Source organism: Microtus pennsylvanicus, chromosome 5 (genome assembly GCF_037038515.1).
Source record: "Microtus pennsylvanicus isolate mMicPen1 chromosome 5, mMicPen1.hap1, whole genome shotgun sequence".
NCBI classification, from domain to species: Eukaryota; Metazoa; Chordata; class Mammalia; order Rodentia; family Cricetidae; genus Microtus; species Microtus pennsylvanicus.
In genome coordinates this window covers 90,742,800-90,803,747 of record NC_134583.1, presented here as the reverse complement: position 1 = coordinate 90,803,747, position 60,948 = coordinate 90,742,800, and the positions used below count along the sequence as shown (strand labels likewise).

At 39.2% G+C, this 60,948-nt stretch overlaps 1 protein-coding gene and 1 pseudogene across 2 annotated transcripts; one reads left to right on the top strand and one right to left on the bottom strand.

Annotated features, from left to right (window-relative positions):
- Positions 1–8,064: 8,064 nt before the first annotated feature.
- Positions 8,065–11,654, top strand: LOC142850664 (solute carrier family 22 member 27-like; annotated as a pseudogene).
- Positions 11,655–19,803: 8,149 nt separating this feature from the next.
- Positions 19,804–49,118, bottom strand: LOC142851067 (solute carrier family 22 member 19-like). 2 transcript variants are annotated; one of them, XM_075974965.1, is made up of 10 exons: positions 48,542–49,118; positions 38,484–38,587; positions 37,977–38,131; positions 37,707–37,875; positions 37,044–37,167; positions 33,982–34,097; positions 32,509–32,723; positions 30,774–30,882; positions 21,136–21,339; positions 19,804–19,967 (listed from the first exon to the last, which is right to left on the bottom strand). In XM_075974965.1, the coding sequence occupies exons 1-10, from the start codon at positions 48,941–48,943 to the stop codon at positions 19,907–19,909; spliced, it is 1,659 nt and encodes a 552-aa protein (XP_075831080.1). In that variant the 5' UTR covers positions 48,944–49,118; the 3' UTR covers positions 19,804–19,906. The 2 variants fall into 2 exon arrangements, with proteins under 2 accessions (XP_075831080.1, XP_075831081.1); XM_075974966.1 differs by lacking the exons at positions 37,707–37,875; positions 37,977–38,131.
- Between the last annotated feature and the right edge of the window lie 11,830 nt (positions 49,119–60,948).

Sequence of the window (60,948 nt, the reverse complement as noted above, 5' to 3'; positions counted from 1 at the left end):
GAGGGTCTGCTGAGTTATTTCTGAGTATATTTCTGTTTGTTGGGTATATTTCTTTCAGGATTCCTTCTTTACTTATAGTTTGGAATCCTGACTATACTATACCACAGAATATTTCTTCTCTTATTATGTTTGTTGGGAGTTCTATACACCTCTTGAATTCGGATGTCTGTCTTCTGTACGTTTGGGAAGTTTTCTGCTATAATTTTTCCTTAATGATCCTCCATTGCATTTTACCTCTCCCTTTCCACACCATGAATTCTCTGTATTGGCTTCCTAAACATGGTCCAGAGATAATTGGGATATGCTGTCTTTGTGCCTTTTCTTAGAGGAATGTCTACATGGCATTTGGCTACATCAGGTGAGTTGTTGAAGTTGTCATGGTTGTGTGCAAAGGGCCAAGGGTAGAGCTGGATACTAAACACCAAGATAACCAGCTGGGATAAAAACCCTGGTCTTTACATTCTGTGAACTTGCTGGAGAAAGATACCAAACTTAAGAAGTAAAGTCTGTCTACTATCAGAGGGCTGTGGTTAGCACCACAGGCCAAAGTAAACTCTATGACTTCAGAAACACAGGCTTTTGGTCCAGAACTGGCCTTTAAGATTGAAAGCTTCAGAGCCTGGCAGTGGTGGTGTACATCTTTAATTCCAGTATTAGGGAGGCAGAGGCAGAGGCAGAGGCAGGCAGATCTCTGTGAGACTGAGGCCAGTCTGGTCTACAAGAGCTAGCTTCATGACAGGCTTCAAAGCTACAGAGAAACCTTGTCTTGATGAGCACGCCACAGACAAATAAATATCTTGGTTCCTTTTATTTTGAAGACAGGGTTTTTTTTGTGGCTTTGGATGTACCAGCTCTGTAGACAGGCTGGCCTTAAATTTACAGAGTTCCACCTGCCTCTGCCTCCAGAGTGGTAGAATTAGAGACATAAACCACCACCACCTAGTGTAACCTGGTTCTTTAATTGGCTTAACAAGGGTGAGTGGCTGAGTTAGGGTAGGCAGGACATATTAGCTGGTCCTAACTCCAGTAACAGGAGAAGGCTCTCATCAAATGTAGCTCTTCTGCCTTAAAGTCCTCTGTCTTCCAACTATGAGAAATATTGTTTTACTTTATCTTTGAATCAATTATAATTTATCAGGGGCTGGTGCGCAGTAGTGTCCTCATTCTACAGATGGTGAGACCTAGGCTCACAGAGATAAGAACTTTTACAATAAACTGAAGTGTAACTACTCACCTTGCGCTTCCTATCATTCTAATGCCTCACTAAATAAACCTGAGGCCACCTAAGGCACCATACTTTAATGACCTTTAATCATGGTACTTAGAATGTGGAGAGAGGAATTTCAGGATTTGAAAGTCATCCAAGATGACAACGGTAAATAGGACATGTTGGGAGGCCCTTGGAGACTAGGGAGACAGTGTCCATAGTCCAGCTATAAAACTTCAGGGCCATGGCACCAGCAAGTGATGTGGGATTTCCCCTCTGTATGCTGTGATTACCACTGATAAAAAAGGAACTGCTTTGGGCCTATAGCATAGCTATAGGGGAACAGAGCTAGGTAGGGAAAAGTAAGCTGGGAGAAAGGAGGCAGAGTCAGGAGAAGCCATGTAGCCCTCCTAGAGACAGATGCCGGATGGAGCTTTGCCAGTAAGCCACTGTCACGTGGCGATACACAGATTAATGGAGATGGGTTAAATTAATATGTAAGAGTTATCCAATAAGAAGCTAGAGCTAATGGGCCAAGCAATGATTTAAATAATATGGTTTTTGTGTGATTATGTTGGCATTCTGAGCTGCTGGGGACCAACAAGTGGCCCCCTCCTCTTACAAGCAAGTGTTAGTTGAGGTATTTACCACTGCAAGTTTTCTATTTTTGGTAATGTTTTCTGTAAAAGGAAGCCTAAGTCACTTAGGGATCAGAGTCATGTTGCTCAATAAAGAGTAAAACACCCCTGCAAGTGGGTTAATTAGCTTCAGGTAGGGATGAGTTCCTGATTTTATATCCACAACAGAAGGTTCAGTCTTGAAACCATAAAACACAATTGACTGTAATGGACTGAGCAGGTTTTATTCATATATTTTCACATGCTTATTCACGCATACTTAAAAAAGAAGAAATTGGAAGGCAAGAATTTGAGAGAGGAGGGAGGGAGGAAAATGAAGAGAAGAGTGATATATTTCAATAAAAATGTATGAAAATAAATTTTAGATTAAAAAATGTAGCTTAGCAATTAAGAGTGCTTGGTGTTGCTGCAGAGGACACAGGTTCCAGTGCCAGTAACTATGGTAACTCCAGTTCCCAGGGATCTGATGCCCTCTTCTGGCCCATGCTGGTATTGCTCACTGATACATTCAGGCAAACACACATATCCATAAAATAAAGCTTAAGAAATGAAATTCTATACAGAATGTCACAGCCTAGAGACAGTCAGCAGCCAGGGCTAGTTTAAAATGAACTCCTGGGTCTTCATAGAAGCAGCTGTGGCCTTCCTCTCAGCTAGCTTGCACAGAAGCAAAAGGAACTTTATTCTGAGATTGGAATAGCTTAGAAGAGCCGTTCATTTAGGTTATTACCATGTGGAGAGGTGACTATCCCATGTTGTGTATTGTGTCCTTTGCTGTGTGAGGATTATGGCGTTGATTCTTCTTTTGAATGTGTCTTTTAGATCATACAGCATGATCTATTTATCTTTTAAGTCATATATTAAGATACATTTTTTCAGTTTTGTTCTGTAAAACTCTTATCTGCCTAAGTGATTTGACTTGTATTCTCCTGTCCTTATTTAAATTGTTCAAAGTACAACCCAGAGCCTTATCCTAAGGATGTCAGCATATATGGAATATAAAATCTGTGCCAGGATGGCTCCTCTTTTAACATCAGCCACCTCTGGATGTATGTTCTTTTAAATAAGATTTTGTTTATTAAACTTTTAAGTGTGTGGAATGCTTTATCCCTGGGAAGGCATATTAAGTCTAGAACAGCATAACCTCCTGCCTTGTAGAAAAATATTTCTGAGACAAAATTTTTGATGTTCAATCAGGTAGCCTTGATCCCATCCATTTCTCTCCAGGGCAGTTACCATGCTGTCCTTGTAATTAACCAACTAAATTCTTAGATTAAAAAACTCAATGACCACTGAGTTTTCAAATTACAAATATGAGTCAAGTAGTCTACTGTACCTTTCAGTAATAGGAAAAGGATTTGTGTGTGGAACAAAGTTTTGGCCTTCAGAACAGAACAGGAGGAATAGTTTATGGTGTACACTGTAGAGTGAAATAGGGTAGGCAAACAGCTGCTGGAGTCACCGTTGTGACATAGACCTGATGGCAGCAGGAAGAATGATGTTGTAATTTCCCAGCATGTATTGATTTATGTCAGGGAATGAAGATGGACCAGATTGGCGGGTGTTCAATTTGCAAAGGTTAAATTGAGCCAATGAACATTGACTTTTCAACAAGGGGACTCTTCTATGCAGATAAGTTTAATTCTTCTTGTCATGGTTATATCCATTAACTGTAGCTTTGTACGTCATGCCACACATCTCCGGAGCTAACATTGCACATAGGGGCATATTGAAATAATATCTTATTAATGATATTCCCTCATTCAGGGGTGGTTTGTGGTTTTAGTTTGCAGAGCCAGCATACCTATGTCTGTTTTCAGTTATGCTTGTTTAATTTTTATAACTTAATTTATTTTTTAAAAGAAAACAAACTATCTTTTTTCATTATACATATCAATCCCAATTCCCACTCCATCCCCTCCTCCCATACCCTCTACCTACCTCCCACCCCACTCCCATCCACTCCTCAGAGAGGGTAAGGCACATTGTTTAGGGCAAGGTCCAAGGCTTTCCTACTTTATCCAGGCTGAGCAAGGTATCCATTCAAAGAAAATGGGTTCCCAAAAAGCCAGTACATGCAGTAGGGATAAATCCTGGTGCCACTGCCAGTGACCCTGCAGTCTGCCCCAGCCATACAGCTGTCACCCACATTCAGAGGGTCTAGTTTGATCCTATGCTGGTTCCTTCTCTGTCCGGCTGGCGTTGGTGAGCTCTTTTTAGCTCAGATAAACTGTTTTAGTGGGTGCCCCCATCATGGTCTTACCTCTTTGCTTATATTTTCACTCCTCCCACTTTTGCAACTGGACTTTGGAGGCTCAGCCAAATCTCTACTGTGGGTCTCTGCCTCTGTTTCCATCAGTTGCTGGATGAAGGTTATATGGTAATATTTAAGACATTCATCAATCAGACTACAGGGCAAGACCAGTTCAGGCCCCCTCTCCTCTATTGCTTAGGGTCTTAGCTGGAGTCATTCTTGTGGATTCCTGGGAATTTCTCTAGTGCCAGGTGTCTTGCTCACCCCATAATGGCTCCCTCAATCAAAATATCTCTTTCTTTGCTTTCATCTCTCTCCTTCCTCCATCTTGATTATCCCACTCTCCCCTGTTCTTCCCTCCTCTTTTACTTCCACCCACTTTTTTTTTCTCTCCACCCACATGCTCCCAATTTTGTCAGGCAATCTTCTTTATTTCCCCTTGCCAGGTGGATCTGTGTATGTTTTTCTTAAGGTTCACCTTGTTACTTAGCATCATGAACTATAGGTCAGTGTTCTTTGCTTTACAGCTAATATCCACTTTTGAATGAATAACAACTTTAAGATACCATTTTACACCAGTCAGAACGGCTAAGATCATAAACACCAATAATAGCTTATGCTGGAGAAGATGTGAAATGGAACATTGCTGGTGGGAATGCAAACTTGTACAACCACTTTGTTGTACATTTGTTCAACTATGAAAAGCATTTGTTCAACTATGCTCATAACAGCACTATTTGTAATAGCCAGAACCTGGAAACAACCTAGGTGCCCCTCAATAGAAGAAATGATAAAGAAGGTGTGGCACATATACACACACATTAGAGTTCTACTCAGTGGTGAAAAACAATGACATCTTGAATTTTGCATGCAAATGGGTGGAAATAGCAAACACTTTACTGAGTAAGATATCCCAGACCCACGGCATGGTTGCATCACCTACATATGATGCAGCAGCTATATAAGCCCTTGCGTGCATTTGTGAGTTCCCATTATCTGTGTATGACATAGCTACATCATCCCCCTGTGCACATGAGCTAGGCAGCCTTTAAAAACTGGATGAGTCATCTTCAGCGCTCTCTCTCTCTCTGCACACTGACTTCACCAGGCCTGTACACGTCTCCTCTAATAAATTCCTAAGTGGGTTTGTTGCGTGTTTCATGCTTTCTTCTCACTCACACCAAGTAATTTCACTAGGTTTCTCGCTAGCCCCATAATGTCTCCCTCTATCAAGATATCTCTTTCTTTGCTCTCCCTCTCTGTCCTTTCCCCAACTTGACCCCTTTATGTTCTCCTCTCCCTTTCTTCCATCCTCACTCCCCTTCTACCGTCTACCTTCCCCCAACTCTCCTAATTTACTCAGGAGATCTTGGTTCTTTGCCATTTCCGTGGGGATCCATGTATGTCTCTCATGGAGTCTCCATGTTTCCTGGCTTCTCTGGGGTTGTGGAATGTAGGCTGATTATCTTTTGCTTATGTCTAATATTCAATTATGAGTGAGTATATACCATGTTTGTCTTTTTGCATCTGGGTTACCTCACTCAGGATGGACTTTTCTAGTCCTATACATTTGCCTGCAAATTTCAAGATGTCATTGTTTTTATCTGCTGAGTAGTACTCCATTGTGTAAATGTATACATTTTCTTTATCCATTATTTAGTTGAGGGGCATTTATGTTGTTTCCAGGTTGTGGCTCTTACAAACAATGTTGCAATTAACATAGTTGAACAAATATCCTTTTGGTATGATTGTGCATCCTTTGGGTATATGTCCAAGAGTGGTACTGCTGGGTCTTGAGGTAAATTTATACCCAATTTTCTGAAAAACTGCCACACAAGTCCAAACGGATCAAAGACCTCAGCATAAATCCAGCCACACTGAACCAGATAGAAGAGAAAGTGGGAAGTACACTTGAACACATTGACAGAGGAGACCAATTCCTGAATATAACACCAGTAGCACAGACACTGAAAGAAACAATTAATAAATAGATCCTCCTGAAACTGAGAAGCTTCTGTAACACAAAGGAAAAATCAACAAGACAAAACGGCAGTCTACAGAATGGGAAAAGATCTTCACCAACCCCACATCCGATAGAGGGCTAATCTCTAAAATATACAAAGAACACATGAAACTAGACATCAAAATACCAAATAGTCCAATTAAAAATGGGGTATAGCTCTAAACAGAGAATTCTCAACAGAAGAATCTCAAATGGACAAAAGGTACTTAAGGAATTGTTCAACATCCTTAGCTGTCAGAGAATGCAAATCAAAACAGCTCTGAGATACCATCTTACATCTGTCAAAATGGCTAAGATAAAAAACACTAATGAAAGCTTATGCTGGAGAGGATGTGGAGTAAGGGAAACTTTCTTTACTGGTGGAAGTGCAAACTTGTATAGTCAATAATTACTTTTAATTTGTATCTATCTATCTATCTATATATATGCTTTTAGAATTTCATATGGGAGTATTGCATGGAAAAAATTTCTAATCCTTTCCCATGAATAGTTCCTCCCATGCCCCTAACTTCCTCTCAAATTCATGACCTCTTCTTTAATTATTGCTATTGCATATACACACATATGTACATATGTGAGACCCACTGAGTTCATCTAGTGTTACTCATATGTCCATGTGTTTATGGTTGAACACTTGGGATTGCATAACCTACTGGGGCTTATATACCTGAGTACTACTTAGTGACTAAGTAGCAAAGAAAGGAAATAAATCACATGATCCTGACACTAAATATTTATTTAAAAAACAGACCAACAGAAGATGAACTGCATGGGATTTTTTTTTTTTTATTAGAAGGCGGGTCACAGAAAAGCGGAAAAAGCTCAGGGATGGGCCTCAGGTGCTATCAGATGGCTGTATCTGGTTTTGGTTATTAGAAATTAGGGATTAGTTTGCGTATTCCCAAAGGATTTGCTTAATGTTTAGAAAGCCATTTGCTCACCAAAAGTGAGAACAGTAAATGGTTATTAGGAAGGTGAGAGATTGCCCAGAGTGATTGGGTTCTACAGCTGCAACATTACATCTTCTCCAGAAACCTGAAGGTCTAATCAGTTGATTAGCCTTTATCTGTAGTGATAACTCCTTTTCAGGAAATCTCATTCACATGTGTATGTGTATACATATATGTATATATGCTAATATATGTGTATATACATATATGTGTACGTGTGTATATTATACACATAGAGATGAATTTAAAATAGTAAAATATTCCTTCTTGTGTACCTCTTTATTATTCACTGACTTGTAAGCTATTCAACACTTAACTTCCACATATTGTACTTCTGATATTTGAACACAAGCAATGATCACATTTACTATCTGAAACATCAAATATATATGTGAACTTTACACTGGTGAACTTTAAGGCCCTGCCTTTGGCCAGCCTCCCACATCGTTGAGCAATATATTTGCAGTGGGAATGAATTGATCAAAATCAGGTCATGTAGCAAAAGTGGAGAATTGCACCATAAATCTTTCGCATTAACTTCTAGATCATGTTCATTAATTTTGTTAAACAAATTCAAGACCAAACAAAATATTCCCAAGGAATAGAAAATGGAAAACACCATGCTGTAGCTCCTGAAAAATTGTACCTGTGGCTTCATGCCGTGGAACTGATTAACTCTGGTTTATTGTCAGGCTGACCGTAGGAACAGTGCAGTTTCTCAGAAAATAAATGTTTAACAGACTAGATTACAGAAAAAAATATTGGCAGATTTTTTTGGGTTACTTTTCAGGAAACAAGTCCTGCTCTAATACCAAGAACACAACATATCACATTTCTATGACATTGGTGTGTCATGAAGACGGGCATATTGAGAAGAGCTCAAGATCAAACCTATTTATTGTGTTTCTGTAAAACAGAACTTCATTTAAATGTTTGTACTCCCATAAGTATAAGCCTTTCCACTTTCCACTGGAGACAGTCTTTCAGCCTCAATGGCCTTTCAGGATCTTTTGATTGAGTCAGAAGCATGGGAAGATTCCAGATCCTTCAGATGGTTTTCCTTCTAATCTGCAATGTCACGGTGGCTCCTCAGACTCTTTTGGAGAACTTCACTGCAGCCATGCCTGGTTATCACTGCTGGATTTACATCCTTGACAATGACACTGTATCTGACATTAACAGTGGGATCCTGAGCCAAGATGACCTCCTGAGGATCTCCATCCCACTGACTCCAACCCAAGGCCAGAGAAGTGTTGTTGCTTTGTCCAACCACAGTGGCATCTCCTTCATTTGAATGGCACTTTCTCCAATGTGACAAAGCCAGACAGAGCACTGTGTGAATGGCTGGATGTATGACCGAAGAACCTTCCTCTCCACTACTGTGACTGAGGGAAGTGGCTTCAATAATACCAGCCCCTAACTGAATTCATTATAACAGTTTAGCAATAGCACAAATAGTGTATATTCATTGAGCTCAGTTATTTCCTGATTAAGTGCAAAAGTTTTATTCAATAATTCTAATGATTTAAACATAAATAAAGATTTATGCCGGGCGGTGGTGGCGTACGCCTTTAATCCCAGCACTTGGGAGGCAGAGACAGGCGGATCTCTGTGAGTTCGAGACCAGCCTGGTCTACAAGAGCTAGTTCCAGGACAGGCTCCAAAACCACAGAGAAACCCTGTCTCAAAAAACCAAAAAAAAAAAAAAAAAGATTTATGTTTCTCATCCTTTTATTCCAAAAATGACCTCAGATTAAGAGTAGGATTGAGAATTAAATTTGACAATAGGGCCATTTAGCAAAATAACAACAGTAGCTTCTTCTTCAGGGCTTATCTCCTTCCAAGCCATGAGATTCTAAGTGAGTTTACAGTATCAGGCATGACTTTCTTGCTCTATAGAAGGCTTCAAATGCAATTAGAAATGATTGTCTTCCTATACAGTTATGGTACTATTGCATCAGTGACCGTGCTGTCTTGTAGAATGTAGGGTAAAGTGCTAGGTAAGTCCATGGATGTCTTTTCTCTGCCTTCAGTCTACATAGCAATGTCTGCATCTATGAAATGCAGCAAACAAGTAGTTTGCAGTTTGGTTTGACAATGTTTTCTGTGTCAGTCAAACAAATGTGTGTGGTGACTTCAGAAATAGGGTCTTAACATTTAGTTACAGTAGGTAACCATGAGCAACAGTAACAGCTTATGTTGTTTGGGGGACCTGTGGGGCTTCCCTGAGCAGTAACTCATGTAACATTATTATATATACCTGGCACTGGGATTACTGCTTAACATCCCGGTTCTTCAGGGAGCATCATTGTCAATGCAAGTATTGTACCTTCTTTCAAATTCCTTCTTTTAAATTTTATTTTGAATACAGCCTACTTAAGAGTGAATTTCCACAAGCCTTTACGGACATGCTTCAGGGAGATGCTGGAGGGAAGGATTGGACTGAGGAAAAGGAAGGATGAAAGTAATATGATTATATTTTAATTTAAATATTTTAAGAGCAATAAAAAGAATTTGAAAAAGGAAGAAACACCCTGATACATGAACTCACAGAAACAGTGATTGCTTGCACAAGACCAGCACATGTTTAAGCCATTCGAAATTCCAGCATAGAATGCAGCAACATTCAGGAGGCACCAGTCCTAGCTGAAGATCTGTTAGTAGTTGATGGTTGCTAAGGGAGGGGCTATTATCTTACTTTAGGGGTATGGCCAATACTAGGTTACCTATGCTTTAGTGTACATATAGGCAACCTTAACCAAAGAAAATAATATGGACAAAAGAAAAAGAACATGGGGTTTGTAGAGGGATGTTTTCAGTCATCTTGGAGGGAGTTCTAGGGAATATAAAAGTTGGATGTTATAGTGTTTTGTATACATGTATGAGATTTCTAAGAATGAATTAAATAATATAAGAAAATATATGTAAAACATAAAATTCTTGTGTGTCTAATTAAAGGGCCCATTTGTTGTGACAAGTCAGCATTATTCATCTTTGATTTATTTATTTTATTTTTTTAAAAAAGAAAACAAACTATTTTTTCTCATTATACATACCAATCCAAGTTCCCAGCTTTGTTTTCAAAGTTAAATTATCTAGAAGGCTGTACAAAGCCCAAGTGTTAGCTAAATATGTAGTTCATGACAGAATGCATCTGGAGCATTTGTGAGGCCCAAGATTCAGTATTGAGCACTGAAGAGAAACTCCCAGTAATTCACATTCCTTTGTTGACCAGAATGTGGGTAATTGCTAGTACATTCCACCCATGCATGGGCACTGAGTTTCACCCTCTGTATTGCCAAAAGTTTGCAAGTAAATAAGTAAAGTAAAAAGAGTTATCAGGCTCTATCTTGGTGTTTATCAGATGAGTCATGGAAAGGCTGTACACTGATATATAGGATCCAGTAAAAAAAATTTAAGTATCGTGAATTGTTGCACTCTATGGACTCATTTGAGAACTTCTGAGCATAGGTCGTAAGCCACTACTCACTCTCAGCTAAATGAATAGAGTAAGATTCCTGAGGGGAGGTGTATTAAAGCTGAGACTAGATGGTAGAAGTCAGGTGATAATGAAATGGGAAGCTGGAGAGGAAGATGGGTTTAGTGGATTGGAAGCTCATATTGAAGAATTTTGAACAAATTACACAACAGGCTGACATGCTGGTTTACATCTCTTCCAGTGGGACCTGGTGTGTGGATCTCAGGTACTAGGTTCAGTGTCTAAATTTATATTCATGATTGGAAATTTGATAGGACCTTTCTTAGCTGGACACTTATCAGACAGGTGAGTGTCTGCTTTGTAGCTGTCTCTGCATGTGAGTTTTTTCATCAGCTACAACCCACTCGCTCTAGAAAAGTCATTGCAGATTTGTTCCTCTAAGTGCGCCTTTGACCTTAGAGATCAATAATCACAAATAGATATTTTAGTTAATGTTTAAAAGTTTTTGTGTTGTGCTGACACAGTACTAACTCTTATTGTATATGTAAGAGGTTCAACAAAGGTTAAGAGAATATGGCAGATGTGATTTAGAAAAAAGAGAAAAGTCAACCATAGGGATTATACAAATGCTTCCTGTTTGTTATACAAATGCTTCCTGTTTGTTGTCTTCAACAAATGTTTTGTTCCCTGATGTGATCTTTGTCTTTTCCTCGGGTTTGGGAGGAGGTTAGTCTTCACGGGTGTTTTACTGCTGATGCCATCAGTGGGGCCTGTGCAGCTGGGGCTCCCACCTTCCTCATCTACTGCTTAGCTTGCTTTCTCAAAGGGGCTTGTGTCTTACCCATATACACAAGTAGTGTTTTGCTCAGTAAGTCAGAGATTTTTACAGACATTGTTCAAGGTTTTGTTTGATGTGAATGTCCTTCCCAACCTTGGTAGAAATCAAGATTTATTTTTCTTTCTTTCAGTGATAGAATGGACAAGCCCTAAGTTTAAAACATTGGTGACAACATTGACATTATGTGCTCAAACTTTGGACTCATACTAATGTCAGGCCTGGCATTTGTATTACAAAACTGGCACCACCTCCAGCTGTTAATGTCTGTGCCAATATTTTTCCTCCTCTATGTTTGGCAATCCTGAGATTAAATCAGGACATAAGAAATGCATTTGTCACAATCTCTGTGAGCTCACATATGTGTTAGTACTGTTGGGTCTGGAAGACTAAGTTTCATTGGCATCATCATTCCTCTGAGTGATTTAATTAGGGAAAATGTATTCAGAAGTTCTTAAGGGACATAGGATAAACAAATATTCCCTACAAGGTAACAAGATATTTGGAAATTATTTGGAGAAACATCTATCACATTCAAGTTCTATGACCTCCAGTAAAATCTGTATCCATATGAGGGGGACAGACCAATGTAGCTCCAGGTCTACATTCTAAGAATACAGGTGCACTGAATGGCTGATCATTTCCTGTTTTCCTAGGCAATGTACCTCATGATATAAAATTTTACATTTTTTGCTATAATTGAATGATTGATAGGTATTAGATCTTAGATCTTTAAAAGTCTATTCAAGAATAAATTTAGGGAGATCCATCCAGAAGGGTAAGTGTGTGCCTGACTGGCCGTATGGTTCCAGAATGGAGTACAGGCCCCCTCCAATTCCCTAAATGTTTCTGGCCATTCAGGTGGGGCTTTCACTATTTACCCCATTGCATCTTGCCCCCAAGAACTCCTTTCCATCTGCGTGGTCCTACGATCTCCCAGCTCAGCCTGCTTCGAGGCTGAGGGTCTGGGGAGCCAGTGGTGAGTGTTCCTGCCACAGGGGCTTCTTTGTTTCACACAACCCTGCTCCCTCCAAGCCGGCCCTTTTCTTTGCGAGGTCCTTGATCCAGCAAGAGGCCCTGCTCCTGTACTGAGGAGATCCATCCAGAGGGGTAAATGTGTGCCCTCCAGGCGGGATGGTCCCAGAATGGAGTACAGGGCCCCTCCAATTCCCTAAACATTTCTGGCCATCCAGCGGGGCATTTCCCTGGCTACTGGCTTTCTCTATTTACCACACCCCATCTTGCTCCCAGGCACTCCTTTCCATCTGCGGGGTCCTTAGATCTACCAGCACAGTTTGCTTCAGGGCAGAGGGGATCTGAGAGCCAGCTCCAGTGCTGAGGGGGCCTAAGAGAGGGTAGACCAAGAAACACCCCCAAGTACACAGTCAGCTACAGCAAAGATGGGACCAAGATGCCCAGACTTTCCTGGCCTCATTTCAAAGAAGAGATGGGCAAGCACCAGTGCAAGAATTCCTTCAACAACCTGAAAAGCAACATGATTACACCAGAATCCAGCAAACACACAACAGGAAGACTTGAAGACCCTAATCCAGAAGAAGTAGAAGAAATCATCTTAAACGTAACATTATGAAAATGATAGAGACCCTTAAACAGGATGTGAAAAACTCCCTTAAAGAAATGGAAGAGAAGACAAACATAACGTTAGAAGAAATTAATAAATCCCTCAAAGATACCCAAGAAAACCAAGAAAACACAATCAAACAGGTAAAGAAAACAGTTCAAGACTTGAAGACCGAAATAGAGGTAATAAAGAAAACACAAAATGAGGGATGGCTGGATACAGAAAATCTGGGTAAATGAACAGGAACTACAGAGACAAGTATAACCAACAGAATACAGAAGAGACAAGAAAGAATTTCAGGCACTAATGATACTATAAAGGAAATGAACTCATTGAGCAAAGAAAACAGCAAATCTAACAAATTCTTAACACAAAACATGCAGGACATCAGGGACACCATGAAAAGACCAAAACTAAGAATAATAAGGGTAGAAGAAGGAGAAGAATTCCAGCTCAAAAGCCCCAAATATATATTCAACAAAATTACAGAAGAAAACTTTCCCAACCCAAATAAGGATATCCATATGAAGGTACAAGAAGCATACAGAACACCAAATAGAGTGGGTCAAAAAAAATCCCCTCGCCATATAATGATCAAAACACAAAACATACAGAATAAGAAAGAAAATTAAGAGCTACAAAGGAAAAAGATCAAGTAACATATAAAGGTAAACTATCAGAATCACACCTGACTTCTCTATGGAAACCCATGAAAGCCAGAACGTCTTAGAGACAAGTGCTGCAGACACTAAGAGACCATAGATGCAAGCCCAGACTACCATACCCAGCAAAGCTTTCTTTCACCATCAATGGAGAAAACAAGATATTCCAGGACAAAAACAGATTTAAACAAAACATATCCACAAACCCAGCCTTACAGAAAGTACTAGAAGGAAAACCACAACCCAAGAAAGCCAACAACACCCATAATGACACAGACATCTGACAACCCTCTACCAGCACAACTCAGAGAAGGGAAACACACAAACACTACCATGAAAAAAAAAATAACCGGAGTTAACAACTAATGGACTCAATTCACCTATAAAAAGGCACAGGTTTAGAGAATGGATATGAAAACAGGATCCAACATTCTGAGTTTACAAGAAACACACCTCAACCTCAAAGACAGACACTACCTCAGAGAAAAGGGTTGGGGAAAGGTTTTCCAAGAAAATGGGCCTAAGAAACAAGCGGGTGTGGCTATACTAATATCTAACAAAATTGATTTAAAAATAAAATCAATCAGAAAAGATGGAGAAGGACACATTATACTCACAACAGAAACAATTCATCTGGATGAAGTCTCAATCCTGAATATCTATGCCTTTAATATAAAAGCACCCACATATGTAAAAAAAAATTACTAGAATTCAAAGAATACATCAAACCCCACACACTAATAGTAGGAGATTTCAACACTCCTCTCTCATCAATGGACAGGTAAACCAGGTATGGGGAAACTATCAACCAATCACATCTAATTAGGGTGTGGCTACCTGGGGCCCAAGTAGAAATACTGGGAGATCCAGGTGCACCCTTCTCTCTCTCTGTGCTGTGCCCGCTGGACATATAGGATGTTGGACCTCCCACTCTTGTAGCATGAGTTTCCTTTTTCAACTATTAAAATATAATTGCCATTCTTGAGCTGGTCTGGTTATTTATCGTACTGACCTAATTCTCCAACACTTGGTGCCCAAATTAAAATATGTATATCACACCATTGACACTTATTCAGGTTTTCAGTGGGCAACTGCTTTAAGCTCAGAAAAAGCTGATTCAGTAATCACCCATTTATTAGAAGTAATGGCCATCATGGGTATACCTGCACAAATAAAGACAGATAATGCTCCAGCTTATATCTTTAGGAAAATAAAATGGTTTTTTGCTTATTATAATATTAAGCATGTTACAGGTATACCATACACTCCTACAGGTCAGGCAGTTATAGAAAGATCAACTCGAACTATAAAGGATATGCTAAACAAACAGAAAGGGGTGAAAAATACCCCCAGAAATAGATTATGTAATGCTTTATTAACCTTGAATTTTCTTAACGCTAATGAGAAAGGGACAACAGCAGCAGAGAGACGTTGGATAATGGAAAAGTCTGATGAATTAAATCAACTGGTTTATTTCAAGGGTGTGCTGACCTTGCAATGAAAGCCAGGAGATGTGCTGCATTGGGGAAGGGGTTTTGCTCTTGTTTCCACAGGAGAAGAAACCTGTGGATGCCATCAAAATTAATAAAGGTTCAGTTTGAAGAGAAGGAACCTCTTGGAAAGGAGAAATGACAGCTCATCCACAATGATGATAATCATATAGGTGGTAAGAAAAACATATAGAATGGGGGCAGGGTTCTGTTCTTTTTTCTTTTATTGAAAAAAAATTTCTGCCTCTTTCCAGCCTCCCATTTCCTTCCCCCTCCTCCCACTCCTCTCCCCCTCCCCCCACTCCTCTTCCCCTCCCTCTCCAGTCCAAAGAGCAGTCAGGGTTCCCTGCCCTGTGGAAAGTCCAAAGTCCTCCCCACTCCATCCAGGTCTAGGAAGGTGAACATCCAAACTGGCTAGGCTCCCACAAAGCCAGAACATGCGGTAGGATCAAAACCCAGTGCCATTGTCCTCGGCTTCTCAATCAGCCCTCCTTGTTCGCCACCTTCAGAGAGTCCGGTTTGATTACGTGCTCCATCAGTCCCAGTCCAGCTGACTTTGGTGAGCTCCCATTAGATCAGCCCCACCGTCTCAGTGGGTGGGCACACCCCTCGTCATCCTGACTCTCTTGCTCATTTTACTGACTATTTTTGCATCAATATTCATAAGTGATATTGGACTGTAATTCTGTTTCTTAGTAATGTCTTTATGTGTTTTGGGTGTCAGGGTAATTGTAGCCTCATAAAAAGAGTTTGGCGTCCTTCTGTTTCCATTGTGTGAAACAATTTGAGGAGTATTGGTATTAGTTCTTCTTTGAAAATCTTGTAGAATTCTGACCTGAAACCATCTGGTCCTGGGCTGTTTTTGGTTGTGAGACTTTTGATAACTGTTTCTATTTCTTTAGCAGTTATAGGTCTATTTAATTTGCTTATCTGGTCTTGATTTAATTTTGGTAAGTGATATTTATTCAGAAAGTTATTCATTTCCTTTAACTTTTCTAATTTTGTGAAGTACAGGTTTCCAAAATATGACTTAATGATTCTCTGGATTTCCTCTGTGTCTGTTGTTATGTCCCCTTTTTCATTTCTGATTTTGTGAACTTGGATATTCTCTCCTTGCATTTTGAATAGTTTATATAGAGGTTTGTCTATTCTGTTGATTTTCTCAAAGAACCAACTCTTTTGTCTCTTTGATTCTTTGTATTGTTTTCTTTGTTTCTACTTTGTTGATTTCAGCTCTCAATTTAATTATTTCCTGCCATCTATTTCTCCTGGGTGAGTTTGTTCCTTTTCGTTCTAGTTTTCAAATGATCTGTTAACTCACTGGTGAGGGATTTTTCAGCTTCTTTATGTAGGCATTTAATGCTGTGAACTTTTCTCTTAACACTGCTTTCATTGTTTCCCATAAATTTGGGTATGTTGTGTGCTCATTTTCGTTGAATTTTAGGAAGTCTTTAATTTCTTCCTTTGTTTCTTCCTTGACCTATTGATGATTCAGGTTAGGATCGTTTATTTCCATGTGTTTGTGGGCTTTCTGGAATTAGTGTTGCTGTTGAATTCTAATTTAAGACATGGTGATCCGATAAGATACATGGGGTTAATCCAGGCTTTTTTTTGTATCTGTGGAGATTTGCTTTTTTTTTTTTTTTACCTAGTATGTGGTCAATTTTTGCGAATGTTCCATGAGGTGTTGAGAAAAATGTATGTTCTTTTATGTTTGCATGGAATGTTCTATAGATGTCTGCTAAGTCCATTTGAGCCATAACATCTGTTAATTCCCTTATTTCTCTGGTAATTTTCTGTCTGACCATTCTGTCCAGTGGTGAGAGTGCCCTGTTGAAGTCTCCCACTATTAGAGTGTGGGGTTTAATGTGTGATTGAAGCTATAGAAGTGTTTCTTTTACATATGAGGGTGCCCTTGCATTCGAGGCATAGATGTTCAGTATTGAGAATTCCTCTTGATGAATTTTTCCTGTGACTAATATGAAATGCCCCTTTTTGCTGTGACACACTTCCTCCAGCAATACCACACCTACTCCCACAGAGCCAAACATTCTAAAATGCCACTTTGGGGAGCATTTTAATTCAAATCACCATAGGGGTGTATTTTGTGGTATAAGGTTACTGGGGTTGACCTTTCAAAGGAGTATTTGGTTCTTGGATTCATTCCAATTTTATATTCCTGTCATTTTCCTCTTTTCCTTCTCCTCTTCTTCTTTATTACCCTCCTATTCCTCCTCACCTTCCTTTTCCCACATACATTACTGGCCACTAGAAATGAATATCTTTACTCCAGAAATCCTTCTGTTGTTTTCAACCCTTAAATACTATGCCAAATGGCCAGGACCAGAAACCAAGGGAAGGGTCAGTCATAACAATCTTTCTGAGGCCCTACATCAGAGCTAAGATGGTCACCACCATACTGTTTAGAAACTTGGCAATCATCTTTGGCTGTAAAAATACTCTGTAAAATTTCCTTTAATATATTGTTGCTTTCTTCACACTATTTCTTTTAAAAAAAACTTTCTATTTATCCTTTGAGAATTTTATATAATGCACCCCAATCCTAGCCATCTCCCATCCCTCTCTATCTACCCTCTGCCACACACCCAACACCAACCAAAAAATTAAACAAACAAAAACAAGCAAGCAAGCATATAAGTAGACAAACAAAGTTCCTGTGAAAACTGCAATGTGCCACATTTTCTGACACAGGATACACTTTTACCCTAATAGCTTTACTTGCAAATGTTCATGGCAATGATTCATTTGGCTGGCTTGAGACCCCTACTACACTAACCAATTTTGGATTCTCACCAGGATTCCTCTCAGGTATCCCGTTGTTTCCCTGTGTCATGGACATTCTGTAGCTTTGATTCTGTTGTGCTGGCCCCTTCACATGCTCCAGCAGTTCATAGAGAGGGTAGATATTGGGGTGGGCCAGATCAATACTTTGGATATGTTCCTGGATGGTAGCCGAATTGATCAGTCCACATGCACTCCTGAACTCATGAACCAGCGCCAGCACTCCCATTTTGCCCCTCACATACCCTGCAAGAGCCAACTTTCCAGCATTGTGCCAGGTAGGGGCAGGACCAGTTCACCAGAGGCCACAGCCAACAATGGACAGGACTATCTCTCCCAGTGTCACACCCTCAGGCTGCTGTCCTGTGCCCGTGCTACCATGTCCAACTCACTGTGCTTCTCATGTAAGGCATGGGGCCACTCCACGGAGTGATAGAGCTAGCAAAGGGCAGGGCCAGCTTATCAGCTCTTGTGACTTCCAGGCCAGGTGTCCCATATTGCTCTGGTGAGGTGTGAGACTAGCTTTCCTGAGTTCATATTCTCAGGGCCAGCTCACTGGCAACATTGTCACCAGGGCCAGCTCTACTCTGTTGCCCAGGGGAGAAGTGGGGTCTCCTCTCCTGATGTTGCAACTGGTAAGGGATGAGACCAGCTATCCCACTTTCAGGACCAGCTCTCCCACCTGCCATAGGTGGCCAGCAGAGGGTGGACATCTCTTCCAAGCCCAAGCCACCAGAGTGCCTACAAAGGTTGTGGCAAGCTTTCCCAGGCTCACACCATCAGGGACAGCTCTCCCACACTTCCCAGGCAAAAGGTTGGAACAGCTCTCTTGAGTAGTGCAGCTGGTGAGGAGTGGGACTAACTAGTATTCCTACAGCAAGTGGGAATGGAGTCACCTAAGTATGGTGCTGGGATATCAGCATGGCTTCAGGTGACAGCACGGATGGTGAATGTAAACTTTGGTGAAACACAGACCATAGATATAAACACAGACTCCGGCTGAGATACGAACCCATGACCCTCGGTGGTACCTTAGACCCAGACATCCTCAAGGCAGCCTAGACCATAGACATCTGAGTGGCCCTAGTGCAACCCAGGACTCAGTAATCAATATAGACACCAGAAGCAGTAGGACCACAGACCCAAAGGACCTGGATGTAACCATGGTTTCAGGGGATAGGACAGACAATGGACAACTGTAAGGCCTTTGGTGGTACCTCGGACCATGTACATTAACACAGACTATGGCTACAATAGGTCCATGGACCCAGATATAGCCTTCAACATCAACCTGGATCAGAACATCACCATGATCATAGGTGGCGGTACAGAATACTCAGGTCAATTTGGTTCTCAGTGGTATCATGGCTTCCAGACAACTAAACTACCTCAAACAACAGCACAGACCATAGATAATCTGAGTGGCCCTTGGTGAGCACACGGGCCATAGACATCAAATCAGATCTCGGTTCTGACAAGGCCATGGACCAGGACATGATCTTTGGTGGCAGTGAGGACCTAGACATCTCCATGACCTTAGATGTCATCACAGGCTATTTAAATTAGTATGACCCCAGTGAAAGCAAGGAACCAAAGCTTAACTTGGCTTCAGGTTGCAGCAAAAGGCTCCTCCTACCTGCCTCTTCTTCACAGTGGAATCACCAGTTCCACTTCCATCCACAGCACATGAACTGCTGCACTTCTCTTTCTCTCCCATCTTTGCACCAAGTACTCTATCTTTCCCATGTTTCCATTATATGTTTGTTCATTGTAGTGGCAACTACTGCCCCACCACATGGAGCCAGGGCAGGCACTTGTGTGGCATCTTCACATTGCTTACTGTGAATAATAATATGTTTTTAAAAAATGATAATTTAGTAAAACAGTATAAAATACAATCCATATTTGTATCGGTGTTTAATGAAAAGCTTGCTAATATGTAGGAATGATCCTAGGGACACTGCATTCTGAGTGACATTTTTATTTATTCTGTTCTTTGAGCAGAGGGCAATTCCCAGAGTTCCTTAAAATGACGTCACTTTGATGATGGCACCTTCCTCCTTTGCTTGTCTTGAACCTTTCCACCTAGAACATACACAACAAATACCATCAAAAATGTAGATGGACCTGAAATGACACAGAGAATAAAGGCATCTCCTGAATTCATAAGAGAAATCTTATCCTTATCCTTTACCCCTTAGCTTTTGTAAAAATCTAAGATTCCTATAAAGGACTTGAGTAAATCTGGGAAATAAAAAACAATTATTTCCTAGAAAGTTCTATGAGTTAGCTTTGCTACTTACTACCTTAGTGGTCATAATATTCTCCAAGGAGGTTTGAAGGAAAAAAGCACAGGAAACACATAAAAAATTTAAAAATCCTGCCCATTCTTTTATATTTAATCTTGTTATTGACCTTGTCATTCTTTCTGTTGTGAACATTTCATACTTAATGAAACCAAGATGGTGTGAAATTCACAGCAAATAGTCCTTCTCTCAGATGCACTGTGACTTGTGTCCAGTTCTATTTCTTCTACGTTATTCATTGATCATGGTGGACCCCCAAGCCTCCAGAAACTACCAGTTTCAGACAGCTTACCAGCACTCATTGGTCTGATAGATTATTCTGATTCTGAAGGATGAAATGCCATTTGTATTTGTGCATACTTGTGAAATATAGGCAAAAATAGCTGTTTCGTGGGTTAATGGTTAGGCTCAGTGTAGTGAGTATTTCCTGCAGAAGAAGGCGGCCCTGGGTTCAAATAATAGGTAATAGTGTGAAAAACTGGGCATGGGTACAAATGCTTCTAATCACAGTATTGTGGGAAGAAGAGACAGAATTCTCACTGGTTCTCTTTAGATTCCATCCCGTCTCTGGGTTCATTGATAGAATCCTCAGAATGGGAAAAGTATGAACTGAATACCTACGGCCCTTTGCTGGCCTCTCCATACATACATATGTTACACATTAACACATATTCTTCATGTGTTTTATGTGAAGGCAGAGTGGGAAGAAGACCAATTTTTTTTTTACTTTTATCAAGAAGTCTCTGGGTGCATCCTCATAGAGCTGGTCTTTTTTCTAAAGATATCCAAGCAGATTTGTATCTACAGTTTGAATGGATACAGGAAAGACTCCTATGAGAAACTGACCAAATGGGAAAAAGTCTAGATGTCTGACTGCTTGGGAGAGAGATGGTCTGAATGTTATTTTAGTTTTCACGTCATAAATGGGAGGTAGAGGTGTTACTCACTCATTTTCCACATCTTGGATGGAGTCAGGCAGAGGCTGATTCTTGGTCTCAGGAAGGAGAAGAGGGATAAAGCAACCAAGGAAGGAGAAGACTCCATAGATGATCCAGGGCAGAGAGGCAGAGTAGACCGCGAGGATCATAAAGAGGGGAGTCAGGGCTGCCCCCACATTAGTAGCAATTCCAGTGACTCCTAATGCTCTTGCCCTTGAAGCATAAAACATAATTTAAAAAACATTAGCAAAACTGAATTTACTGTATTGTGTTTTAGCAAACTGCATTGTTATGAGAATCAATGTGTAGTATATTATAAATTAAGGTTGCTGGTAATTACTTTGCTTTGGAAATTTATACTCTTTTTTCATTATACATAACAATCCAAGTTCCCACTCCCTTCCTTCCTCCCATTTCCTCCACATACAGAGAGGGTAAGGCACATCAACAAAATAGAAACACAGAAAGCAATACAAAGAATCAATGAAACAAAGAGCTGGTTCTTTGAGATAATCAACAAGATTGACAAACCCCTATCCAAACTAATCAAAAGGCAGGGAGAGAACACTCAAATTAACAAGATCAGAAATGAAAAGGGGGACATAACAACAGACACTGAGGAAATTCAGAGAATCATTAGGTCTTACTACAAAAGTCTGTATGCCACAAGATTGGAAAATGTAAAAGAAATGGACATTTTTTAACATAAGTACCATATACCAAAATTAAATAAAGACCAGGTGAACAATTTAAATAGACCTATAAAACAGTATAGAAGCTGTCATAAAAAACCTCCCAATTAAAAAAAACCCCAGGACCAGATGGTTTTAATGCAGAATTCTACCAGAACTTCCAAGAAGACCTAATACCTATACTCCTTAATGTATTTCATGTAATAGAAACAGAAGAGTCATTGCCAAACACAGTTACCCTGTTACCAAAACTACAAAAGACTCAACCAAGAAAGATTGAACCAGTCTCACTCATGAACATAGATGCAAAAATTATCAATAAAATATTGGCAAACCAAATTCAAGAATACATCAAAAAATTATTCATTATGATCATGAAGTCTTCATCCCAGAGATGCAGGGCTGGTTCAACATACAAAAATCTATCAATAGAATCCATCATATAAATAAACTGAAAGAAAAAAAACATATGTTTATTTCATTAGATGCTGAAAAAGCATTTTGACAAATTCAGCACCCCTTTATGATAAAAATCTTGGAGAGATTAGGGATACAAGAATCATATCTAAATATAATAAAAGCAGTATACAGCAAGCCGACAGCTAACATCAAATTAAATGGAGAGAAACTTAAAGCCATTCCACTAAAATCAGGAACAAGACAAGGCTGTCCACTCTCGCCATATCTCTTCAATATAGTGCTTGAAGTTCTAGCAATAGCAATAAGACAACATAAGGAGATCAAGGGGATTCAAATTGGCAAGGAAGAAGTCAAACTTTTGTTATTTGCAGATGATATGATAGTATACAGAAGTGACCCCAAAAATTTCCCCAGAGATCTACAGCTGATAAATAGCTTCAGTGATGTGGCAAGATACAAGATCAACTCAAAAAAATCAGTAGCCCTCCTATACACAAAGGATAGAGAAGTGGAGAAGGAAATCAGAGAAACATCACCTTTCATGATAGCCACAAATAGCATAAAGTATCTTGGGGTAACACTAACCAAGGAAGCGAAAGATCTATTTGACAAGAACTTTAAGGTTTAAGTTTTGAGAAAGAAATTGAAGAGTATACCAGAAAGTGGAAGGATCTCCCATGCTCTTGGATTGGTAGGATCAACATAGTAAAATGGCAGTTCTACCAAAGGCAATCTATAGATTCATTGCAATCCCCATCAAAACCCCATCAAAATTCTTCACAGACCTTGAGAAGACAATAATCAACTTTATATGGAAAAACAAAAAACCCAGGATAGCGAAAACAATCCTATATAATAAAGGAACTTCTGGAGGCATTACCATCTCTGACTTCAAACTCTATTACAGAGCTACAGTAATGAAAACTGCTTGGTATTGGCATAAAAACAGAGACGTTGACCAATGGAATCAAATAGAAGACCTGTGTATTAATCTACAAACCTATGAACACCTAGTTTTTGACAAATAAGCTAAAATTATATAATGGAAGAAAGAAAGCATCTTTAACAAATGGTGCTGGCATAACTGGATGTCAACCTATGGGAGAATGAAAATAAATCCAAAATTATCCCCATGCACAAAACTCAAGTCCAAATGGATTAAAGACCTCAATATAAACCTGACCACAATGAACCTGATAGAGGAGAAAGTGGCAAGTAGCATTCAATGCATGGGCACAGGAGACCACTTCCTATATATAACTCCAGTAGCACAGACAATAGAGCAATAATAAATAAATGGGACCTCCTGAAACTGAGAAGCTTCTGTAAAGCAAAGGACACAGTTATTTAGACAAAAAGGCAACCTACTGAATGGGAGAATATCTTCACTATCCCCACATCAGACAAAGGTTTGATCTCCAAAATATATAAATATCTCAAGAAGCTAGACATTAAAATTCTAAATAAGCCAATTAAAAAAATGATGTACTGAACTAAACAGAGAATTGTCAACAGAGGAATCTCAAATGGCCAAAATATACATAAGGACAACTTCCTTAGCTATCAGAGAAATGCAAATCAAAACAACTATGAGATATCTTACACCTGTCAGAATGGCTAAAATCAAAAACACCAATGATATCCTATGTTGGAGAGAATGTGGAGTAACAGGAACACTCATCCATTGCTGGTGGGAATGCAATCTTGTACAACCACTTTGGAAATCAGTATGGTGGTTTCTCAGAAAATTGGGAATCAATCTACCTCAGGATCCAGCAAACCACTCTTGGGAATATACCCAAAAGATGCTCGATCATACTACAAAAGCCTTTGTTCAACCATGTTCATAGCAGCATTATTTGTAATAGCCAAAACCTGGAAACAACCTAGGTGCCCCTCAATGGAAGAATGAATAAAGAAAGTGTAGCACATCTACACATTAATGTACTACTCAGTGGTAAAGAACAATGACATCTTGAATTCTGTATGTAAATGGATGGGAATAGAAAACACTATCCTGTGTGAAATAGCTTAGACCCAACAAGATAAATATGGTATATACTCATTCATTAGTGGATTCTAGCCAAAAATAAAGGACATTGAGCCTATAGTTCACAATCCTAGAAAATTTAAGTAATAAGGTGAACCCAAAGAAAAACATATATAAATCCACCTCGAAACTGGAAGCAGACAATATCACCAGGAAAAAGTTGGGAGCATGGGGTGGAGGTGGGGCTAGGGGAAGGGGAGGGGGAAAGAGAAGGGAGAAGGAAAGGGTTGTGGAGACCTTGGGGGAGTGTGATGGGTGAGCTGGAGGAAGGACTGATATGGGAGCAGGGAAGAAGATATCTTAATTAGGGAGCCATTTTGGGGCTGGCAAGAGACTTGGCTCTAGAGGGGTTCCAAGGTGTCCATGGGGATGTCCCCAGCTAGGACCATGGGCAGTGAAGGAGAGGGAGCCTGAACTGACCTTGTCCCATAGTCAGACTCACGACTATCTTGAATATCATCATAGAACCCTCATCCGGCAACAGAGAGAGATAGGGACAAAGACCCACATCAGAGCACTGAACTGAGCTCCCAAGGTCCAGTTGAAGATCAGAAGGAGGGACAATATGAGCAAGGAAGTCAGGACAGTGAGGGGTTGGTCCACCCACTGAGACAGTGTTCCTGATCTAATGGGAGCTCACCAAAGCCAGCTGGACTGGGACTGAATGAGCATGTGATCAAACTGGACCCTCCAAATGTGGCTGACAACTGGGACGATCTGAGAAGCCAATGATAATGGCACTGGGATTTGTCTCTACTGTATGTACCGGCTTTTTTGGATCATAGTTTATTTGAATGCACACATTCCTAAGCCTGGATGGAAAGGGAAGGACCTTGGACTTCCCACAGAGCAGGGTACCCTTCACTCTTAGGACTGGAGGGGGAGAGGGAAGGGTGAATGGGAAGCGGGATGAAAATGGGAGGAGGGAAGCAAGTGGACATTTTGAATGGTATTATTTATAAAGCAATAAAAAAATAACAATAAAGACCAAGGTTTTGGTGTCAGCTGGTCACCTTGGTTCTTAGTATCCAGATCTACCTTCAGTCCTTTGCATACAACCATGACAACTTTAGCAATTCATTCAATACACCAGTTTCATTAGTCCTAATAGCTGAATGCCATAGAGACATTCCTCTAAGAAGAGGAACAAACGCATCATATTCTAATAGGCTCTGGGATATGTCCAACAGGCCAGCCCTGAGAATTTGTGGTATAGAAAAAGAACAAGTAAATATAATGAACTAGATAGCCCACTAAGTAAATTAAAGCAGAAAACATCCCAAATGTACAGAAGGCAGACATACTATTTCAAGAGGCATAGAGAACTCCAAAACCACATAATAAAAATAGAAATATTCTGTGACATGTTATAGTCAGTATGCCAAAATACAAGTAAAGATGGAGTCCTAAAAGGAACAAGGAAAAGGGCAACCACTCACACACAAGACAGCAATGTCAGAATTTCCACAGACTTTTTTCCAGCAACCATAAAAGCCAGAAGAACATCAAATGAAATATGTCAAGCTTTGAATATATATGTGTTAGAAAAAATGTTATAGCCAGTAAATTTATTTTTCCAAATCGATGGAGAAATGAGAGTAGTCCAATACAATTACAAGTTAAGGTAATTAATGACAACCAAGCAGGCACTGCAGAAACATTCTTAGTGAAATGATTTGCAAGGAGGAAAATGAAAGGTGGCTTTCCCCATGTGAGCATGTGCATGCATACCCTTAGTCAGTACCACAGATAAACAAACTGCACTTGGAATAGAAACAACCATATGCAACGCTGCAACTCAGCAAACCCTCAAAATTAATACTGGAGGAAGAAAATAAGCATCAACTGCTGGGAGTCAGACCAGTCCAAGCCTTTCTTGGAGGCCTTGATGAAAGGCAAATGCAGAGCTAGTTCTGTGACCTTTTCCAGTACCAGACTTGGCAGCATCTTGTCCTGGGATGGGGCATGTGAGTTCAAAGGCTTCATTGTAATTGGTGTGTGACATAGTTGAGACATTCTGTGAACTCTTTGCATAATATTGTTTGATTAGTTCCTGCTATATTTTCCTACCATGTGATAGCTTTCTGATGATTCTGTCCTATTTCTCCTGAAAAAAGTATAGAAGATGCTGTACTTTCTCAATAAACATGCTGTCATGAGTCATCAACTCAGGAAGACCTCCTGATCCCAGCTTTCTGTCTTCCTTGTATTTGCATTGGTGGCACTCCTCTCTCAACACTTCTCCATTTGGGATCTTTATTCCTTTAGGTTCTGGTCAATCAATAATACAGAAAGCTAGACCATCGCCTAATAAATTTTTAGGAAATGCCAACCCTTTCTATAAAAAACTTAAGAGTAACTAGCTTGAATTCACCACGAGGAAGTTGCAGACTAATTGACAGATTTAACAAACAAGAACAAAATTGTATGTTGTGGCTAAGAAACAAACTCATCTAGGAAAGACACTAAAAAAAACCCTGAATGTTAAAGGACGGAAGACAAACTGCCAAACAAATGTAAACAAGGAGGTGTAGCTATGAAGCAAATTAAAATTCAAATCAAAGCTACTTAAAGAGGGAAAAAAGGGGCACTACATATTAATAAGAGGAACAGTTAATCAAGCAAATATAACAATTATAAATTTTATGCACAAAATATTGGTACATCTAATTTCATAAAATAAACAGTAAAAGTGCATAAAATATCATATAACTTCTGTTGCAATAATAGTTGGCAATTTTAATACTCCATTCTTAAATTTAGATATGTCTTCCAAAGTATAAATGAAGACTTCATAGCTGAGTTTCTATGGATGAACTTAGCACACACACACACACACACACACACACACATATACAATATATGTATATTCACATATATACATATATATGCATATATAGAATATTCATTGCAGCATATAGGAAATATAAAATTTTCATTAATAAATGTAATATTCTCCAAAACTCGTCACATAATATGACAAAGGTAATATCTAACAAATAAAAAAGTGAGTCAGTTTCTTGTCTCCTATCAAAGTATAACCCAATAAAACCAAAATCAATCATAAGAGAAACTACAGAGACCAGTTGTTTGGCTTTATCAATTGTTCTTTAATCTCAATTGCATTGATTTATTCCTTTATCTTTATTATTTCTTGCCATCTAGTGTGTTTAGATTGGCTGCTGGTTGATTTTTAAAAGTCATGAGGTGCATCACTGGGTTATTTGGTTGATATGTCTCAAATTTTCATATGAAAGTATAAGCCATAAATTTTTATTGGACACTAAACAATACATTTTTGACTGAACAGGGTGTCATACAAGAAATTGAGGAGGTAATTAAAAAATTCATTGAGACAAGTAAAAATGATAGGAGAACCTTTCAGAATCTCTGGGATGCTGCCAAGGCAGTCCTAAGAGAAAATTTATAGGAATGGAGGGACAAAATGTGGTGCATTTACACAATGGAGTACTACTCATTGGTTAAAAAAAATGTCGTCTTAAAATTTGCATGCAAATGGTGGAACATAAAAACCCACCCTGAAGGAGGTAACCCAGACTCAGGAAGATGAACATGGTATGTATAAGTGGAAACTAGTTGTAAAGCAAAAAGTAATGAGCCTATAGTCCATGACACTAGAGAAGCTAAGTAACAAGGTGAACCCTGTGAAAAAATATATAAATCCAACTGGAAAGGGGAAATAGACAAGATTTCCTGACAAAATTGGGAACATAATGGTGTGGGGAGAAGGAAGGGTAGAAGGGGAAGAGGAGTGGAGGAGAGAGGGAAGGAGAACTTGAGGTAATGGGATAGGTGAGAGAGAGGAGGGACAGAGATGGCGAGTAAGGAAAATGATATTTTGATTGAGGGAGCCATTGTGGGGCTAGCAAGAAACCTGGCACTAGGGGAATTCCAAGGAATCCAGAAGGACCCCAGCTAAGACCCTAAGCAACAGCGGAGAGAGTGGCCAAACTGCCCTTGCCTAGTACTCAGATTGATGAATATCCTAAATGTCACCATAGAACTTCATCCAGCAACTGATGGAAACAAAGGCAGAGACCCACAGTGGAGCTGGGCTGAGATCCCAAAGTCCAGCTGAAGAGTGGGAGGAATGAAAATATGAGCAAAGGGGTCAAGGCCATGTGTGGACACCCACTGCAACAGTTTATCTGAGCTGATGGGAGTTCACCACCTCCAGCCGGCAGGGAAGGACCAAACAAGACACTCTGAATGTGGGTGACAGTGGCTGGAGCACACTGAGGGGCCACTGGTAGTGGCACCAGCATTTATTCCTACTGCTTGTACTGACTTTTTGGGAACCCATAATATTTGGATGAATACCTTGCTCAGCCTAGATAAAGGAGGGAGGTGCTTGAATCTTCCCCAAACCAACGTGCCTTATCCTCTCTGAGAAGTGGATGTGGAGTGGGTGGGGGTGTGTGTGGAGGGAATGGGAAGAGAGGAGGGATTGGGAACTGGGATTGGTATGTAAAATGAAAAAAAGGTAGTTTTCCCCTATTTTTAAGTAAAATAATAAAAAAAGCCTAAAATTTGAAATGTCTAGCACAAACATAAGGGAAACCAAACTTTGGGTACTGGAATAAGCCAAACTTTCTAAATAGAACACCAGTGGCAGAAACAAATCCCATTACCAGTGGATGAGACTAAGTGGAGATAAAATCTCTGCACAGCAAAGGAAATGATCAACAGAGCCTTCAGCTTTGAAGAAAACCTTTACCAGCTACACTTCAGGCAGGGGTGAATATCCAGAATTTACAAATCATAGATATTAAAGACCAAATAAAAGAAGCTGTTGATCAACAAATAGGCCAGTAAACTGAATAGATAGCATTTAAAAAGAAGGAAGTGAACACAAAATGCCAATACTCTTTTAGAACATGTTCAGTATCCCTGGAAATCATGGAAAGGCAAATTTAAATTGCTTTGAGATATCACCTCACCTTGGTCAAAATAGTCATCATCAAGAAATATGACAACAAATATTTGAGAAGCAGTATAGAGTGGGGAATCACTAATTCACTGTTGGTATGGTGCAAATTAATACGGCCTCTGAGAAAATTGGTTTAGAGATTTCTAAAAAAAAATTGCAAAAATAACTACCAAAGGACCAAGCAATTGCATGTTTGGATATAAACACTGAAGCCTCCAAATTTTGTTTTAGAAATATCTGCACTACCATGTTTATTGCTGACATATTTATGATAGCAAAAATCTACCTGGAATGAATGTTGCTCAGCAATGGTTGAATGGATAATAAAGATGTGCTCTCTCTCTCTCTCTCTCTCTCTCTCTCTCTCTCTCTCTCTCTCTCTCTCTCTCTCTCTCTCTCTGTGTGTGTGTGTGTGTGTGTATGGAATCTTACTCTACTCTCAAGAAAAATGAAACTATGCATTTGTAGGACAATGGATGGACTTAGAAAGTGTAAGTGATGCCACACAGCTGTGAAAGGAAAGCCACATTTTATCCCTCATTTGAAGACTGTAGTGTAGTTAACAATATGCACACATCTGTAAACAAATGTACACATTTGTACAGTATAACAAGTATAAAGAGAAGACAGATGGAATATTAGGGAATGTGGCGGGAATGAATTCCTGTAACGGACCGGAGACATAAAAGAGGATATAAAGGTAAATGTTTTGTCAGTTCTGTGTCATGAACTTTTTTCACTTTTGGTGGTGGGTGAGGACAGAAAAACGTATTTGATAGTGAAAATGTAAAATTGAATACGAAGCTCTACAGCTTAAGAATTGCTATTCTAACTGGATAGAAGTTCTTGAAATGCATATATCTTGTATCTGGCTAATTTTGGTCTATGTGATGTTCATTTTGTTCTCAAAGACTTTTTATGCTAAAATTTATAATGTTAAAAGTTTTGAATGAGGGAGAGAGATTGGTAGCATACATTGAGATGAAATGACGTGGAGAAGGGCTGAACTAGCAGAAAGAAGTGCTTGCAGAAGGAGGTACAGAAGGCTGAAAAAATGATGATAATGTTATGATGAGAACCATTACTTATATGCACTTTAAGACAGGTCCATGAGCACATGCAGGGGTGCTTGAGCACACCCACATATACACACATGAACACCAAGATATGAGGGCAGAGGTGGCATCAGCTGAAAAGAAGAAATACAGCAGCCATGGCACACAGACAATAGTGATAGAGGTGAACATAACCGCAGTGCAGTCTATATCTGTAGAAAAAAATGTTAAAACAAAAATAAATGTCATAAAAACCTAATTAGAAATAAAAGGAACAGAATTCTTATCCCTCACATTATTTATGTTTTGGGTGATTCCAAATAGTCCTATATGATCTTTCTTATTGCATACTGCTGGTTCACAGATGGATTTAATGTATTATACATAAATCAAACTTTTGAGAAACTTTGACCAGTTTTGTAATCACTACAGTTGATCACTGTTGATAGCTACCCAGGTGTTTACACCAAGTCATGTACCTGATCACAGTGGGGATTAGCTCATTTGCGTGTAGAGTATTACTACTAATAACCGCATAAATATTTGCTCCGGTCAGTGTTATCAAAACTCCACACAGTATCTGCATTTCTGTGAAGAGGAAAATAAGGAACAGTGGTCATTGTCAGGTGAAGGAAGTTGCTTTCCACCCCCTAAGGGTGGAATATAAAGTGGAAAAAATACACAGAGGTAAACGTCCACAGTTACGATTAATTTAAGAAAGGTGACCTATCTCCATGTACTGGTTTATGGAGAATCAATACTTGTGGCAAACTTCAGGAGCAGAGAGCTTAATGAAACTAAGGAGACGCTAATCAACTTTCATCTTTTCCACCCACTACCTCACTGTCCTTCCAACATAATGTAGGGATTTCATGGGAAAATTAATGAGGTCTGTGTACACGTTCAAACACTCAACCAGAATATGACATGGATAAGAATGGTGGAGGGTGAACTCGACCAGAGTACATTTTCTTTTCTTTTTTTTTTTAAATATTTATTTATTATGTATACAATATTCTGTCTGTGTGTATGCCTGCAGGCCAGAAGAGGGCACCAGACCCCATTACAGATGGTTGTGAGCCACCATGTGGTTGCTGGGAATTGAACTCAGGACCTTTGGAAGAAGAGGCAATGCTCTTAACCTCTGAGCCATCTCTCCAGCCCCAGAGTACATTTTCTATACACCTTCATGAATGTCAAAAACAAAATAAACATTAGAAGAATAGAAGTTGTATTTCTCATGGCATTCGCATTTTGAGAGACTCCAAATATTCACACAAGATGTTCATTCATTTTTCAATGCTCAATAAGACAGATGTAGACAAGCTGGGGATCAGCTCTGTTTCAAAGAGTGTCTCAAGATTCAAGAATAAGGACTTCTAGGACAATCATCAGCGTTTTCATAGAGCCATTTTCTATTAACTAAGAAAAAACTTGAACATTGGAAGGTATTTTTGAGAAAAGGCAAGAGTCAGGAGTTGCTGCTGATAATCAAGAGTCATGAAGATTTAAAACATATCCTGAGTTTCAGCAAAACTTGAAGACTGCCTGGGTACTGTACTCATTGCCTGCATCCACTTATCTCCACAATTGAAGTCTGGCAGTCCGCTGCCTGTACTACTCCTACTGCGTTTCACTTGGTTTGCACTTCAGTACAAGCAATATTAATATCTTGATACAAATTTCACAACTAGAGTTGTACTTGTAGTGACCCAAGAGTCAAAGCTGCATTCATACTTGCGAAACATCTTGTCACTGAAGTTGAAGCAACAAGACTCAGTGGGACAGATGAAGTGTCATTTCTGATTGTAATTATAGTATCTGAAACATACATTACTGCCATGAAAATATTATTGAGCTTGAATGAGGTAGGGGCAGATACTCCAGAGTGATTGCAGAGAGGACAATGAAGCAGAAAATGATGTAATTATATTTTAATTTAAAATGTAACTGAACAATGAGCAAATGATCCATTACTGACCTGCAGATACTTTGGTATAAATGGCTTCATGTTCCAGATACTTTCACATATTTAAACTAAACTTACTGATTTTTGTCTCTTCTCTCAGTATGTGAGTGGAAGAATATTTCTCAATGTCTGGTTACAGAAAATTCTCTGGATGTATTTTTTCTCATAAATAGGAAGGACCTGTAAAACATTGAAGAAAGGGGGACTGGATATTTTCCCCCTTTCACCATAAACTCTTTATTCACCTTCAGGAGCAGACACTGTGGCCAGTATGAAGATTCCCAACAGGAGAGAGAAAAAGAATTGAGTTATTCTACGGCCAATGCGATTCAGCAAAAACATTGCAGCAAAGGAGGCTGGGATGGCGGATGCAGCAGTGAGACACTGCATTAGGAAGACATTACTTTTCAGGTGTTGGAGATGGATGATAAATCCAAATGCAGGTATCGCTGTTGTAAATCTATAAGAAACAAAGAGGAAAGTCACATATACTACTTAGAATTCATGTCCAAAAGCAAGAATATGATTATCCCCAGAAGTTTGTTTTAGTTGATAAAGTATAATGGCCTTTCTGTATTTTGGAATATTTACTTGACTGATAATTTAATAATGATCATGAAATCATCATATGTAGACATGCGATATCATTACTGTTGGATTTTAAGGAGAGGTAGAGACTTTGTGGAAGGCACGATAGATCCAGTTAGGTTTTTAGAGATTTTTTTTCCCCTATAACTTGAACTTAGTAATGATTATAACTTTTTTCAATTTTAAAAATATTTTGTTTATACAAGAGAATCATATACAGTGTTTTTTGGTGACAGTTTTCCTCAATTCTTTCTCATAATTTCTCCCAGGCCCACAAGCGCATTCTTACCACTCCGAGCTTCATGGTCTTTTTGTTTTTCATTAAAAATAGATTTTTTATAAGATATATTCTGAGTAAGTTCCCCCTCCCCCAACTCCTTCCAGTTCTTCTTCACTTTCCCTTACATGTGGGACTTCAGTCTTACTGTCTCTCATTAGAAAATACACAGGTATCTAATGAATCACAATATATTATGGTAAGATAAAGCATAAATAATTCAGAATAGGACAAGATAAACAAACAAAAGGAAAGGAACAGAAAAGGAAAGCAAAAGAAACACATATAGATGCAGAGATACATGTTTACACACACAGGTATCCCATAAAAACACAATACAGGACTCTATAATGTATACATAAATGACTTGTAAGATAAAAAACAAAATGTCCTGACACAACATTATGAGACAAAAAAAAATCCCTCCAAAGATACCATTGAGCCAGATTTGTGTTGGTCACATACTGTTGGGAATGGTACTTGCCCTTAAGACTGGTTCTTTTCTCTGTTGAAATACCCTTGGAGGAAACTAATTTTTTATTTGCAAGTGAACTGGACCCTCCTGTGGCCCTAACTGGGCTTTCTCCAAGTGAGGATATTATAACTTTGCGTTTGTTTGTATTGATTGAAATGTATATACTTGTATAGTTTCCATTTGAAATTTTGTCTCCTTAAAATGGCAAATGGTGAGCACAGAGAAGTCTGGAATATGATTGAAGATTCATCATGAGTCTGTGTTGATAAATCTGTCAGGGTGCTGTAGACATACCCCTTACTGTATAGTTAGTTCTGTATTTCTATATTCAAAACCCCTTGAATGCCAGAAGATATAGAAAGTCCACATTTTGCCTACCTCACAAGGCACAGGAGAAATATACGCTTTCGCAAGTTGGGGGTGCGGAATAGGTCACACAGAGCAGGTTCTATTTGTGCTGTCTCCAGCTCTTCCCTCATGGTGGTCCTCACAACCTTCAGCAACAGCGTCAAGAACTGTTTAGTTCTCACAAAATATTGAGCACTCACAGAATACCAGAGCAGTATCTACTAGTTCTGTCTAGTGAAAAACACAAACATCAGGGGACCTAAGGAAAGCATAATCAAAGGAATAGGAAGTGAGAGCCAAGTAGATAAAGGAAACTCATGCTTTTTCTAGATAGGATCCTTGAAACAGTATGTGGCTACAGAATGTGGCCATCAAGTGAAGAGTTATTAAGAATCTTGTCAAATCTGGAGAGGGAGGGAAATGGGAGGCCGGGAGGAGGCAGAAATTTTTTCAATAAAAAAAAGAAAGAATAAATGAATTGCATAAAATAAAAAAAGAATCTTGTAAAAAACTCCAGTCATACCATAATGAATTTGAATGACATAGCAAATTATTGTGGTTCTCTCATATGTGCATTCATGTGTATGTACATGTCTGCTTGGGTTTTTTTTTTTTGCTTTATTTCTGTGTATCTCATTCTTCTTCAATGAGTGTCCCATGTCTAGTCATTACCTCCCTGGGTGGAAAACAGACTCAGAAAAATGAATTCCTTTCAAGGTCTTTGTGTCCATTTTAGAGTCCGGATATTTGAAAGAATACATAGTGTGATACTGAGCTGTTGGTTCTCTGGCTGGTTGTATGTTTCAGAGTCCGAGGAACTCTTAAGAGGTAAAGATTACCTCATGGCGGTGCTCCTTTAAATAGGGTAGCTGGCCTTTAGTTATGGCTTCTTGGTCCACCATAATGTAACAAGCCTTTACCACAAACTCTTGTCTCAGTATTGCCATGCCTGTTCACTATGGTTAACTGATTGTTGTCAATCTGTGAGCACAAATCCTTTTTACTCCATTTTGTTGTTTCTGACACGAATATTGCTCATGGAGATCTTGGTTATAGCAAAGCAAAAGTAGTCAACAAAATAAATTGGTGCCGTATATGAAGTTGTTATTTTGAAAAATCTGACCATGTTTTAAACCACACTTGTGGTTTGGTGATGGATTTTGGGAAAGGTTTCAGAGGCAAAGTAGAGAAGATGTTTCTTGTGGAAGTTCTATATGCTGAAATGCTGATACAAATCTGAAGGCATTCTCTATGAGACTTCAGATGGGAAAGGGCACTTCACCGAGAGTTTGGGAGGAGGAAATTCATCTTGCCCTTTTGAGGAACAACAGAAGCAATAGAAACTACAACAAATTCTGGCAGTATTCTTACTATGTTCTGAAAATTTGAGAGAGACTGATGTCAAAGCTGTGTACTAATTTGTTTATAAATTAAAATTTCAAGACTGCACAGCATTTAGGCTGTGACATGCTGAAGAGCAAAGGTGATGAGTGCCTATTTTGAGCCAGGTTCCATTTTATGTACTGTGAGACCCAAACTCAAGGCTGGTTCTTTTGTCGTTTAGTATAGCTGTCGCATCTTCAGTTAATGTCATCAAGATAATCCCACAGAGGAATGGTGAGAGGGGAATTAAACTAAGTCATCCCTCACAGATGTGTCTGGAAGTTTTCTCCTAGGTGATCTTGTTGAGGTGCAATCAAAGTTAACCATCACGGCTCTACTTTTTGTCAACTTGATATCAGAACACATCATCTTTTAGTCATAACTTTCCACATCTTATTTCTATGTTTTGATAGGCAATGACTCTTATAGGTAAATATAAATACAAGGCTCATCTGAGACTCAAGTGGTTCTCTTTTTTTCTGAGAGCCTGTGAAATGTTTCTTTATTTTGGAAATCATAGTACCAATGCTTTTACCTTCATAACTCAAAATTTTATATAAAAATACATGATTTCTTTCTAGTATTCAAGGGAACAGAACAAATATTCCCATTTCAAAAGAGAAGAGTAGGTATATAACAACAAACAACTGGTTTAATGCAGGGCTGAAACTCAGAAGGGAAAACATTTCATTCTGAAGGTCTATATCTGGCATCTAGTGCTCATAATAGAATCTTCTGATGACTAAAGAAATTTAAGTAGTCTTTAAATGTCTTTGTCCATAGCCATAGGTTAATGCTCCTGTAAGCTTTAATAAAGAAGATTTTGCATTTATTGAGTTTCAGTCTTTGAAGACTCGCAACTGTCAAAGTAGTAAGAGTAAGTGACTATTCAGTATCACCTCAAAGAGAAATGTCTTTTTCACTCCTTTTGAGGTTATAGAAACACCATGGAAAAGGTGAAAGTAAGGTCCTTGAGAAGTGGTGGAAAGTGTGTGATTCCTTCTTACGGACATGCAGTGGACGTTGGAACTTTGAGCTTTCATCGCCTGTGTTTACCTGCACAAGACAGGTAATGTTATGACAGTCAAAATACCAGTTTTGAGAGTAGATGGAATTTTGAGAGAAGAGCTCATAAGCCCCATCTCTGTTTCACAATCTGTGTGTAGTTAGTCATTGTTAATTCACAGGGCCTCACAAAGCCATACTCCCTCCTGAGGAAATATGGACAGCTAATGGTTGTTGAGGGAGAGATAGACATTTCTTCAGTAGTGGACCCACAGGTAAGTTGCCCATGTTTCTTAAATCCTCAACACATTTCAGTAAATGACCTTAATTAAACAAATTAGACCACAAAAAAGAAAAAAAAGATACCAAAAAAGACTAGGGTAATAGAAGGTAGAAATAGAACTTGTTAGGAAGTATATGAGAATCATCAGGTATGGTAATATTGAGGGGGTATAAGTGAATCAATGCAATATATGTATGTATAGAATTTCAGACTTAATTCATTGTGTATAGCTTATATGTTCTAATAAAAAGTTTAAAATTGAAAGAAATAATCAATGAAGGTTTTTTCTTACAAAGTCATCATTGAATGAAAAAACTGCATTTAATGATTTAATTAAAGGAAATTGTCTCTTGGGCGGTAACCCATAAACTTGTGAACCTTGTGTTTCCTATATGTCATAATGAGCTTGCATTATGCTCACCTCCATGGTTAAGGTGTCTTCAGAATTCTTCATTCCATTCATACATGCAGCTTTTCTAAGTTCCTGTAAACCCTTCTGGGGTTTGTTGGTCACAATCAGCCACCGAGCTGACTCAGGCAGCCACCTACTCAAGAAGATATTGTTCATATTTCTCAAGGAGTCATATTACTACATACTAAATTTATTCTTGAGCAGTTTTATTAAAATTTTAATATTTGTCAGTCATTCAGTTATAGCAAGAATGTATAATCTTATATCATGAGGTACATTACCTAGGAAAACAAGAAATAATCAGCCATTCAGTGCACCTGTATTCCTAGAATGTAGACCTGGACTGGTCTGTCCCCCTCACATGGATACAGATTTTACTAGAAGTCATACAACTGAATGTGAGGGACATTTCATCAGATAATTTCCATATTTCTTGTTCAGTTGTAAGGAATGCTTATTTATCTTATGTCTGTGCCTTAAATTAAGAACCCCTGAATACATTTTCCTTAATTATATCACCCACATGATCAACTAAATTTTGTCTTCTGGACACAACAGGACTGACACACATATGAGCTTACAGAGATAGTGACAAATGCATTTCTTATGCACTGATTTAACAGATATGGTCATCTCAGGATTGCAAAACAGAGGAGGAAAGAACACTCATACCTTGCGGGTATAAGGAGGAAAAATATTGGCACAGATACTACCAGCTGGAGGTGGTGCCAGTTTCGAAATATAAATGCCAGGCCTGACATTAGTATGAGTCCAAAACATTGAGCACACATTGACAGTGTTGTGACCAAGGCTTTGAATTTATGGCTTGTCCATTCTAACACTGAAAGGAAAGAAAAATGAACCTTGATTTCTACCATGGGTGGGAAGGATAGCCACATCAAAGAAAAGGTTGAACAATGTCCATCAAAAACTCTGACTTACTGAGCAACACACTATTTGTGTGTATGGGTATGACACAAAGCCCTGTTAGGAAGCGAAGTAAGCAGTAGATGAGGAAGGTGGGAGCCACGGCTGCACAGGTCCCACTGATGGCCATCAGCAGTAAAGCACATATGAGGATTAACCTCCTCCCAAACCTAAGGAAAAGACAAAGATCCCATCAGGGAAACAAACAGTTGTTGTTAAAAATAGCAGACAAAAAATATTTTGTGTAATCCCCGTGGTTAACTTTTCTCATTTTCTAAACCGTGTCTATCACTTAACATTGTCTTAAACTTCCTTGAACTTCTTCCATGTCTAATAAGAATTAGTTCTGTGTCAACACAACACATAGACTTTTAAACACTAACAGAAATATCTGTTTTTGTTTAGTGATCTCCAGGGTCAAAGGTGCAGATAATCTGCAAGAACTGTTTTTTAAAGAGTGTGTGAGTTGTAGCTGATGAAAATACTCACATGCAGAGAGAGCTGCAAAGCACAGACACTCACCTGTCTGATAAGTGTCCACCTAGGAAAGGTCCTATCAAATTTCCAATCAGGAATATAAATTTAGACACTGAAACCAGTACCTGAGATCCACACACCAGGTCCCACTGGAAGAGAAGGAAATCATGATGACAGACTGTCCTGTAAATTGTTCAAAATTTTTCAATGTGAACTTCCAAATCCTTACTCTACAGCTTCCCATTTCATTATCACCTGACTTCTACCATTCAGTTTCAGCTTTATCAATTCTATTTTCTTAGGGAGGTTCCTGTATCCAAGTAGGTTGTAGTAGTGAGTTGTTACCTTTGTTCAGAAATTGTCAAATGAGGTCCTAGAATACAATAATTCATGATCCTTATTTTTTTTTTTTACTGTATCCTATGTACCAGGGCATAACCTCTTCCATGACTCCTCTTAGAGCGGAGCACAGACAACACCTGCTCACTATCTTATTTATTTACTTGTATAGTTATGTCAATAGAGAGAATGGAACTTAGGGCTCATGCATGGGTGCAATGAACTACAAACTACCCACTTTCTGGGAATTTTTTTCAGTGCTCATTACTAAATCTTGAACACTTGAGTATTTGAGTGATCCAGGTGCATTCTGTCATGAACTGCACATTTAGCCATCACTGTAGCTTTCTACAACCTTCTAGATATTTTAAAATTGAAGTCAAAGCTGCATAATGGTGACTTGGCACAACACATGGGCAATTTAACTTATTAGACCCACAAGAATTACATCTTTTACATACATTTCCTTATTATTATTTCATTCATTCTTAGAATTTCAAATGTGTATAGAAAGCAGTATGAAAATCTCAAACATTTATATCCCCTAAAACTCCAAGATGCCTAAACACATCCCTCTCCAAACTTCATGTCCTTTCTAATCTCTTTCTTTCTTTCTTTCTTTCTTTCTTTCTTTCTTTCTTTCTTTCTTCCTTTCCTTTTGCATTTCTGTTGCTTGGATAATGTTTCCTTTACGTGCACTGGAGCATAGATAACCTAGTACTGGCCTACCCCTAAAGTAAGATAATAATCCCTGCCCCCAGGAACCAACAACTACTAACAGATCTTCAATGAAGCATGGGGCGTCCTGAGCTTTGCTCCCATCAATGCTGGAATTTTGATTGCTTGGTCTTGTGCTGGTCTTGTGTAACCAATCACTGTTTAAAGGGGTTAAATCAGCTCCCTTTAGAGGGCGGGGTTTGCCTCAGGCGAATGCATGCCAATAAAGGGTGCGCGGAGAGGCGGCTCGTCCCTTTTGATCCTCGCTACCTGTGCTACGCTGGAACTTTGGTTCAGTAAGTTTAACAATAAACTGGTAAATATTCTTTGATATCTGCATTGCCTTTATTTTGTGCCGGTACATCTGGCGCCTCCCCCGTGGGGCTTTGCCGAGAACCGGCCCCGAACGGAGTCTCTTGCACCCCGGGGTCGCTGCGGCGGTCTCTCTGGGCGCGCGCGGAAGAAGTAGAGATTCTGAGCAGTCTCTCTGGGCGCGCGCTGAAACAGCTGAGATTCTGAGCGACTCGATTTTCCCTGCTGCTTGTTAGAGTATCAAGCAGTGAGTTTGATATCCACAGAGCCTTTTTAACAGCGCCTAAGCCTCTGTTCCGAGCCGCCCCGGCCAGATTTCCCGTGCGCAACCGCCCGTGTCTGCTCCCCCTCCCACCACCCCCACCGCCGCCAGCGCTCAGGTCACGTGACAGCGGCCTGAGAGCCCCGGCAAAAAATACTTATCAGCTTGGTGTCTGTTTCAATTTTGTTTTTGAGTCCTTTTATTTCAGATTTAGGACACGTGGATTCAACTGGGCTCTTTCGCCACCACTGGCAGGAACCAGTTATTACAGGTAAGAGAACTTTTTCTTTTCTAAATAATGTCTGACAACGTGACCGCAGCCTATTTCAATAGTTCTTTTGAATGCACCATTTGGGAGATCTTACAAGAGGTGTCTACCACACCACATATATGGATATTCCTGGGATTCTTAATTTTCCTTAGCACTATTTGGTTTGATAATAGGAAAATGATCAAATCTCTTAAGGCAGAGGTTGAACGTTTAAAAACTATTGAGAGTGACAACAATCTTCTCAAGAATCAGTTTGAAGTTCTCCAGGAAGAAAACAAATCTTTGTTTAACATGACTCGGTTAACTGAGCAAAATCTAAAAAAAGTACAGGTTGATGTTAAGGAGAAATTCATTACTATGGAAGAAGGAACAGCTGAATTGGATCGTAAGTTTCAGCAGTCCCTTTCTGATGTTAAGGAGAAATTCATTACTATGGAAGAAGGAACAGCTGAATTGGATCGTAAGTTTCAGCAGTCCCTTTCTGTAGGAACTGAAACGTTAACTGAGAGAATCAAAACTGCTGAATGTGACAATCGAATTTTGTCTAAAGCGTATGACAGATTGGCGGAAAGATTGTCAATACAAGAAGGCACGGTTTATGCCATAAAAATTATGTCCAAAGATGACAAGTTATCTCTACTGGACAAATTTCATACTCTAGAATCCTCAATGAAGGCTTTAGAACATAATTCTGGGCAGGAGATTCAGACATTACAAAAAGCAATGGTGAATAGAATTGAAAAGATTGAGGAATTTCTAAATTCTGATGAAGAAGAGCAAAGGGTAGAGAGGCAAATTTTAACTACATCTGTGGATAAATCCCTCCGGGACAATTTTCACAAAGCTCTACCTACAGCTCTACATGCCTTTCCTGTAATAACAACAGAAAAGGTGGTTGGTTCCAGAAACCCTAGGGTCATCAAGGAAGATACATGGGAGCCTGTCCGTATGAATGATCTCAAAGAAATTAAACAGGCCATCATGTCTTTTGGGATGCACTCCCCTTTTGTTAAAGAGATGCTAAAATCTTGGGCCACAACAAGCAAAGCAACCCCCTTGGACTGGCTCCAGCTGAGCTCCGCGGTCCTTGAGAGTGGACCGCACTTAAAATGGAAATGCTTATTCAGGCAAGAGGCTAGACTTTTAGAACAGCAGGAAAAGGCGAAGGGAATTGACGTTTCCCTAGATAAAATTCTAGGTGAAGGGCTCTTTTCAGACCCTCAGGAACAAGCTAATTTGGATGAAACCATACTCTCCATGTGTACTACAGCAGCCTTAAGGGCTTGGGACAGAGTACAAGACCCAGGACAGAGAATGGAATCATTTGTCACAGTTAAACAGGGTCAGAGAGAACCCTTCAGTGACTTTTTACAAAGATTAACTAAGGCTGTACAAATGGGGATACCTGACCCAGAAGCAAGACGTATAATAATTGAGTCTTTGGCTTACGAAAATGCTAATGTGGAATGCAAAAGGATCTTGAGGCCTTTAATGTTCAGATCAGCGTCCTTGGAAGAATGGGTCTTGCATACACTAGATGTTGACACATTTGACTATGGCACTGAAGCATGGGTAGAAGAAGCAATTTCCAATGGTAAAAGGAGACACCAGAATACCAAATGTTTTAATTGTGGCAAAATGGGTCATATGAAAAGGAATTGTAAACAATGGGTTTTCAGAAATAATAATAATGCGTCTTCTAGAAATAACAGGAATAGAAGGAATCAGCCTTCAGGTTTATGTAGAAGATGTGGGAAGGGCAGACATTGGACGAATGAATGCAGGTCTACAAGAGATAGACAAGGCAACCTGATACAGACGGGAAACGTGAGAGGGGGGGCCTCTCAGGCCCCCATGGCAAACATGGTTCAGACATTCCCAGTTTCTGCAGAGAACATGCCTCGTCAGGACAATTAGAAAGCCACATGCCTACTGTTACAAGCAATAGTAATCAGAAAGATGAGTTACGTGTGTTTTGGCAAACTTCTATAAATGATCAAAGACCTAAGCTGAGAGTGTGTGTAAATGGCATTTTTATTACTGGCCTACTGGACACAGGTGCTGATGTAAGTATCATTACCCCAGAATCTTGGCATCCATATTGGCCTCTTCAGAATGTAAATGTTCAGCTCCTGGGAATTGGAACCCTATCTCGAGTAAGACAGAGCACGAGATGGGTTGAATGTATAGGGCCTGAGGGACAAATAGGAAAATTAAGGCCTTATGTAGCCAATATTGCAATGAATTTATGGGGTCGTGACCTATTACAACAATGGAATACTCAAATTAACATTCCTGCTACTTCTAGAGCCCATATTTCTGAAAGGAATATTAAAAGTTATTACAAAAGGACAAAACCGGCCATTAGGGCTGTGCAGGAACAAGCAATTGATGTCCCTTCAGAAATACCAACAGCCTTGCCTCTAAAATGGTTGACTGAGAAACCAATATGGACAAAGCAATGGCCTTTAGCTGAGGAAAAGCTACAGGCTTTAGAACAGCTGGTACAAGAGCAACTAGATGCTGGACATATAGAAGAATCTACCAGCCCTTGGAATTCTCCTGTATTTGTGGTTAAGAAAAAATCAGGTAAATGGAGAATGGTGACAGATCTCAGGGCCATCAACAAGGTTATTCAACCTATGGGCCCTCTGCAATCTGGAATTCCGTTGCCCTCTTTATTACCAAAAGGATGGCCTCTCATAGTTATTGATTTGAAGGATTGTTTTTTCACTATACCTTTGCAAAAAGAAGATAGAGAAAAATTTGCCTTCACAGTGCCTACTTATAACAATTCTCAACCTTCGAGGAGGTACCACTGGACCGTCCTCCCCCAGGGTATGTTAAATAGCCCCTCCCTGTGCCAATATTTTGTGAGCCAACCATTGCAAATAATACGCAAGAAATTTCCCAAATCTATTGTATACCATTACATGGACGACATATTGTTATCTGATTCAAACATAGATACCTTGAACAGGCTGTTTGAAGAAATACAGATACTGTTACCTAAATGGGGATTGCAAATTGCTCCTGAAAAGATTCAGAAGGGAGATTCTGTTAATTATTTAGGTTATAGAATAGGTTTGCAAAAAATTAAGACACAGAAGGCACAAATTCGGAGGGATCGCTTACGGACTCTTAATGACTTTCAAAGACTGTTAGGAGACATTTCCAGTTTACGACCAACTATTGGGATAACACCTGATCTAATAATTCATTTGAACAAGACCTTGGATGGTGATAAAGATTTAAACAGTCCCAGAGAATTAACAGCTGAAGCAGAAAAGGAACTGACAATGATTGAGGAGAAATTACAACAGGCACATGTGGACAGAGTGAATCCAGAGCTCGATTGTATTCTTGTCATATTACCATTGAAAATTTCTCCTACAGGAATTTTAATGCAGAGAGATGATATTATCTTGGAATGGATCTTTTTACCACATAAACCAAGTAAGAAACTGAAAACTTATGTGGAAAAAGTCTCTGAGTTAATTATAAAAGGCAAGCTGAGACTTCGTCAACTAGCAGGCATAGACCCAGCAGAAATTATAGTGCCTTTCACTGCTGATGAACTAAAGAAATTATGGGAAGATAATGAACCATGGCAAAGAGCTTGTGCTAATTTTTTGGGAGACATTAATAACAACTATCCAAAAAGCAAGCGGCTCAACTTCATAAAGAGAACTTCTTGGATCCTTCCTCGAATAGTCCGTGATGCTCCAATAACTGGAGCCCGTACATTCTATACTGATGCCAATAAATCATGGAAGGCAGGTTACAAATCAGAAGACTTGGGTAAGGTGGAACAAAGTCCTTATGATTCTGTCCAGAAGGCAGAATTATATGCCATTCTTATGGTACTAAGAGATTTTAAAGAACCTATTAATATAGTTACTGATTCACAATATGCAGAAAGAGTTATTTTACATATTGAAACTGCTGAATTTATACCTGATGATACAGAACTAACCTCATTGTTTATCCAGGTTCAAGATTTGATCAGGAACAGGCTTTGCCCTATGTACATAACACACATCCGATCCCATACGGGTCTGCCAGGTCCTCTAGCACAAGGTAATGCAGAAATTGATCAATTATTGATTGGTAGTGTGCTTCAAGCCTCTGAATTTCATAAAAAACATCATGTTAATAGCAAAGGTTTGAAGAAAGAGTTTTCTATTACATGGCAACAAGCTAAGGAGATTGTGAAGAAATGCCCTACCTGCTCTTTCTATAACCAAACGCCACTGCCAGCAGGAGTTAATCCAAAGGGCACTCATAGAAATGAAATCTGGCAGATGGATGTGTTCCACTTTGCAGAATTTGGCAAATTGAAATATGTTCATCACACCATCGACACTTATTCAGGCTTTCAGTGGGCAACTGCTTTAAGTTCAGAAAAAGCTGATTCAGTAATCACTCATTTATTAGAAGTCATGGCTATCATGGGTATACCTACACAAATAAAGACAGATAATGGTCCTGCTTATGTCTCTAGGAAGATGAAACGGTTTTTTGATCATTACAATATCAAGCATGTTACAGGTATACCATACAATCCTACAGGTCAAGCAGTCATAGAAAGATCAAATCGAACTATAAAGGATATGTTGAACAAACAGAAAGGGGTGGAAAACACCCCTAGAAATAGGTTACATAATGCTTTGTTAACCTTGAATTTTCTCAACGCTAACGAGAAGGGAACGACGGCTGCAGAAAGACATTGGATAATGGAAAAGTCTGCTGAACTAAATCAACCAGTTTATTTCAAGGATGTACTAACCTCACAATGGAAGCCAGGAGATGTGCTGCGTTGGGGAAGGGGTTTTGCTCTTATCTCCACAGGTGAGGAAAAATTATGGATACCGTCAAAATTAATAAAGGTTCGGTTTGAGGAAGAGAAGTCACTTGGAAAAGATAAATAACAATTCATTCACAAGGATGACCGACATACAGATGGTAAGGATTACTAATAGGATGGGGGCAGGGTTCTTTTCTTATCTCCACAGGAAAATATTCATCTCCAAAGAATTTGAGGGACCCTGAATATTTAATTACTGATGGATGGAAAATAGATACGACCCATTAAACATCAACAATAAAATTCTATACGTATCGTAAGTATTGGTTTTATATATATTTATGTATATTTATATGTTTTATTGAACACTTCTTTATAAATGTGTAGAGCTGGTTTTGGAGTTGGACTATGGCTCAGTCCTTCTTCAATTCCAAGCCTGTTGATAAGAGATATTTCAAAGTTTCTGTCTCAGGTCAGGAGCCATGAAATGGGACAGAATAAGAATAATTTTATACTTGATAAACTTTCTTTGCCTTCCCTCACATCTGTGTCTTTCTTTATATGTCAGTATAAGTCCTTGTTGTTAATGTTTAAATTTCCCATAACAAGCAACATATTTTCCTACAGTAATTTTTGAAGTTTCCAGGATGAAGATGGGGCCCCACAACACCAACTCAATCTGGTTTTTATGACGTCATGAATTTTTTTTTTTAAGCACTAATTTTGGATCTGTTTTTTGGTACCAATTGCAAGAGACAATTTCATATGATGCACATTTTTGACAACGCTCTGGCCGGACCTTCTCGAAACACACAGAGACTAGTTATAGTCTTCTTAAGTCAAAGGTTAATTTGGGAATTTTACCATCGTTTGCTTTCACAGGGGCCCCTAAGAAGAACGTCGCCCCCATGTCAGCTAGAAGCAATCTAAGAGGACGACGTCCCCTCTCCCAACAGAGTTTGCCCACAGGGTTAGGGACATCTTTTAGTGGTTGGTTTAGGGGTGAGGGGATGGGGAGATATTGTATGGAATTAGGGATATATATATAAAAAAAAAAGAGGGGGATTAACTGGGTTGATGGGATGATTGGTATTTGTGACTTACTGTTTTTAGAAAATTATGTTGGTACTGTTTCTTGTATATTGATATATTGAATATTGAATGTGAGTGTTCCTACCTCTATTTTGGTATAAGAGTATGCTTATATTGTATGGATACATCTATCATATCACAATGTACATTTCTACCTCTGGTCCTATTTATGTAATAACATTGTTTACATTTGATAAGTAATGACATTGTTTACAAGTGAAGATCATTGTCTTCATACATTGCACAATTGTTTATTCCCTTAGTTTTCAAATTAGATAGGTATTGAGAATTACATGTTTGTCATATTATTTTTAGGTTAATCAGGTTTTTTAGATACATAGAGATTATTTTCAGTATAGATAGTATAATCTTCAGCCTCTTTGAAGAGCTGTAGAAAATGGCCTTTAATCTAACCTAGAATTATGTGCCATTGAGACACAATTTACTCCTGGCAACACCACTCTACTCCCGAGAGAACGTTGAGCACCAAAGACACTCCACTGGGAGCTTGTCTTCCTGGCAGAACTGGCCTTTGGGTTAAGAATAACCCATACCTCAACTACTGACTAAGATATAAACAGGATTGTCTTATCTTGCCAAGACAGGGTAGGATAATCCTAAGAAAGTTCCTTACATTTGAGAATGGTATGTCAGTTATGTTAGGCCTTAGCCAAAGTTGGTTGACTCAACATTGCAAACGAGATTTTGGGTGATTGCCCAGGCAGTCAGTTGTCTCTGTCATTTGTTGCACATTTTGGATATCTCTTTTTTGTTAAGTAATATTTACTCCCTTCTCAGATCTTTGATGGAGTTGAAGATTATTTAATTGTAGTTACTCTTTAGCAAAACTTTTGCTCTCAATATTGTTTGTTATATTTATCATTTGTTATTATTGTTATAGTTATATTTGGTTTAGTTGTGTCTTATTTAGACAAAAGGGGGAGATAAAGGGGTTAAATCAGCTCCCTTTAGAGGGCGGGGTTTGCCTCAGGCGAATGCATGCCAATAAAGGGTGCGCGGAGAGGCGGCTCGTCCCTTTTGTTCCTCGCTACCTGTGCTACGCTGGAACTTTGGTTCAGTAAGTTTAACAATAAACTGGTAAATATTCTTTGATATCTGCATTGCCTTTATTTTGTGCCGGTACAACTGTTTCTGTGATTTCATGTATAAGGATGCTTCCTCCTCTTTCAAATTCTTTTCATTGCTCTTAAAAATTTAAATGAAAATACATTCACATCACTTCCATCTTTCTCTTTCCTCCCTCCAATTCCCACCTCCAGAACCTCCCTGGAGCATGGCCATAAAGCCTTATGGAAATTTACTCTTTGAGTAAGCTAATTTTAAAATATAATTTAAAAGAAGGAATTTGAAAGAGGGTAGAATATTTGGGTGGCCAATGATTCTTGCCAAAGACCTGGGATGGTAAGGAGTAATCTCTGTACTAGACATATGTAATAATAGTATATGTATTACTGGTCAGGAAAGGTTCATAGGTATCCAAAACAACACAAGCTGTCATTATTGCACATGGTTACCTACTGTAACTAAATGTTAAGACCCTATTCCTGAAGACACCATGTAAGATTTTTGCATGTCATAGAGAACACTGTAAAACCAAAATGGAAACTTTCTACTTGTTGGCTGCATTTCATAGTTCCAGATGTTGTGGTGTAGACTGCAGGTGGAGAAAAGACATCAATGGCCTTACCTAGCACTTTATCCTACATATGACAAAACCAACCTACAGGGCAGTATGGTCATTGTTGCACTAGGAAAATAATCATTTCTGATTGGATTTAAAGTTTCCTACAGAGTCAGAAAGTCATATCTGATATTGTAAATCAACTTAGAATCCCATGGCTTGGAATGAGATAGGACCAGGAGGAGGAAGAGGAGGAGAAGAAGGAGGAGGAGGAGGAGGAGGAGGAGGAGGAGGAGGAGAAGAAGAAGAAGAAGAAGAAGAAGAAGAAGAAGAAGAAGAAGAAGAAGAAGAAGAAGAAGAAGAAGAAGAAGAAGAAGAAGAAGAAGAAGCAGAAGCAGAAGAAGCAGAAGCAGCTATTGTTATTTTGGTAAATGGCCCTGTTGTCAAATTTCCTTCTAAGTATAACTTTTAAATCTGAGGTCATTCCTTGAATGAAAGGATCAAAAACATAAACCTTTATGTCAGATTCTTTAGAAATATTGAATATGACTCTTGCATTTTGTTAGGCAATAACTAAACTCAAAGAATATACATTATTTGTACTATTGATGCACTGTCGTAGTTAATGCGCTGAGGATTTGTTTTTATTGAAGTCACTTACCTCAGTGACAGTGGTGGAGAGGAAGGTACTTCTTTCATACACCCAACCATCTTCACAGGGCTCTGTGTCTGGTTCTGTCACATTGGAGAATGTGCCATTCAAATGAAGGAAATGCCACTGTGGTTGAACAAAGCGACGGCACTTGTCTGGCCTGGAGTTAGAGTCCAGTGGGATGGAGATCCTCAGGAGGTCATCTTGGCTCAGGATCCCACTGTCAATATCAGAGGCAGTATCATTATCAAGGACGTGGACCCAGCAGCGATGACCAGGGATAGCTGCAGTGAAGTTCTCCAAAACAGTCTGAGGAGTCAACGTGGCATTGCAGATCAGAAGGAAAGCTATCTGAAGGATCTGAAATCTCCCCATATTTCCAACTCGATCCAAGAGATCCTGAAAAGCCATTGAGGCGGAATGACTGTCTCCAATGGGAAATAGAAATGGTTATAGCTATTAGAGTATAAACCTTTAAATAAATTTCTGTTTGACAGAAATACACTAAATATTGTTGATCTTGACCTCTTCTTAATATGGCTGTCTTCACATAACATTAATGTCATAAAACTGAGATCTGTTGTATTGTTGGTATTAGGGAGGGAACTGTTTCCTAAAAGCTAACCAAAAAATTGCCAATAGTTTTTCTTTTACTTAGTCTGTTAAACATTTACTTTCTGAGAAACTTTGTTTACCACCTGCCATGGTCATCCCAGGAAAATGAGCTGCAACTCCCGGAAAATAAATCAGAGTTAATCATTTCCATTGCATGTGGCCATTGGTCAGATATACAATTTATAGAAACTATGGTGACGTGTTTTCCACTTTCTCTTCCTTGGGAGTAATTTGCTTCATCTTTAATTTGTTTAATGGAGTTAATGAAAAGAATATGGAAGCTAATGCAAAAGAATTACAATGCAATTCTCCACCCTTACTATATGACCTGTTTTTGAGCAATTCATTCCCTCTGTAAAAATATTACTTAATGTTGTGGCAGACTTGATTAAGACAGAATCTTAAAGTTCACTGCTGCCAACCTCATAGAGGGGAGGGATATGGATAATTATGTAAAAGGAGAAAAGATTGTATTAAAAATTTCTTAATAAAAAATTTTCTTAATAAAAAAAGTTTGTTGATTCAAGTAGTAAATGTAAGAATAACTTTTGTTCTAATATCAGAAGAACAGTAAGTGAAAGATAAGTGTCAGAGATCTTACAGTTCAGTGAGTAATAGAGAGGTACACAAAGAGTTACATTATGCTATTTTAAATTCATCTCCATTTGTATACATATTAAACTATCTACCACAGGTCATGGAACCCTGATTGCTCTTCGAGAAGATGAGGGAGGGTGACTTGATCGGGGGAGGGGGAGGGAAATGGGAGGCGGTTGCGGGGAGGAGGCAGAAATTCTTAATAAATAAATAAATTAAATAAATAAAAAAAACAAAAATTAAAAAAAAATAAACTATCTACCTACCTACATACATACATACACATGTGAATGAAATTTGCTGAAAAGGGGTTGTTACTACAAAGGCTAATCAAATGAATAGAACGTCAGTCGTGTGGTGCAGAAAACGTTGCTGGTTCTGAGTCAGACCACTCAGGGCCTTTGCTCATCCTCTAATAACTGTTTCCTGTCCTTACTATTGTGAGCAATGACTAGGTGAGCATTAAGTATAGTCTTTGGACTGTACAAAAATCCCCATTTTCTGACAATCAAAAATCTTATGCTGCCATCTGATAGGATCTGAGATCCATAGCTGATATTTTCCCACTTTTCTGTGACCCTCCATCTGATGTAAAATGTCATGATGTATATTTTTTTCTTTTTGTGAGTATAACACTGCAGGAAACTGATATAACATAGGAACATGGGATTTGGCATAGGCAAAATCTCAGGTTCTGGGATGTACTCATTCATACTTGGTCCATAGTGTCATTCTTTTATCCCCTTTCAAAGAGAGCTGTGTTTTTGCATTGACATATATATGATATTTAACACATAACATATATACTGACCTGACATTATTTTGCCTTGATGTCACTTCTTGGATATCCTTTATCCCTTTGTTTGCTCTTAAGTTAATTCTATAAATATCCTCTATGAGCCTACTTTCTTTCTGTTTTTTCACACATAATATATTTTTATTATGTTTTTTTCTCATCCCCTTAATACCAGCAAGATCCTGCCCACCTCTCAACTCACCCAATTTCATGATTTTTTTTCAATCAAAAACAAAAGAAACCAACCATACAAAGACCAAATGCAAAAAAAATCCCTGAATAGGGACTGGAGGGATGGTTGAGTGGTTATGATCATTGGTTACTCTTACAGAAGCTCTGATTTGATTAACTATACCTACATGGTGGCTTACAACTGTCTATCAGCAGTTCCAAGAGAATCTGATGCTATTTTCTCTCATTCATGGGAATCAGGCACACAAGTAGTATAACAGACATAGCCAACTGATTGATGCCAATGTAGTGGACTAAATCTATGTAAAACCTGAGAGGGCTTGAAAAGAAATTCTAGATACTAAAAAACAATGTTTAGCCACATTTTTCCAAATGGACTTTGTTAGAAGTGGCATGTTGCAGTTCCTTTAAGAGAGGTCTTGCTAATTCAGAGGAAGCAGCAGTGCCATTTCGAAACAGCAGCTTCACGGCCATGGGCAGTGCTGCTAGCTTGAACTCTGATGTTTTTGGGAAACCAAGCATTTGGATGGTTTTTTTTTTAATTTATTTATTTATTAAAGATTTCTGTCTCCTCCCCGCCACCGCCTCCCATTTTCCTTCCCCTCCCCAATCAAGTCCCCCTCCCTCGTCAGCCCAAAGAGCAATCAGGGTTCCCTGCCCTGTGGGAAGTCCAAGGAACCCCCACCTCCATCCAGGTGTAGTAAGGTGAGCATCCAAACTGTCTAGGCTCCCACAAAGCCAGTACGTGCAGTAGGATCAAAAACCCATTGCCATTGTTCTTGAGTTCTCAGTAGTCCTCATTGTCCTCTATGTTCAGCGAGTCCGGTTTTATCCCATGCTTTTTCAGACCCAGGCCAGCTGGCCTTGGTGAGTTCACGATAGAACATCCCCATTGTCTCAGTGTTTGGGTGCACCCCTCGGGGTCCTGAATTCCTTGCTAGTGCTCTCTCTCTTTCTGCTCCTGATTTGGACCTTGAGGTTTCTGTGCGGTGCTCCAATGTGGGTCTCTGTCTCTGTCTCCTTTCATCACCTGATGAAGGTTAATATTCAGGAGGATGTCTATGGGGTTTGTAAGCAGCATGCTACAGCTTGCTTGGCCGCAACTTGGACTGGCTCTGTGCCTAGAAGTGGGGTGGTGTGCATGGCCTAGAGGCACAAGTGGCTCCACCATGCTGAACTGGGTGGGGCAAGTAGGAAGTACAATATATATCATAGTAATGGTGCAGCTTAAGTTTTAAAAAGCACTTAGCATTTTAAAAATCGCTCCTGGGTTACAAATATGCAATAAGGACAAATCCAGATGAGTCATAGTGTTAGATAAATGTATATAGGCTTGGAAGAGAGAAGAAAGAGTATAGTCATAAAATAAGGTTAATGCTTTAAAAATGTGTAAAGTCTTTAAAGAGATAGAGTACAGATACACATAGAAAAAAAGGAGTAAAGGAAAAAAAGTCACATAAAAAAGGGAAAGACACAGAGAGTTTGGATTATGTATATTATTGTGTTTTCTTTGATTTTTTTTACTGTGAAGGAGCTAAGTACAGAGAGATTTAATTGAATGGGTTGCTAAACTAAACCAGCATGTATATTATAAAGGTATCTTGACTTCAGAATTTGAGTTTAAGGATATGCTGCTTTGGAAAAGAGGTTCTTCTTTTGTCTCCACAGAAGATGAGAACCTGTGAATTCATTCCAGGCTAATATGGTTTGATGGACCATGCCCCTCTGAAAGGTTGCCGTGAACATCCTCAAAAATTACTTCACCTAACTGCTGACTAGGACGAACCTAGCACACAGGATAGACCGTGAAAGATATGATTAATAGTGCCCCCAATCAGCAGGAAGCAGTATGGAGAAAACTATGCCCATATTCCCTAATATTGTCTATAAATGTTTGTTTACATTTACAAGGGGATGTGTTGTAGAGATTTGCATTGGTATGAATCTTAGTTTATTGATACAAATTTAAGGTCAACTCTGTTATATACATATAATATATATATTTCTGCTCTTGATTAAGGTATTATGATTGTGTAGTTAAATTAAATATGTAATGCATAAATTAATAAATATAGGTTAATTGATAATCATCTGTAATAGTCAAGCTTGTAGTCATGTTAGTTATGTTTTATGTATATAAATATACACACACATATTTCAGTTAGATGGGTATTCTTCAAATCTTTCAAAGACCATCAGAATATGGCATTTAAAATGTTTTAAGAGCTTAAGACTTTTTATGACAATGAGACACATCTGCTCCTGGCAGCACCAAGCTACTTCAAGAGGAAGATGAATATCAAAGAGGCTCCTTACAGAGTTTGTTAGCCATTTAGGCAAGAAACTGCTTTTTCCTGGACTGCTTAACTGGACATTTAAGACCCACAGAAAAATAACTGCTGAGCTTGCATAAAGGTGAGATGATCCTTCGGGTTTTCTGCTTTATGAAAGCGTCTGCTAGAATTCTTCGGGACACAGAATAAAAAAAGGGACTGACAAACTGCCAATATAGGCAGAACTGTCTTTGAAACTTTCTGCTTTGTGGAAAAGTCTGCTAGATACTATGGGCCTTTAGGCTGAAGATGGACACCCTAACAGTATAGAAGAATTTTGGGTGAGAGACAGCGAGAAGTGTCTGTCAATTCTAGAGTTTTGGAAGGTGCTTGCAATGTACTTCCTGTTTACTTAGGTAATATTATATCTTTCTGGAGTCTTTGATTGACTTGAAGAATTATAGTTATAGTTGTCCTTAGTTTTGATAAAAGGAAAATAGATATAAATATTGTAACTGTAATTCTTGTTTGATACTTGTTTTGTTATGTGTAATTTTAAAGTTAAAGCCTTCCTTTTTGTTTAAACAGAAAAAGGGAGGTGATGTGGGAGTCCCCTCTGTGTGCTGTGATTACCATTAATAAATAAAGAAAATTGCTTTGGACCTATAGCAAGGCAGAACTTAAGTAGAAAGGGTAAGCTAGGCTGAATGCTGGGAGGAAGAAGTGTGGAGTTAGAGAGACACCATGGAGCCAACACCAGAGTCAGACATGCCGAACCTTTAGCCAGCAAGCCACTGTCACGTGGCAATACACAGATTAGTGGAGATGGGTTAAATTAATATGTAAGAGTTAGCCAATAAGAAGCTAGAGCTATGGACCCAGCAGTGATTTAAATAATTCAGTTTATGTGTGATTATTTTGGGGCTAAGTGGCCTGGAACAAACTGGCAGCCTCCCTGCTACAAATGTAGACACATTGTGCACATAAAATAAAAAATCTTTTAAAAATACTTTGAAAATGAAGACAAAGAAAAAATTCAAAAGGATCAAAACAACAAGAACAGCAACAATAATCCAGTTCTTCAAAATCTGTTTTCCCCTAAGAAGAACTGCTTAAGGTTATTTTTAAATGTCTTAAGTTCTTTTAGTAGGAAAGGTGAATATTTCTGTGGATAATTTCTGTGTTTAATGTATCATGTTCTAATTGCACTTTGACTAAGTGTATTTCTCAAAGGGATGATAATACCCATCTGTTAAAGCAATCTTTTGTAACATTTCCAGTGCATGTAAATGATCCATGGTTTGATGACAAAGAGTTACAAGTGACTGAAGAAATTAAGAAAGCTTTAAATAGGCAGATATGTGCTATCAGACTAGTTATAGAGGGATTTCGGCTCTTTTATTTTTTTAATGCAATCTTTTCTCATTTTTCATAGTTTTCCCCTTGCCCACTCCCTCTCTTCCTTCCACCCCACCCTTCTACCACTCTATTCTCCCCATCCTCGGGGAAGGTAAGTCTTTCTTTTGAGAGTAAACTAAATCTGACACATCACTTCAAGGCAGGACTAAGGCCCTCCCCCCTTATATCTAGGGTGAGCAAGGTAATCCTCCAAAGAGAGTGTGCTCCAAGATGCCATTTCAAGCACTAGGAATAAATTCTGGTTCCACTGTCAGTGATGTGGCTGACTACCTGTGCCTCACATATTCCCCACATTCTGTGGGCCTAGTTTGGTCCTACACAGATTCCCTTGCTATCAGTCCAGAGTCAGTGGGCTCTCACTTGCATAGGCCAGCTGCTTCTGTGGGAATCACCACCATGGTCTTGACCACTTTTTTCATATTACTGCTCCTCCCTGTCTTGGACTAGTCTGAAGAGACCCAGCCCCATGCTTTTCTGTGAATCTCTGTATCCATCAGTTGCTGGATGAAGGTTCTATGATGACAATTAAGGTAGGCATCAATCTGACTACAGGGGAAGGCCAATTTAGGCATCCTCTCTACTGTTGCTTAGAGTATTAGCTGGGGTCATCCTTGTGGATTCCTGGAAATTTCCCTAGTGCTATGCTTCTTGTTAGTCCTTTAATGATTCCCTCAATCAAGGTATCTCTTTCCTTTCTCTCCTTCTCTGTCCTTCCCCCAAGACCCAACAGTACCATCTTCAGCATATACCCAAAGGATGCACACTCATGCCACAAGGGCATTTGCTCATCTGTGTTTATACCAATATTATTTGTAACAGTCAGAACCTGAAAACAACCTAAGTGCTCTTCGAGTGAAGAATGAATAAGTAAAATGTGCTACATTTGCACAATGGAGTACAACTCAGTAAAAAAGCAATGACATCTTGAAATTTGCATGCAAATGGAACTAGAAAAAATGTTGAGTGTGGTAATCCAGACCTAGTTAGACAAGGTATTACTCATAAGTGAATATAGATGTAAAGCAAAAGATAAGCAGCCTATAGTCCTTGATCCCAGAGAGAACCTAAGAGAGACATACATGGATCCTCTGGGAAGGGAAATAGAGAAGTTCTCCTTAGAAAATTGGGAGTGGGGGCAAAGGGAAGATGGAACAGGAAACAGAGGGGGATAAGGGGAAGAAGGAGGATAACATGAAGGAATGAGATGTTCAGCTCTTGTTATGCCTACTATTACTGTGATTTCTTCAGTGACTTTGTCTCTGTCCATTAAGAATGTGGAGTTTGAGCCAGGCAGTGGTGGTGCATGCCTTTAATCCCAAAACTCGGGAGGCAGAGGCAGGCAGATCTTTGTGAGTTCGAGGCCAGCATGGTCTACAAGAGCTAATTCCAGGGCAGGCTCCAAAGCTACAGAGAAACCCTGTCTCAAAAAACAAAAACAAAACTACAACAAAAAAGAATGTGGAGTTTGTTAATCAATATCTAAGAATGTTTCTATGACATAGGAGACACAAGAAGATAAAGATGGAACTTGAATACCTTGCTTGTATAATGTAGTACAATTTTTATGAGAATAGCTACAGAGCCTAAAAAACAAAGTATAATTGAAATCCATGCTATTCATGGATTTGTGTTACATCTTCTGTGTGTAATCAAAGTGTTATTGTTTGGGAAAGAATTAAATCACATCTTAAAGAAATTTGGCATTTTGAATCCTTAGATTTGGTTAAATTACAGCAAAAGATTATGGAAATGAAAATGGCTAAATTAGATTTTATTGTAGCAAAAGCAGTTGAAGATATTTTCTAACAAAAGGCTGTTGTTCCATCATTGTCAACATTCACATCACTTCTTAGTAGTATTGCAGTTACGGGAGCATGTGTTCTATTGGGCATAATTTGTTTACCAATAATTTTCTTTTTTTTCTCTCTGAATCAATTATTTGCATATTTTTTTATTTTATTACCTATAATTTTCAAACTGATTATAAACTTGCTTTGGAAAGTACACTCAAAACTTCACAGAGTAAAGCTTCACACATTCCCTTAACTTATTATACCAGAAGATGGTAACCAATGACAATTAAGTTTCTTTGCCTTCTTTCAACTTAAGACAGGACATTCAGGATGGGGACATTCATGTTCCCATGATGGTATGACTGGAGAAACTAACAGTCTAAGACAGGCACAGTCATTCTTGACATAGTGATGCAATACCTTCAATCACAGCACATGGAAAGTAGAGACAGATAAATCTCTATGAGTTCAAGGTCAGTCTGGTTTACATAACAACTTCTTAGTGCCAGGGCTCCATGATGGAGGAAGGTCATTGGTTAATTATAATAAAGAAACTGCTTGGCTCTCATAGGTTAAAACATAGGTGGGTGGAGTAAACAGAACAGAATGCTGGGAGGAAGAGGAAGTGAGCTCAGACTCGACAGCTCTGCTCTCTGGAGCAGATGCCATGCTCCCCTCTCCCGGGCACACACGATGAAGCTCCGACCCAGGATGGACGTAGGTTAAGATCTTCCCTGGTAAGCCACCTCGTGGGCTACACAGATTATTAGAAATGGGCTAGTCCAGGTGTGAGAGTTAGCCGAGAAGAGTCTAGATATAATGGGCCAAGCAGTGTTTAAGTGAATACAATTTGTGTGTTGTTATTTCGGGGCATAAGCTAGCCAGGCGGCTAAGGTGCCAGGGATGCAGCCCTGCCACTCCTATTACAACAGAATGGCCTATTTCTCCATTAAAGCTGTATATATTTTTACAATCTGTCTGCTTCGTTTATGCCGTTACAGCTCCACACTTGTGACCTTGTATAACAATATAAACACGGCCTGGAGAGATGGCTCAGTGGTTAAGAGCATTGCCTGCTCTTCCAAAGATCATGAGTTCAATTCCCAGCAACCACATGGTGGCTCACAACCATCTGTAATGAGGTTTGGTGCCCTCTTCTGGCCTGCAGACACACACACAGACAGAATATTGTATACATAATAAATAAATAAAGTCTTCTTTTAAAAATAAATATTAAAAAACGGGGGGCTGGAGAGATGGCTCAGCGGTTAAGAGCATTGCCTGCTCTTCCAAAGGTACTGAGTTCAATTCCCAGCAACCACATGGTGGCTCACAACCATCTGTAATGAGGTCTGGTGCCCTCTTCTGGCCTTCCGGCATACAGGCAGAAAGAATATTGTATACATAATAAATAAATAAATATTTAAAAAGTCTTCTTTTAAACAAACAATATAAACACACACACATGTGCACACACACACACATCCCTGGTCAAATCCTTGCACTATTGTATCTTCTGCTGATATTTTGCGTCCTACCACATACAAGAACATAAGTCAATGCTTCTAGGCTATTATACAATGGTAAGTCCACAGAACGCACTTGTATTAAGAGATTGCTGTTAAAATTTTACTAGGTTTCAAGTTAATTCTTTGGTGCCAGTGAATGATTAGCATAGACTTTGGTCCCTGTAGTTAGATGCCATTATATTAAACTCTTACGTGACAGTAGTTTTTTAACTGATCATTCAGGAAAAGATTGATGAGGTTTTTCAAACATTTAACATGCATTAGAGGAGCCTTAATAAAATCAATAAAAAAATCTGTCATTTCAGAAAACATAGATTGGAGCAAAGAGATGGCATAGGATTTTCAAAGGCCTACCTTTGTAATCTGCTTATGACATTTTTTGTCCCATCCTTTGCATATTAAATGACTAGCTTGAGATTAAATATTCATAACAAAAGGTTTCAGGGTACCTAAGATCAATGCTGTCTGCATTCGTTTACGTCATTACAATACCAAACCCTAATATGTGACTAGTACCTTGATGTAATATACAGGAATACACTCTGTTCATTCACCTTCTGTTATAATAATGTGAAAATTTGGTTATTTTGAGTATAATCAGGAGTTTACATGTAGAAGAAATACATATTTTAGTTATTGGAAAGAGAGCATTCTGTGATGGATAAAAAATATGTCCAAAAATTATTTTTTATTTTAACTTTTTATAATTTCTTTTTTTAAAAAAACTTTCTTTTTTTCATTTTACATACCAATCACAGTTCCCAATCCCTCTCCTCCTCCCATCCCTTCCACCTCTTTCCAAATCTCACCTCCTTCCACTCCTCAGAGAGAGTAAGGGACCGTACTCTGGGGAAAGTCCAGGCCTCTCTACTATATCTAGGCTGATCAAAGTATCCATCCAAAAGAGAATGGGTTCTCAAAAACCCAGTATAAGCAGTAGGGATAAATCCTGGTGCCACTGCCAGTGACCCTGCAGTCTGCCCCAGCCATACAACTGTCACTCATATTTAGAGGATCCAATTTGTCCTATGCTGGTTCCTTCCCTGTCCAGCTGGAGTTGGTGAACTCCCATTGGCTCAGGTAGACTGTTTAGTGGGTGTGCCCATCATGGTCTTGACCTCTTTGCTCATATTCTCACTCCTCCCACTCTTCAACTGGACTTTGGGAGCTCAGTCCAGTGCTCTGATGCAGGTCTCTGCCTTTGTTTCCATCAGTTGCTGGATGAAAGTTCTATGGTTACATCTTAGGTATTCCTCAATCTGACTACAGGGCAAGGACAGTTTGGGCACCCTCTCCTTTGTTGCTTAGGGTCTTAGCTGGGGTCATCTTTCTGGATTCTTGGGAATTTTTCTAGTGCCAGATTTCTTGCCAGCCCCATAATGGCTCCCTCAACCAAAATATCTCTTTCCTTGCTCTCCATCTATGTCCCTCCTTTATCTATCTCACCTATCCCATTCCCTCAAGTTCTCCTCCCCCTCCCCCTTTCCCCCTCTGTTTCTCCTTCCACCCTCCTTTCTCCTAATACCACCATGTTCCCAATTTTGTCAGACAATTCCTGTCTATTTCCCCTTCCCAGGTGGATCTATGTATGTTTTTCTTAGGGTTCACCTTGTTATTTAGCTTCTCTAGGGTCGTGAACAATAGGCTTGTTTTTATGTTTGTTTGGTTTTGTTTTTCATTTTTTGTTTGTTTTTGCTTTACAGCTAGTATCCACTTATGAGTGAGTATATACCATGTTCATCTTCCTGAGTCTGGGTTACCTCACTCAGGATGGGTTTTTTGTTCCTTCCACTTGCATGCAAATTTCAAGATGTCATTGTTTTTTACCAGTGAGTAGTACTCCATTGTGTAAATGCACCACATTTTGTCTATCCATTCCTCAGTTGAGGGGCATCTAGTTTGTAAACAGGTTCTGGATATTATAAATAATGCTGCTATGAACATAGCTGAGCAAATATTTTTGGGTATATGCCTGAGAGTGCTATTGCTGGGTCCTGAGTTAGATTGATTCTGTTTGTTAGTTTTTATTTTATTTTCAGCACATTTAAGTTTATTTCTTTACACATTAGTTTTTGGGGTTTTTTGTTTATTTTTTTTTTAGTTGTTGAAAAAATTTCTGCCTCCTCCCCGTTTCCCATTTCCCTCCCCTCCTCCCACACATCGCCCCTCTCCCCTCCCCCTTCCCCACTTCTCTCCCCCTCCCCCCACTCCATTCCCCCTCCCTCTCGAGACTGAAGAGCAGTCCAGATTCCCTGCCCTGCGGGAAGTCCAAGTCCTCCCACTTCTATCCAAGTCCAGGAAGGTGAGCATCCAAACAGGCTAGGCTCCCACAAAGCCAGTTCATGCATTAGGATCGAAACCTAGTGCCATTGTCCTTGGCTTCTCATCAGCCTTCATTGTCTGCCATGTTCAGAGAGTCCGGTCTCATCCCACGCTTATTCAGTCCCAGTCCTGCTGGTCTTGGTGAGCTCCCAATAGATCAGTTCCACTGTCACAGTGGGTGGGTGCACCCCTCGTGGTCCTGACTTCCTTGCTCATGTTCTCCCTCCTTCTGCTCCTCATTTGGACCATAGGAGCTCAGTCCGGTGCTCCAATTTGGGTCTCTGTCTCTATCTCGATCTATCGCCAGATGAAGGTTCTATGGTGATATGCAAGATATTCATCAGTATGGCTATATGATAGGGTCATTTCAGGTTCCCTATCCTCAGCTGCCCAAGGTACTATCTGGGGACATCTCTCTGGACACCTGCGAGCCCCTCTAGAGTCTGAGGAACCACCATACTAATCTCCAGAATGATTGTATAAGTTTGCATTCCTACCAGCAAAGGATTAGTGTTCCTCTTGCTCCACATTCTCTCCAGCATAAGCCATCATTGATGTGTTTGATCTTAACCATTCTGACAGACATAGGATGGTATCTCAGAGTTGTTTTGATTTGCATTTGCATTTCCCTGATGGCTAAAGATGTTGAACATTTCCTTAAGTGTCTTCCAGGCATTTGAGATTCTGCTCAAATTCTGTTGAGAATTTTCTGTTTAGCTCTGTACCCAATTTTAAATTGGATTATTAGGAATTTTGATGTCTAATTTCTTGAGGTTTTTTTTTTTTTACATATTTTGGAGATCAGGCCTCTGTCTGATGTGGGCTTGGTGAAGATCTTTTCACATTTAGTAGGTTGTCTTTTTGTCTTACTGTCTGTGTC

What these genes read in the sequence shown, in the direction of transcription:
- LOC142851067 (XM_075974965.1), bottom strand. Translation starts at nt 48,943, where the DNA reads ATGGCTTTTCAGGATCTCTTGGATCGAGTTGGAAATATGGGGAGATTT. An exon ending in CTAATCCCCACTGTGATCAG is followed by an intron (nt 21,340 to 30,773) that starts GTACATGACTTG and finishes TTATGCTTCAAG; the next exon opens with GGCAAGAGCATTAGGAGTCA. An exon ending in ATCCAAGATGTGGAAAATGA is followed by an intron (nt 19,968 to 21,135) that starts GTGAGTAACACC and finishes TGTATGTTCTAG; the next exon opens with GTGGAAAGGTTCAAGACAAG.